This window comes from Urocampus carinirostris, chromosome 11 (genome assembly GCF_059441175.1).
Source record: "Urocampus carinirostris isolate Australia breed hairy pipefish chromosome 11, RoL_Ucar_1.0, whole genome shotgun sequence".
NCBI classification, from domain to species: domain Eukaryota; kingdom Metazoa; phylum Chordata; class Actinopteri; order Syngnathiformes; family Syngnathidae; genus Urocampus; species Urocampus carinirostris.
The window spans coordinates 35,010,193-35,082,281 of NC_142359.1; the positions used below are offsets into that span (position 1 = coordinate 35,010,193).

General features: G+C 40.7%; 1 protein-coding gene and 1 pseudogene across 3 annotated transcripts; one reads left to right on the top strand and one right to left on the bottom strand.

The window, feature by feature from the left end:
• Positions 1-7,510: 7,510 nt before the first annotated feature.
• Positions 7,511-58,377, bottom strand: pdzrn4 (PDZ domain containing ring finger 4). 3 transcript variants are annotated; one of them, XM_088348176.1, is made up of 9 exons: positions 58,100-58,377; positions 32,576-32,811; positions 31,245-31,347; positions 19,245-19,343; positions 15,979-16,041; positions 15,486-15,587; positions 15,325-15,423; positions 14,255-15,259; positions 7,511-11,482 (listed from the first exon to the last, which is right to left on the bottom strand). In XM_088348176.1, the coding sequence occupies exons 1-9, from the start codon at positions 58,166-58,168 to the stop codon at positions 10,898-10,900; spliced, it is 2,361 nt and encodes a 786-aa protein (XP_088204302.1). In that variant the 5' UTR covers positions 58,169-58,377; the 3' UTR covers positions 7,511-10,897. The 3 variants fall into 3 exon arrangements, with proteins under 3 accessions (XP_088204302.1, XP_088204301.1, XP_088204300.1); XM_088348175.1 differs by having other exon boundaries at positions 7,511-11,458; positions 58,100-58,221; XM_088348174.1 differs by having other exon boundaries at positions 7,511-11,470; positions 58,100-58,221.
• LOC148357193 (5.8S ribosomal RNA) lies at positions 21,820-21,980 on the top strand (annotated as a pseudogene).
• Positions 58,378-72,089: the final 13,712 nt, after the last annotated feature.

The window sequence follows — 72,089 nt, forward strand, 5'->3', positions numbered from 1 at the left end:
GACCGGTGATCTGTGAAAAGGAAAGAAAAATGGGGCATGGATTGAGAAATTTTGAGTGAAACAATGATCCCAAAACAACCAGGGCAACAAAGGAGTGGTTTAGAAAGAAGCATCTCAAGGTCCTTGAGTGGCCTAGCCAGTCTCCAGATCTCAACCCCACAGAAAATATATGGAGGAAGTTCAATGTCTGTGTTGCCCAACAACAGCCCCAAAACAACAAAAACATCCAAAAATGTTTGGCCTCCATTATTGCCAAGAAAGGTTACTTAACAAAGTATTGAGAAGAACTTTAGTTAGCGACCAAATACTTATTTTCAACCATGATTTAGCTTCTGAACGGCCAGTGATTATTGAGCGCTCGCGTGCCCGAGTAATCACGGGAGAAAGACCGCTTACTTTGATTTCCAACATGGCGTCGACAGTGCAGAAGATGGAGGATCTCATCCTGACGAGTGCTGTTGGCGATGTAATATATCGTCTTACATTGCCTGGTAATGTTTGTGAACAATGCAAGACAGGTATGACCCTTCCACTGCGTTTAGGATAACCTTAACTGTGTCAATATGCGAACTGTCGCTCATATCAGCCAACTCGCTCAAAGCAAGCTGTAGAACGAAATCCATTGTACTGTCGTCGGCCATTTTGGATCAGTAAGGCAATCACAGTGAGCGATTACAAAACGTTCAGCAGTGCGCGGCAAGCGATTATCAAGAGACTACATGTCTGATCACTCTCCTGAACACGCCTCTGGTTAGCTACTCTTCTTGCACTATCGGCACTATGGTAAAATACTACACGTAGCCAAAATACAATACAACATTATTTATATCTGTACATTCAAGGAAACTGTGGGGGTCAGATGCATCGACATTTCGTTCTGTATACACGTGTACTAGAATGACAATAAAGTAGATCTGAATCTGAATCTGAATCTGAATGATTTGCAAATCATTTATTTAAAAATGTAAACAATTTGATGTTCTGTTTTTTTCCCCACATTCTGTCTCTCATGCTTGAAGTTTACCCATATTAACAATTACAGGCCTCTCTAATATTTTCAACGGGGAGAACTTGCACAATTAGTGGTTAACTAAATACTTATTTCCCCTTCTGTACAGTGGTACCTCTATATATGAGCTTAATTCATTGCAGGATCATGCTCGTATTGTTACGTTTTGGGGGTAATGGGCCCATGTGGGGAAGCAAGAACTGGAGGAAGGGGTTATCAAAAGAGGAATGTTATCGTCTTACAAAATGAGGTACAAAGTAAAAACAAACAAGGGTTTACAAAGCAACATGTCCAAACAAAACAAACCCGAAACAAAGACCAAAACCAGAAATGGAATATAAGAGAAATTAAGTAATAAACTAACAAGTCGTCATGATTCGTCAATTGCTCTCACCTGCGCTCACTCTTTCAGTCCCAGCTGCCACTCGTTCCCTAATTTGTCATCCTCCTATTAAAGCAGGTCATTCTCGTTCACTCCTTGTCAGTCCGTCAGCGAACCTCCGCACATTCAAGGCAGGCATTTTTGACTCTGGTTCTGTTCCTGTCCTGTTCCTGTATCCTGCTCGATTTCGTCCACTGTTTTCTGTGTCAATCCCCTGTCCCTGGCTTCCCAATCGTCTCCGGTTACCTGACTTGTTCTGATCTCTGACCTCGCTCCGTCTGCTGTCCCAGCTACCCGACTTGTTCCGAACTCCGACCACGCTCCGTCTCCCGTCCCGGCTACTCGACTTGTTTCCGATCTCCAACCACCCTCCATTTCCCTTCCCGGCTACCCGACTTTTCCGATCTCCGACCAAACTTCGTTCGTGAGGGCTTCCCGCTCCTCCTGCTCAGCGAGCACAAGATCACAGTCTTTTTCCTCTTGCCTTGACTTCCCCGATCTCTCAATAAAGCATTGTTTGAAACGTTACGTATTTGGGTCCACTGCTTGTACCGGTTGTGACACAAGTGGGCTTTAAACTACTAACAAAATGTCCAAACAAGAAACTAGAAACAAAAAAAAACAGACCTGGTTGTGGCAGTGGAATTAAATGACAACCAGGAGGACAAAAACAGAAGAAATAAAAATGACGCAACGACATGTGCTGTTCGAAATGTTCTTATAACCGTTGTAGGCTGTGAGGTTGTGAAATGGCCAAGTCAAAGTCTGAATTTGGATCCAATTGCGATGCCGTAGTGTGACCTAAACAAGCAGTTCTTGCTAGAAAACCATCCGATATGGCAGATTTGAAACAACATTGCAAAGAAGAATGAGCAAAATTCCTCCACAGATATGTGAAAGACTTATTACCAATAATCATAAACGTTTGATTTCGGTTATCACTGCCAAATGTAGCCCAACTTGCTACTATTTACGGCCATACCACCGTGAGAACGCCCGATCTCGAGGAACTAAGCAGCGTTTGACCTGGTTAGTACTTGAATGTGAGACCGCTTGGGAATACCAGGTGCTGTAGATCATTTGGCACACCATCTGCTGCAACAGCACTAACTGTATCCCTCCTAGTACGGTCTGTGAAAACTAACAGAATAAATTGAAATATCATTATTAATTTTTAAGATGGAGCCTGATGGGCTTTGATTTTTTGGGGTGCCTTAATAAATGGAATCAACACCTCTGCATTTTGTATTTCTTAGGGTTGCCTCTGAGTGATATAAGAATTGGTTTGATGATCTGAAACCTTTGAGTGATAAATGTACAAAAAACAGAGAAATCAGGAAGGGGCAAATCATTTTTTACGGCACTGTATATATTTGGAAGTGTTTAAAAAGTAACAAATGCCTCCAGATGCTGCTTTCAACACCCCTTGTTGCTTCTGTAGAATTGTCCTCCACCCCAATTAGTCGGATAGTTCTGCCGCAAATTCTCTTTTGCTCACTTCGATGAGAAAGGGAGATAGCTTCAACTAGCTGCCCGTAATTGCTTGCCGACTCCCTGGTGTGCTTGCGCTGAACAATGAGAGATGCTAATGTATTGGTGTCAAAGAAGGTTAAACGCTCTTGCTGTCATTACTGTGTAATTAAGCCTTTGGAGTAAGAGGTAAGGCTGAGTGAAATAAGCCCAAATACCATCTACAGTACTTGCTACGTTTTATGTTGAGCGAGATAAAATTCGAGTTCAAATCATTCACAAAAATGTCCTTTGGCTATTTTGGGTCCAAGTTGAATTATCAGATTTCCCTTGCAATTGCTTCCAGGCAACAATAATGATGTCTTTTAGGAGAGGGTTTGCTTCGGGATATTTAATAATTTACATATAAATTGTGGACACAGTCAACCCCCCCTTAAAAAAAACGGATACAAAGTCACAAAATCATATACTGTTGAGAATTTCGTCCACATAGTAAAAACTAGCATTGTGTATTCGCGCATGTTTCAGGTGTTAACAGCAGTGCGACTCTTAGATATTCCCCAGTGGCGCTGACCCATCCGTAATAAACGCAACCTCGGGAACTGCACCATTCCTTCGCTCGGAATGAAACATTTTGCTTATTAGTGCACATCCCCATAACCCGAAGAGGTTCTGGCGAGTAAATAGATGGATTACACTGTTGCAGGGACCGCTGCAGGGAGGTAACACTGACACCGAGAAGGGTCAAACATTAAATGTGTCACTCTCGAGTTAGCGCAGTACTTCTTAATTATTTTCTGCCGGTTCCTGCTTGCAGCAATATTTAATTGTGGATAATGGACTGCTGAATATTTTTTGTCCCGTGATGCACAGAGTACAAAGCACGAAGTATCGAGCGATAACAGCCTACTCTTAGTTGGTACATTGTACCCTAAGTGGCGCCATGATAACAAATGACTCTTTGCACACACGCGACCTAACCAAATGACAACGCCATGGCCGGCGGTAGTAAGCCGTAGTAAACAGTACTCCCCGTTAGTGAGGCCAGTAAACATGAGACAATTACAACAAGAAAAATGATACAGTACTATTCAACACCATTGGTAATAACTAGTCAAAGGAATACTTTGCTTGCTACCGACCCATACAATCTTCTCCCTGATATATCCAGAGATCTAACCAAATCGTCCAGTGTGCCTCACTTCAGTCCACACGATCTGTACCAATAAATTGTAAATGGAGTATCCCCATACACCAGCGCTGAACTAAAATCTTTCATAAGTCTGGATGCCTAACAGTTACCGGACACGAGCCAAGCAGAGCAAGAAGGAGGACTGAGAGTAATCACATACTATTGGTCCATCCATGCCAAAACTTTGCCTTTGGTGCGCAACTGTAGTCAGGCTTCGTACGAGTGCTTGAAATCATTGAAAATTCTTGATTTTTAATGCTGTGTTTTTAAGGTTTGAAAAAGGCTTGAGTTTATGTGGACAATGCTTGTAAATAATTGAAATATTTGCCACGTTACCCAGCAGTCTGACTCGATAGACAACGAATTAGAAAAAAAACAAAGCAAGTTTGCCTTAAAATGACTGCTCTGGTGCCTTTGATACGCTATTGCATTTCTTCTTCCCTCGTGACCAACGGCAGCTGGCCTTATATTGTGTAGCGTCGCACATGAGAGGACAAGACGTATTTTATCGCAGAAGTACTTTACTTTATCTTATTTTTTTACTCTTAAAGGTTTTTACACTGCAGTGTTGACTTTGTTTACACTTGACTTCATTTCCATAATTTTGTGCAAATGGAAATTTTTTTGCTGTCTTATTGACTTATCACAGTAAGTGCGATATTCCGGTTCAAGTGCAATATCCTGGTTATGAAGTATTGAAGTGGAAGTGAAGTATTTATTGACGCTGGAAAGACAGATGACCTCGTGCAAAGACTGGCTCGGGTGTGTGAGGCCAGCAACCCCACCCACACCACCCGCACGAGGGCACCAACCATTGCTACAGAACCGAACAATGAGCGATACCCCCAGAGTCTCCTGAGAAAGCGGGAGGATGAGGGACTAAGGAGGAGGGATTTAACGGTGATGGCTATGGAAAGAACACAGACAACAAGATGGCTTACCCAAACCACACTAGCTCGGGATGTGTTAGAAGCAAAGTACCACTGTGGGAAAATCTGTAAAAACGCAAGGGGCCGTAAGATACATCAACCCAGGACCATCTGTGAGAAAGGAGAAAACAGATGCATCGTGTGGTGGAGACACTCAGTGAGACTGTGGAGGACTCCAGTCAGGAACAGGGTTGGGTAGGGTTACTTTAACCTGATTACTTTCAATTAATTTTGGATTACTCCAATACCAAATATGTTAATAAAAGACAAAAGAAACTAAATATGAATAAAATGATGACTCACAACACGTGGTAAGCTTTCTCTCCTGGCTTTGATCTCTTTGATCTCCGGCAAAACTAACATAAAATGCGACAGAAACAAAATTAAAATAAATCCAAACAGCTTGCCAACATCATTTTTGCAGTTCCATGTATTCTGTTACTCCACAAGCCTGCACAAAATTTAGTAATTTTACTCATATTTAGTTTATTTTGTCTTTTATTAGCATATTTGGTATTGGAGTAATCCAAAAGTAATTGAAAGTAATCCAGTTAAAGTAACCCTACCCAACCCGGGTCAGGAAGCACCCCACAGTACAGGAGACCATCTGCCACACCCTGTGACCACGGAGTGCGCTCTCACACTACCCTGGCGGGGGAAGCCGGGTCTGGAATAGGAGGGAAGCATTAAGCTGGGGAGCAGGAGAAGATGGGCAGTGACTGGCCATCACTGCCGTCCCGCCAACTCAAGGATGTTGTGGTTCAGGGTTGAAACATCCAGTGACAGTTGGATCTCCTGATGATGTCTTTTCCTGGTTAAGGCTGCAATCACTTTTTGAGTGACTGGAAAAAGTTACACTAATTTAACTGATGTAATAACTTATTCCAGATGTAAATACTTTATATCAGAGGTAAACATTTTATATCTTTCGATTTCTGAGTCTTCATATTGTGTTTTTTTTGCCAACTGGAGTATAACTTCAATCTTGTTGTAGTAATGCGATGATAAAAAAGGTGATTCTGATTCTGAAGTGACCAAGATGCAGATACTGGAGAAATTGGAAAATTGTCTTTAAAAGTGCTTAATTTGGTCATTAAAAATTCGTACGAACCTTGTGTAGTCTACAAACATTAACAAATTGTAACCGCTAGCAGGAACTGTGATTTCAGGCCAGTTAAGGGCCCAGCAGGCAAAGATTTCTTCCAATCCCCTCCTCTCTAATGCATAAACCTCAAAAAAGGTATACAAAAATATAAACCCTTAAAGTCTCACTGGCTCCCGAATCATCTCTCGCTGCTTCAAAGTCATCCTTAGATTCAAAAAGCGCCGGGATGCTGCAATTTTTAACAGCCTTCCGACTTGGCTGCTGGAATACGAATGAGGCACATAGATGAGACCACATTTTACATATTTTTATCGACAGTGTGTCAAAAAAATATGATTAAACCTTAATACGCCAAGATTAATCGGTCTGAAACTGGATTCTTTGCAAGGAATTGTCCTTCTGTCCTTGAGAAGATGCGCATACACGAAGGAAGGTTGGGTGAGGAGGTATGGGGGGAGAAAAACATGGGTGCACCTGATTTAATGTGATGCAAAAAGGCCTCACTCTTGATGTGTCTCATTAATTCTTCAGTTCGACCGGATAAAGTCGGAAACAGCAGATTGACGGGGGATGAGGAGACTTCCCCTTCGTCTCGCAAAACGCTTTGAAATGGAAGTAGAGTTTAGCAAGAATGCCTCCGAGCTCCAAACAGCCATACTGAAACCCAACAATCCCCCACGCGCTCCTTTTTATATACAGTCTTCCCATTGCAAATGCATGAATCTTGCAAACTGAGTTGACATGATTATTTCTTGTCAAGCCAGGAAGCATCACGGAAAAAAAGTTTTCTGATTTGCAGGGGGTGCGGGGGGGGGGGGGGGGGGGGGGGGTAATAACCCAGGTGGCGCCATTAGGGGATTTCTCGTTTTTTGCACCCGGGTGTTCAATTAGTGATCATCATGTGCTATAATCACGCTCAAATAGGCTTAGTTAAGCGATAACAGTGCAGCTGATTGCGCAACATTCATCCGATCGCAGTCTTGGGGAAAATAAATGTGCAAAATGTATGCTAAAAAAAAATCTAATATTTTTTTTTTCGTGAAGGCAGGATTTTTATAACCGGGTGCCAATGTGTAAAACTATTTTTTTCCTTTATTTAGAAAAAAAAATATTATAATAGGTTCGGTGCAGCTGATCAGTAAGTATCATGCCTGTGGGATTGATTTCAGAATGATAAATCCCCACTAAATGGCAGGAACGGCTTTGATCAGAGCTTTGTCCATACATACAGGAGCCCTCACTTCATCTATCCAGCGATTGAGAGTGCGTGAGGCGCCCCGAGTGACCGAAATCGTGTGCTGAAAAGTTCTTGCAAAGTTCATACATCGTTCATGCATTCAGAACTTGACCTTTCCTTTTGGGAAAGTTGGATACACTCCACTAAAATATAAAAAACATTCTTTATTTGTGTGAAGGTACAAATCAGACATTTATCGACCACTTCAAATGCTTCAAAATGGAGCCATGTAATTGTAATAATTAAGAATAATAATTTAGAATAAATACAAGAGTAACTGATACAAATGAGTATTAAACGTTTTCAATTAATTACAGAAGTGAATTTTACAGTGATAGAAAAAAGTCACTGATAGCGGTTGTGGAATTCTTAAAACGGAAGTCAACCCGAAATATGTCGTAACAATTTTATGTTGTGTTGACTACGTACTACTAATCTAAACACGACATTTAGTCTTTGTAGAGTACAATTTAAAAAACAATAGGTTTTGTTTCTATTCATCTCAGGGGTGGCCATTTTGAAATTGCTGTCGAGTTATGATGACAGCACAAATACTCAGGCTTCAGATAACCAATCATGGATCTGGTTCAGGAAGGAGCTTGATCGTGATTGGTCGTTAGCTGAAGCATTGAAAGCATTGGCAAAATGACCGTCCCCTAGTAACGTATAACAGCAGGTGGATTTAGGTTTTACTAATTTTGTACGAATATAACAATAATCAAAATGTCGTGTTTGGATTAGTTAGGACCCTTAAAAGGACAGTGTGTAAATTTAATGCCTCCGAGTGGCACTAAAAACTGTCATTCAGTAAAAAAAAAAGTATATTGGTCTGGATACTAGACAAAAATACATGAACTATCATACCAATGTAAATTTAGAAAAAAACACCCATAGGTCAAGAAATTTGTGTTTCTTTTACAGAATTCCACCGAGTAGTCACCACCATGTTTGTCTAGCATCTTTGCTTGCTGTGGCACTATTTTTGTTCGCATTAGACAACACTGTCATCTAGTGGTCAAATATTACACACTGGGGCTTCAAAATATTTTCATGAAACAACAACTCTAATCAAAGTACATTTTTAGTTCGACTTTCAGGGTTTGAGTGAAACATTTACAACATTATTTACATCACATCAGGTGTAAAAAAGGGGGGAAATTCATACAAAAAGGTATAGTAGCGAATTTATAAATCTTAAAAAAGATCCCTCGTTATAAAAAACAATCGTCAACTCGAATGAGTCTAGTCAAGCTTCAGACAAAATCACTAAAAGACCTTTTTCAGTTTTACATTAGCAAAAGCAGATGTATAATCATCAAAAAGTTGAGTTTGCAAGAAATTTCAAGTAAAGAAATGCTACTTGTACGAAGCTACAACAGTCTGTCTGGCACGAGCAACACATGACTTGATTAAAAAATAACAACAACTTGTAAACATCTCCTACACAATGGGTCAGGAATGTACGGTTCGCGAGCCATATGCGGCTCTTTTCATGAGTACATCTGGCTTGGAGATAAATATCACTTCTTTGACGCGTTTCTTCTACCACAAGAGGCAGGAGTGCTGTAGCGCTTCTCTACCTTTAATTATGGTAAGAAAAAATGTCATTTTGATGTTTTCCGTGTCTATTAGCCAATTTGACGTATCAGAATACAGAGCATGATGTCCCCCTTCTGACATTTCCTAGATATCCTTTTAAGCATAGTTTGCAAAAGATATGAAAAAATGATGAATGATAAACGACACGCTTGAGGACTGAAAATTAATGGTTTGTGATTAAAAAAAGATTTGTAAAGTGGTAACTCTACTTACAAATGTCTCTACATACAAATGTTTCAGGTTCAAATTGAAGAGGTGGGAGGTCAGCCTAGAAGTACTCAGACCATGCACTTCAAGAACTTTCACTTTAAGCTGTATTCACTTTCGTCGCAAAGGGGTTTCAAATGTTAATTTGAGTTCTCGAGGGTTAAAATAAATTTTCACTGCTATAATATCTCAGACTACCTTTCATTGGATCAAAGCAATGTCTCTTCAGTGTTGTTCTACAAAATCATGTAATCTCTGCAGAAAGGTGAGGGGTGTACTCACTTTTGTGACCTACTGTATCACTGATCACAATTGCATAACACAGAAAGCAACAGTAAAAGAACCTGGATCCCAGCAGGGAGCACGCCATATCCTATCCACTAAACCAGTGTTTTTCACCCACTGTGTCGCTGTGCCATGGGAAATCATCTAATTTGTGTGCCTGTGCGGTCTAACAAAATCTTTCTTTCACAGGGATTTACTTGACTGAGATACAACAGCACTGACTGGTGGTGTACCACAAGAATGGAATGTGCCTTTGGTTCAAAATACTGCTGTAGACCACTGGGAATCTCATTTTCACACTGCTTTAAGTCACTTTACCAAATTGTTGGTGTTATAATTGAGCTGGGCAGCGAGAACATTGTCAGACATTAAACTGGTCTGTGGTACAGAAAAGGTTGGGGACCACTGAAATTCAATATTGCATTACTGACTCGCAAAGGCTTTAAAAAGCACACAAGATTCTGAACTGAATGAAGAGAAAGGCATTGTTGGAAGTAATGTGGTCGTTCTGAACTGAATGAAGAGAAAGGCATTGTGGAGGGTAATTCGGTCATCCTGAAAGACATAAATAAGCGCATGGCTGCACATGTTCAAAATATCTGTCACTTACAATGCTTAGTTTGAGCTGAGAAAATGTGAAATTACATATTATACTGATTTGTTTCACTTTGTATTCTCATCCCTCTAACAGGTTTGGCAGTTGGACTAAAAATAGTGTGATAATGAGATAAGACCTAATGCTTTTTCATGTGCTGTCACATCTGTATCCCTAGTGATTAAGTGGGTATGATCCGGCACTCTCCCCACCGCAATCCGGGTTTAATTCCAGTTGTATCCAGTGTTATGTAATTGTGAACAACAATCCCTGACTCTGGTAGTTAGGACCTGGTGCTCTTTTCCATTGTGCTTTAGTTTGATCTCTGTTGCCACTATTGCTATGCAATTGTGGTCAATTATAACATTTATCGATTGACCAATAATTGCAAAAATATAGTAATTATTTTCTATATATTCGTATATAAGCCGAAACAAACTAGAAGGTGCAGGGAATGAAAACTACGGTATAACAAATGATTTTTGCATCGATCGATCAATCAAAATATATCATTGATCACCATTGGATGCAACTGGAATCAAACCCAGATCGCAGCGGGGAGACGGCACATGTAAAGCATTAGTTTATATTTCATAATTACATTATTTTTAGTGGTAACACTAAAGTGTTGATGTTATCATTTGGCTGAGCCTCGAGAATATTGTCAAACATCAAACCTTACGTGGTACAGAAAAGGTTGGGGACCACTAAAGACAGCGTGCACTGCACTGTATTTTTGACTTCGTATCCTGAAACGCCTTTGTATCTAGAGGCAATATTTTCCCATTCAAACTACCACAAAAGAATATTTTTTGGGGGTGCGCTTTATAACCCATTGTATTATGCTTACAAGGCTCTTTGAGACCAAAAGGTTCCCGACCCACGTCTTACACGGTTGTAACAGACAAGAAGGCGTTATGGACTTTAGAGTCCTCGGGCACTCGTGCCCCATGGCTCATGAGCTCCTGGATAGTCATCCAATTGTCAAGGATCTTCTTGTTGCGCTTCTTCATCATCTTTTTGTGACTGAGCTCCAAGATGTTGACTTCCTTGGGACCTTCAGCCGCACTTGTCGGCCCCTCTCTCAGGCATTCCAGGCGGCTCCTCTGCATAAACTCCCTCCTCTTCCTCTGCTCCCTGGCCCTTGCCAGATGCTGCTTCCTCTCCTCCTTGCTCCAGTAGCGTCCCATCTTCATCTCGCTGATGGCATCGTCGTCCGTGGTCATGCCGCCGCTTCGCTCTTCTCGGATCCTGAGCGCTCGCTCCCTCAGGATGCGGTCTCGGGCCGGCCTCCGGGCCACGTAGCGAGAACCGTCCGCTCGCACTTTCACCTTCCACTCTAGGCGAGGTTCTCCGGACCGAGCACCTCGGCTCAGCGGATCTCGGCAGACGCTCAGAAGGCTCAGCTGGCTCTGGGAATACTCCAGGGAAGAGTTTTGTTGGAGCAGCTGCATGTAGCTCTGAAACACAGACTATTGTCAGTGCAGTCCGAGTCATTTTTTTTTCTGGAATTGATTTGTCATCCAAGATCCAACTTTTTAAGTACAGTAATCCCTTGGTCATCGCGGTTAATGGGGACCAAAACCACCCGCGAAAAGTGAAAATCGCCCCTTCAAAAATGCTTAAAAAAAAAAAAAAAAAAAAAAAATCATTTTTTTATTTTATTATTATTAGTTTTTAGACCTGCGAAGCTCTGAATCCGCGAACGTGGAATCGCAAAGTAGCGAGGTCCCACTGTAGTTCTATTTGGTCCTGATGAAACGTGTTAGTTGGCCAGATAAGTTATGGTAATTTAAGGTAATATAAAATCTAAAAGCATTCGTAAAGTGGTCAAGTTATATTATATATGATACAGATTACATGTCTATAAAATGTGTAGTTCTTAAAAAAAAAAAAACAATCAAATTCAACGGTAGATGTTTTGGAAGGGAGGCATTTTTTCTTTTCTCTGTCATTCTCTTTTTTTTCTCTGCTTTCCATTCTCTTTCTCTCTCATTTTTTCTACTATTCACTCTACTCCATTCTCTCTCTCGTTCTCTTTCTCTCCCATGCTATCTCGCTCACATTTTCCTTCTCTCTCTTCACCTCTAATTCTCACTTTCTCTCATTCCGTCTTTCTCAATTTCCCTCTCATTAAATTGCACTTTCAATTTACATAATTTGCTCTCACATTCTTTCCGTCTCTTGCACTCTTTCATTCTCTTACTTTCATTTGCTCACTTCCTCCATCTCCCTCGCTCTCTCTCGCTATTCCTTTCCCTCTCTCACTGTTTCTCGCATTCTATCCCATTCGTTCTCTGTCTAATTCTATCTCACCTCCCCTCCACCTGTCCCCAAATTTCTCTCTCCTGGTCCATCACCCTTCCTTTTTTTCCCTAAGGGCCCAGTCACACAGCCGTTTGAGTCTGTATCACGGGTAAAATGTTGCGTTTTTTTTTTGCCCGTGGTTGCCCGCGATGGAAAATGTGCAAAATTGGCCAACCCGCTGTTCATCGGTGGTATGCCCGCAAAACAGACGCCGGCGACTGTTCCGCTTCCTCATCGCGTCATTTCCGCGTCATTTTCTCGTGGGGACCACGGGTATAAAAGCTGCCAAGCCGGCGTTATGCCGAGAAATGCATCCTTGCCGAGATTTGCATCCCCTCGCTACTACAACCACTTTAACCTTGTTTTATCTCACTTTTATATCACTTTTAGGGAATTTACAAATTTACAAAGACGGAATGGTTTAAGTTGTATTACATTACCAACAAATGCAAGACGAAGTGGTTTTGGTTATATGTTCGCCATTACATTCCCTAAAAGTGAGATAAAACGAGGTAAAAGTGGTTGTAGTAGCGAGGGGATGCAAATCTCGGCAGGGATGCATTTCTCGGCATACCACCGGGCTGTAGAAATCATAACCGCTCAAGACACAGTCCCGTGAAGATCAAGATTTCAAGCTATGGCACCGAAGAAGCCAATATGTTATTATTGTAATAGTTTTTCATTTTGATTTTATTATCTTTTTATGAAATGAAAAGAAATGTCAAGAAATAAAAATGGATTAAGACGAGGTCACTACGGTGACGGGGATCCATGTTCATCCCTTGACGTCTCGAGCACAACTGACGTGTGCTCGGCAAATCGCGCTGTATATACGCGGAGAAAGGCGTTTGACCGTCACACGCGTAACACGCTAATTCCACGTAATAACACCGCGATACAGGCGCAGAACATGCTATGACCGTGCACCACCCACGATTACCCGCTGAAATTTCGCGTCCTACCCACGTGTAACCACGCCCTGGCCGCGGCCATAGCACGTCGTTCCGCGTCATTACCTCGTGTGCCCCCCGCGGTTAACACATGGTCTAAAGTTTTGAGCAGTGCAAAACTTTTTCGCGCTGCCAACCGCGTGTGAATTTCCGACCGCGTGTAGAGCACTGCTGTATCTCGTCTGTATGGCGATCTCAAAGCGTTCAATAGCGTCCGCTTCACAGGCAAAAATTTCTGGCCGTGATTCAGCCTCGATACAGACGCAAACGGCTGTGTGACCGGGCCCTAAATAAAACATGGTGGAGGGTACTTGCCTGAAAAAAATATTTGCATTAGGTACATCATCCCCCCAAAAAGTAGTGAAACACTGAGTTAGAGAAAGGAAAACATCATAAACCTGCAGGACTCTGACCATCATCGGGGATCATGAGGTCTGACCTTAACCAAGAACAGCTAGAATACTCACCTTCTCAGTCTTTTTTCTTCTTAATCACAAGAATATGCCAGTATATTACAGTTTTGATTCAGATTCAGATTCAGATTCAGATTCAGATCTACTTTATTGTCATTCTAGTACACGTGTATACAGAACGAAATGTCGATACATCTGACCCGCACAATTTCCTCGAATGTACAGATATAAGTAAAAGTTGTATTGTATTATGGCTACGTATAGTATTTTACCATAGTGCCGATAGTGCAAGAGGAGTAGCTAACCAGATGTGCAAAATGGGCATTCAGGTTAACAAGTCAGGTAAACAGTAACATTAACACTGTAACAATAACGCTGTAAGTACAATAGTGCAGAGAGCAAATGTGCAAGGAGTGGCAAGCTATAAAGAACTGCCAGTAGTGCAAAAAGTGAGTGAAATAAAAAATATTAGTTAAAAAAGAGATTGGATCTAGACTATTTTTTAGAATTCCAGTAAATTCAGATCTGAGAAAATCAAAATTGTACTCAATAATTTTGCTGTAATCATACCAACCTGAAGTTGCCGGGTTCCGAGGGGACCATGGTATGGGCTGGTTTGGTATGAGGCAAACGACGGTTTTCTTTTTGGATCTTTGGTTTTCCCTTTTTTATCGAAGCGCTCGTCGTCCGCCATGAGAGCCGGGTCAGACTCGGACGGAGAAGGGTTACTCTGGTCCGGGCTGCTTGAGAATACGGCACAGGGATCGGCTTGTAAACCTCGTTCTGGTGATCCCGGCGGATAAGGAATTGGGGCTGAGGCGGAGGACTTGGACAGGACCACCTGGAGGTTCTTCTGGTTGGTGATGCGTATGCGTCTGTTCTCAGGCGATGGTTCCCTCACCAGAAGAGTTGACTGAGCACTCTCTGCTGTGTTGTAGGCACTGGAGCTGTCTTTTTCTCGGGTCTTCACGCTTTGGGGGCCTTCGTGACTGTCAGCCAGCTCATTGCAGCTCCCCGGCCTTCCATCATTCATTAGGCGGGTCTGGCAGAGCTGATGTGCCTGCATGATGTTCTGGCACTCCATCTCAATGTTGCGCAATTCATCGTTTAGCATCCTCAGCTCTTGCTGCACGTCGTCCCCTTCTTCATCCTCTATGTTGCTTACCGTGTCTCCTTCCCCCTGCTCTGTGAGGCTGCACTCGATACTATGGCGAATAGAGTACACACCGCACTCCACGCCCTTCCGAATTTGGCACTTGACTTCCAGGAGTTGCTGGAATTGGTTCTCCAAACCCAAGATCCCACTGGAACCATTATCAGCGCTCACCATTCCATCACAAGCTTGGCTTTTTGTTAACGTCCTCTGATTTTTTGAGTCCTCTGATTGGAGAGAACTCCGCGTGCTGTGTTGGGTCTGTGATCTCCATTGTTCCCTTGGACAGTGAGCTGGCCTCCTCCTGTAAAGCCTTCCTAATAATGGTTGGTGCTCAGGACTGTCTATACTGCACTTAAAGTCGCTGGCTTTGTCCTGGCCGTTGGAGAAACATGTAGCTGCGTCATTTGTCTTTTCTTCTCGAGGCTGTCGATGAAAAATTTAAGAGTCAACATCTGGATTTTCCTTTTTAAGTGGTTACTCATTTTCACCTTGTCTTGCGTGAGGTTGAATTTGTTCCCCCCCAACTCCAAGATCTCCAATTTCAGTTCCTTCAGTAGCTCATCCTCAAGCCAGGAATCGTCATCCACCTGCAAACAAAACCAATAACATGAGTGACAAGAAGTCTTGACATATTTTTTGCACCAATTACCTGAGGGTCCGGTCTTGTCACCAGCAAAACAATGCTTTTCGTATCTTCTCCGGAGAGCAAGGAAACAGCCTTCTCTCTATCCTGAATCATTTTTCCATTTATCTGCATCAAAACAAATGTGTAAAATGAATTTTTTGCAAGGGCCCAGATGCACCTTTTCAAATCCTTACGCATATTGCTGTCGATATCAGCAACCACAGAATGAGCAAGTGCCCCCTTTCAAGCTATTTCAGTCTTCACTCGCCATACAATTAACTCTACTTTGACAGCCGGTGTTCATCTTTTCTCTTCTGGAGTAATGGGTCTGCCATAAGGAGATAATAGGGCCGCGAGGACAGAGGACAGCGCAGCCCATGGTCTTTCACACCGCACTTCAGCGAGAGAATTAATTGCTGGAAGTTGAGTGGAAGCTTTACACTGGTCTTGTTGCTCTTTGTTTGTACGCCACTGAGATGTCAGCTAGCCGATAACCTATAAGAGGCATAACACTTACTTGAAGAATACGATCTCCATTCTTTATCCGCCCGTCTCTCGCCGCCAAACTGTTTGGTTCCACCTGCGTGACAACATAACACATTAATTTCTGCCAGTTGGTGATATTCAGACAACAATTCCAACAAAGAATATCTCATAAATAAAGAACAACAATGGACAATATATTGACTGGAGTTGGGGACTTGAATAGCGTGTATTTTGCTGCAGCTGTAACCAGCAACACAAGGTCTTTAATAATCAGTCGCTTGTTTTAAATCAGAGATACTGAGCTCACGATTGTTTTGCTAATGAGCCCAGTCACCATTCTTGTTTTTGTTGTTGTTGTTTGGTTTGTTTGGGGGCGGCAGTAGCTCAGGAGGTAGAGCGCTCGTCTTGGGATTAAGGAATCCTAGTTCGAATCCAGGCTCGTCCGTGTTACATGTCGAAGTGTCCTTGGGTAAGACACTGAACCCCTAATACCCCCAATAAGCAGGTTAGCGCCTTACATGGCTGCAAGGCCGCTATTGGGAAATGTGGAGCACATTGTAAAGCGCTTTGGGAAGTCATTGACTTGAAAAGCGCTATATAAATGCAGATCATTTCATTTCATTTCATTTCATGGTTCAGACAGTTTATTGTTGTTTTTGATCATTTTTGAGGACCTTGCCATTTTTCTTACTTGCTGCATTTGGGTCCACTGCAAAATCACAACTATTTATTTCAGACTCATACCAAAACAAATTTCCTGAGGAGTCATTGCTACAGGTACCATATACCAGCATGACTAGCATTTAGGTTAGCATTTAGGTTAGTGTAATTTAAAAAAAAAAGGTTTGGGAAAAAAAAATGTAAATAGTTTAAAGTTAAAGCCAAAATATTGATTTTGGCTGCAACAGCAAACATACAAAAAATATTTTTTATTTATCTTTTTATTACAGAAACAATGTTACAGTCAATTTAAAATTTCAACAAAAATAATGGATTGAAAACTGGAAAAAGGGCTTTTTTAATTTATTAAGCCAAATGATAATTGCAAGGATCTTTTTACATAATGTCCACAGGGAGGAGTTTAATCCCCCAAAAAATCCAAAGTGATGCCCTTAAAATTCACAAAGGCACAAATTACCGTATTTTGTTCAAGAAACAATTCACACACAACTATGAAATGAAGAACTAAATACTCACTGAGACAATTACTCAAAAAATACATAAAAGCAGAGATTCTGAGACATTTTGTGTCACTTGTGTCACTTGTGTCACAACGTCTGTAGGTCCAAAGGAACAGCAGTGACCGCATTAAGCTGTCACTTACAGGCAGAGCATTTTAAGAGCAATAATCCCAATATGTCGAAGGAAAATTGTATTAATCTCTGAATACTATCCTATTTAAATATTTCAGCATAAAATCTTATAAAGACGACCAAATTGTATATTTTGATAGGTATGGGCCTATCAGTTTTTGATTGGTGGGCTGCCTTTGTACTTTTTCCTTATTGGATGCTGTCCTCGGTTTTCCGTAAGTGTTTTTGAAATGTTATTCTTACAAATGGAACTAGGGCTAGAAATACTGATTATTTTAATAAACGACGAACCAGTCGATTCTTTTTTTTGGGGGGGGGGATAATTTAATGAATCAGATTTAAAGTTTTGGACAAAACAACAGAGAAGTACTTGTCAAATAGCCTAACAATAAATGAATACATACAAATGTATGTACACCTGCAAATATGTAAAATACTTTTTATAAAAAATACAAAATAAAATAGAGGCTCCCCTTCTTACGACCATTCGACTTACATAAAACGGTAGATACAAACATTTTTTTCGGGATGTCGAAAAATATCCGGACACTGCTGTAAGTTAGATCTTGTATTGTGTGCACCTTTTTCCGACTACAGGATAGTACTGTAGTTCTTCTTTTCTCCGTATATTTATACAGTAAGTATATCTATACAGTGCTTTATCTGTCACTAAGGACCTCCAAAGAGCTTTAAATTTTACTAATTCACACACACACACACACACACACACACACACACACACACACACACACACACACACACACACACACACACACACACACACAAACACACACACACACACACACACACACACACACACACACACACTCTCTCACACACTCTCTCACACACACACACACACACACTAATGAAGTAGGCCATTCAAGGTGCCTACCTGCATACTGTGCATACTTGGGGTTATTAGGGATCAGCGTCTCGCCCAAGGGCGTTTTGACACCCAACTCAGAGGAGCCTGGAAATGAACCTCCAATCTTCCCAAAACAAACCCTCTACCTCCTGAGTTACTGCTGCCCCAAACTAGTGGTTGGTTGCGTGTATACCAAAATTGCCTCTCTGTAAAGCTGTTTGCGTAACTCCGGGCTTTACTGTCATCTTATTGTACATTAAAAATGTTTACATAGCACTTTGAGTTGCATTTTGGTTCCTGAAACGTGCTATAGAAATACATACGCATTTGGATCAAGATGACCTTGTGCATTAAAATACTCAAAAAGCCCTCTGTCCAACCAATGTACAACTACAAGTTCGTTGCCGTATCTAGGGGAAATTCAATGCTCACTCTCTGCCTTATATTAACCTGCTGAGTGCTGCATAAATGGCGCAACACAAAGAATCAATGATGAAATTCTGTCACAAGGTGTCGGACAGACCCAGATGCAGGACAACAAGCAAGGAGACGAACAGGGGCGCGTTTATTTAACAACAACAAAACGGCTTTACTAGGGAGAAGGGAGTGTGGGACCGGAACTACTGAGAGGGAGTCTTGGGGTAGTAATATCTTGGAAGGGAGATTTGGAAGTACCTTTAAAATTATGGCTTTAGAGAAAGATCCGGGGTGAAAAGGGAACTTAGGAAGGAGGTCTGGGAAAGGAAGCTTGATATATTGAAAGGGAGATTTGGGAACACCTTTAAAAAGGTGGTCTAAGTGGCATGTCTTCGAGTCGGTGATTGGAATAGTGAGGGAGACTGAAAAAAAAAGGAAATGCTCCCATCTTTGGAGAAGAAGAGGAACTGCAGGCGCCAAACAATGACAAATTAATTGCCAATGTTTTAATTATTGATTGTAATCGATTTTTACTGATTGCAACTGATTTTATGTTTTTTTTTTGTTGCAGCCCTAGTTAGAACCATACAAACCTCGCCTTAAAAAAGAGTTTTTCTCAGGAGCAAACATCATTTATAGATATGCTACAGTCTGATAAATAATCAGATGCCTCCAATGGCCCTACCATACTAACCATACCTGACTGACGTAAATGGCCGTGTCCTCCTCCTCGTCAGTCCGGTAGCACAATGTTAGGCCCAGCTTCTCTTGACTATTCTGCTTGCATAATTCCACTTCCTGTCAGACAAAAAAAACCTTTAGTTCACTCTTTCCCGCTTTAATACTAAACACTGAACCACTGAACCCTGAGTGTCGATCCGACCTTCAAAGGTCGCGCTACGAAAACAGTTTATGAGCATATCCAATAACTTCCAAAACGTCATCAATTTATGACTTGATTTTAATGAGGCCCGACAGAAATGGGATTAGACACCTTGTCAAACCCTAGTGGCTGGTATCAATTTTTTTAACTCATTCAGTGCCATAACGTTTAATTACGTTTTCAGAAGCATTGGCCCTTGGTGCCAATATGTGAAAAGATGTTTTTTTTTTGTTTTATTAAACAAAAAAACTATTATACATGATTTGGTGCAAAAAAAATGGACGAAGGAAATATTTTTTTTTCTAGGAGGCCAAACATGACACAAACCAACGCTTTTCAATGTTGTTAAAACATTGTAAAGTTAGCTATTTTTAGATGTGTATTTCTCAGACTCCCATGCTATGAAATTAACCTGTTTTTATATTCCTAATATACAAGTAATCATCACACACACACATAGTCACGTTTCAAAGATCAGTCTAAGTAATCATCACACACACAGAAACAGTCACTTTACAAAGATCAGTCTCTATCTATTATTTGTAATACGTTTTCAGTCTAATGTGAATTTCCCTTCGGGGATGAACAAAGTATCTATCTATCTATCTATCTATCTATCTATCTAATTTTCATTGTAATGTAACATGACACTCATGTGTGACTCCATTTCCTGCTTATGTGTGACGTCAATAAACCACGCCTAATGACCGGATGTTGTCAGTACGGCCCGGGCAACCTGGCAAGATGGCGACTGTGCCCTGCTCGCTTCATTCGCAGAGTAGATCAAAACTCAGTAAGTGCTTTTATCTGAATAATTACGGCAGCAAAGAGTTTCTATTTTTTATAAACTCTGACAAACATGTAGAAAATATATGACATATCAACACCGGGTGTACTACGTAACTCTTAGACAAGAGGGAAATCTGAGGCGTGTTCAGGAGAGTGAGTGATTGCTATCGCGAGCTATCGCTAGCTTCTGAACGGCCAGTGATTATTGAGCGCTCGCGTGCCCGAGTAATCACGGGAGAAAGACCGCTTACTTTGATTTCCAACATGGCGTCGACAGTGCAGAAGATGGAGGATCTCACCCTGACGAGTGCTGTTGGCGATGTAATATATCGTCTTACATTGCCTGGTAATGTTTGTGAACAATGCAAGACAGGTATGACCCTTCCACTGCGTTTAGGATAACCTTAACTGTGTCAATATGCGAACTGTTGCTCATATCAGCCAACTCGCTCAAAGCAAGCTGTAGAACGAAATCCATTGTACTGTCGTCGGCCATTTTGGATCAGTAAGGCAATCACAGTGAGCGATTACAAAACCTTCAGCAGTGCGCGGCAAGCGATTATCAAGAGACTACATGTCTGATCACTCTCCTGAACACGCCTCAGCTCCTCCACTTGTGTTCTTTTCTCTCCCGTGTTTCCGGTACCAAACTGATCGCAAACTCCGCCCCATTTTAAAGCGGTAGCATCACCATTTAAAGGTGTACTGCTAATTTCAACACAAAAGTCACATTAAACGTGTCAAAACACAATGCAGTCACAGGCGCTTTTTAAGTAACAAAGTAGCTGTTTTTGTTAAGTGATTTTTGTCAATATACATGTTAACTGACACTTGGGGATATTATTTATTATTGTTGCTCAGGCCAAAGGATGGCTGCTTTTAGTACCAAAAGAGAGAGAAGATGGCTGCTGCTGTGTTTTACAGTGGGACCTCGCTACTTCGCGCTTCGACGTTCGCGGCTTCAGAACTTCGTGGCCTGTAATAGTAAAAAAAAAAAATAATAATAATATTAATGTTTTTTTTATTTTTTTTGAAGGGGCGTCACTACTTCACAGTTTTTCACTTTTTGCGGGTGGTTTTGGCCGAGCCTCCGACCTACCCTGCGAGTCCGATCGAGTAGGAGACGCCGAGCGCCGGCCTCAGCGCCAAGCACCCGACCTACCGGGCCGAGTTGGCCGACGGGCGCCATCGCGGCCCGAGCGGGAGACGCCGGGCGCCGATGTTATGCCGAGAAATGCATCCCCTGTCGCGGGTGCGCGCACACGTCACTCCCGCTACTACAACCACTTTTACCTCGTTTTATAAAAGTCAGATAAAACGAGGTAAATGTGGTTGTAGTAGCGGGAGTGACATGTGCGCGCTCCCGCGACAGGGGACGCATTTCTCGGCAGGGATGCATTTCTCGGCATAACACCTGCCTCCGCGCTGAAAGCCCGACCCGCTCGGCTTGTCGCGGTGTGGTGCGTATCGCGCCCAAAAGTATCCGCGCCGCAGGTTAGTGGGTTGCTCGCGGGAGCGACCGAACGGCACCCGCGGTGCGGCGCAAGTGTCGTGAATTTGTCTTCGATCGTCCCGGGCGGACGTAAAATCGCCCAGCTGTACGACTCTTAGCGGTGGATCACTCGGCTCGTGCGTCGATGAAGAACGCAGCTAGCTGCGAGAACTAATGTGATTTGCAGCTGCGATTGGCTGGCAACCAGTTCAGGGTGTCCCCTGCCCACTGCCCAGAGATGGCTGGGATGGGCACCCATGCTCTCCTGTCCCAGTTATCGACCTGTTTTTTCCGTCCTCGACACCACCATCTCCGGAAGATCCGCTTCCATGTTTGGATCTCGATCCTATTGTGTGAGCGGCTTACTTCACGCATCCAGCGAGCACTGGATCTCGGGCGCTGGCCTTCCTCTTTCTATCAATAAACTTGTGGTTAACGCTACGCATTTGAGTGCTGATTCCGTTCTGGTCGTGACATAAGATCAGTGTTCTTGCATTAAAATGTTATTTTGCAAGCAAAGTGTCCGTGTGTTTCGATAATGGAGGCATCACAAATAATAATAGAATAAGTACTGAAGTAAAAGTTCTGCTTGAAACACATCATTCACAAAAATACGTTTTCCTCAGAAGAATTCTTGGATACAAGTATTTTCACAAACTTAGCATTGTTCAGCTGTGGTTTAATAAACAATGGTAAAAGAAAGAAATGTACATTTTTTCTACTAGAATATGAGGATTCAAGCTTTCTTTGGAAATGTCCTTTGCCTATATAGCTACAGAATACATTTTTGTAGGCGTTCAAAAATGAGTCCAATTGGCAAAAATTGGCTGGCACTGGAGCTTCCCATCAGAAAACAACATCTGGAATTGATTGAATTAAAAAGGTCAATAGGTCCAATAAGATAGAATTAATTCTGATTTGTATCCAAACTCTTTTGCCCTCTATCAACAATTTCTTCAGCACATTTAGCAGCCGATGTCGATGTTGAACCGTTACTCAGCGACATCTGTTCGCTGCATTTCTGCTTAATTGCCACTTAACATTTCTATTATGTCTAATTGAAAAGAAATGATTGCCGCATGTAATGTTCATCGTTCCCATTCAGCAATGACACGATTGAGTTTGGCCATGGAACGCAAGATTTAATTTTGATGATTTGATTTGGGAACCTTAATGACACATTTGTTCTCGTCGATTTCATTTAACGCAGTGCTTCTCAATTATTTTCTGTCATGCCCCCCTTTGGAAGAAGAAATCCTCTCGTGCCCCCTTTAAGGATCGATCTTTTTTTTAAAAGTGATCACAAATTATCGGTGGGGACAAACCCAAACTTGCTCAATATTGGTAACACGCCATGTCGAATCTTTACTTTTCGGCACTTTTCGCTGAAGACAAACTCAATCGTCTTATCAGCGTGAATGGGTTGTAATGTCTTCAAGTGACAGCTTAATTTATTTGGCTTTGTGCTGTCTGCTGCCAACAGTTTCAGCCTAGCAACACTGGTCTTTGCTCGTCTCCCTCCAAGGTTGCAGCTGAAGTGCCAAGGGAAGAGACTTGGTTTGTCTCTTTACCCTGTCTCTCTTTGTCAGTCTCCTCATCCTATATCATCATATTATTTTATAGGGTCAGTTTAGGGTCTGCTACACGATTGTTTTCTATACTTTACACTCAATGCTTTTAGTCTGTGCTTTAAGCACTGCTTGAAGTGTAAAATAAATAAAGCACTCTGCCACTGAGAACGCAACTGGACCCTAGTGTAGTCCACTACACTGAGGGGCATTGGTGTTCTCAGTGCAACTGTGCTTTGTCTGGGAAAGTTAGTAAAAAAACGGTTCCCTAAAGTCAGGCACGCCCGCGCTTCCCTTGCCGGAGCCTCACACTCCTCAGACGGGCCTGCCCCACTATTTGAGAACCACTGATTGAACAAAATTTATGTTTAATTTTGCACAGAAATTAGAACTTTGAATTGATTTCCCAACAGTGATTACAGATTTGTTTCCTTTGACTGTAATCAGTATGAGCAACAGAGCTAATATCGATGAGTAAAAATCAGCCCTGTCCTAAAAAAAAACAAAAAACCGGCATTCAAATTAGAAAAAAAGTAAGGCGTCAAATTAATTTTTGAAGACATTTTTTACTGGTAAGTTATTAGTAGACTGAAAAAAATCTGGATACTGAGGCAAAATGTACTTTAAATGAGCAAAATATCCACCAGTAGAAAAAAACAAAAAAAGAATTACTAAAATTATAATTTCACTATTTTTACTACAAATTTCCCTCAACTTTACTAACGGACTTGTTGGAATGCATCAAGAATTAGTATTTAAAGTTTAAGAGATTCTTGGACAATGTTAAACCATGCATTGTCCAGCAGATAACACTAATGTACAGTACCCTAAATATAACAACAATAGTTTAATCTATTTTGTCGCCTTAGGGAAAGTCATCTTCCAGGGGGTACAGTCAATGCTGTTGCAGCAGAGCGTGCACCAAATGACCTATTTGCAGCACCTGGTATCCGTAGGCGGTTTCCCATCCATGTATTAACCAGGCCCAACCCTGCTTAACTTCCCGATACCAGGCGTTCTCAGGGTGGTATGGCTGTGAACAGGTTATGACCAACATTGTCAATACAAAAATGAGTATGCCTTGATCTATTTCATTTTTTTTTGCCTTTTGTTGTTTTCACAGAAACTGTGTATTTCTATATGGACTACAGAAGGTTCATATTATTTAGTAGTAGCACTGCAGTATAAATCAAACTAAAGTAACATCAGCTGTTCTATGCTTAGGCATAAAAATGTATGCCTGATTGTATTGTCATATAGTATGAAGTAACATATTTTCCTCACAATAAGGGCCACCCAATTATAAGGCGCACCCAAAAAATAACCTTTTCCCATACGTTTTTCACAAGGCACACCGACTATGGGGCGCATGAAATTGAGACTAAGTTAAGAGCTACTGTTTGGGTTTGTGTAAAATCGTTGGGCTCTTACACTTATGGTATATATTAAGGCAAAGCGTTTTCAGTTAAGTGACACGGATCAACTGATTAATGTATATCTGTGTCTCTGACCAAAATTGCAAAACATTGTATGCATAGGGAAACGAACCCGAGTAGTGGCGGTGACAGCACAGACACTTTACAACTAGACCACCCTTGGTAAAGATGAAACGAAAAAGCTTATAACATTATCACACTTTTTTAATGGAGCCAGAAATACTGATTTGTATGGTGCATTCTGATTGGTTAAACAGTCTCTCCACTTCTTCACCTCTATTACAATAACATGCCAGTTCAATATGCATATGAACGTAAAAGAGCTTGTATACTATTTTGTTGAAAGACTTTCTGATTTGACCATACTCTCACATTCGAAAACGAAGTCAAGAGACTGTTTAACCCATCAGAATGCATTATTCAAAACATTGTGGTCTGAGTAAAAGTTATGAGATAATGAGATAAGATCTAAAGCCCTATTGCATGTTGCCTGAACCACTGGTGGTCTACTGGGTAAGTGGCGGCACTCTCATTGCCACTACTCGCGTTTGAAACCTGTTGTGAAACAACGTAATGCAAATTTGGTCAGCGAAGTTTATGGATTGATTAAGCATACTGTAAAACCTCGTATGGTAACGCGTACCTATAATTACTGAATGCGACACCAATAATATCCACCGTATTTTGAGGTATATAAGACGCAATTTCAAATTTCTGTCCAGATTAGGGTTTTAAGGTGCATCTTATGTATTCCGTATTCCGTTTTTTTTAAGTGCAAAGGAAAATTCATAGATTGTCAGTTTGTTATTTTGACTATTATACCTCACTGCTGTTTGTTATGTTTACTATTATTGTGCACTGCTTATATCCTTGTCACTATTGGCCAATAATGTTGTTGTGGGATTTCCACACACTTTAGGGCGGATCTGCTTTTTGTAACCTAGGAGATTGAATAAAGGGAAATGGCTCAAGGGAGGGCATTGAGAACAGATTTGGAATTCTGCATTGTGAGGGGTTTTAGTACAGTCCTGTCCTGATCTCCTTGCAAGTTCAAAATTCATTTACCTTATTTGGCCTTATTTGGACTCTTTTTTTAAACAGTAAACTTATCACATTACCAAATTTTCTCCCATTACAGTATTGTCAATTTGTAAGTATTATGGCACCATGTTGCCGACTTGTGCGCATTACGCGCAGAGGTGGGTAATAACGGGTTACATTTGCACCGTTACATTTATTTGAGTACATTTTAGGACATTTTGTACTTCTTGCAGTATTTTTAAATCGCTATATTTTATACTTTTACTTGAGTAGGTTTATGAATGAGAAACTATACTTTTACTTTGCTACATACGGCTACATTAAGCCCGTTACTTAAATCCCCTCCAGGTAGTGTAAGTGCAAGCATTTATGCTTTTCTTGTTTTCTTCTGTCCCCTCTGTGCCCCTTTTAAAGCAGCCTTTTCATAAGCTGGCAGGTAAAATAAGTACTTGGGCTTTAAATGTGCTTCTTTTGCTTAATTTATTTTATTTGATTTATAGTATTATAATTTTATTGTTTATTAAAGTACATGAATTTACCTTGATTATTTTAATACATTTTTAAATAAAGGTAATTTCTTATTGATTGGGTGTACTTTGATGATTTGGTGATCTGATTGAATGATTTAAAAATACAATCAAATAGGTAAATATGACATTACAGTTACCCAGCACTTGAGTAGTTTTTGTTCACCAAGTACTTTTTTACTTTCACTCAAGTAATTATTAAGATGAGTACATTTTACTTCTACTTGAATCATATTATTAACAGTACTTTGTCTTGAGTAAAAGTTTTGGCTTCTCTACCTTCCTCTGATTTGCAGTTATTTGTCAATCAGAAGCAACTCTAGGGACCAACCTGTCTCATTCTTCCATTCAGAAAGCTCATTTCAGTTAGTTACTCTCTGGTAGACGGACACGCTTACCTGTCTTTCTAACTGACCTTGTTGTGAGTGTTGGAAGCCTCTCATCCGTACCACAAGTCAGGCCCCAGCTGGCAGCAAGGGGCCCCTAATGACTACCAGCCCCGCTCGCTGAACCAGGAAGAGGCCATTAAACTGGCCTCAACTGACAACGGCTCGTCACTGTCACAGGCAATCATCCACAGATCCTCTTTTGAAGCGCGCTAATCCTTTTGTTAGCACATGATACTCGTTGAAGTAAAAGTTAACATTGTGTGGACAAGCCATGCAAGCAACTGGTAATTTTCTGCAGGCCTGAAATGAACTCTAATGATTGCCAAACATCATCTGTCAAATTATTTCACCAAGCAGGTTTATATGACACAGGGGCGGCCATTTTGCATCCCATCAGAAATGCCGTCAGTGTTGCTTGGGGACTTTCCAATCTAATTATTGGAGAATGAATCACATATAAAAAATGACAGCAGCAGAAAGCAGGTGGTTCCGAGAACTTAAGCCTTGCTACCAGAGGAACTAAATCTCTTCTTTGCCCATTTTGAGCAAACAGCCCCCCTGCATTTGCACCTAAACCACCACCCTCCAGCAAGGGAACCCTGACACTGTAGGAGCATGGAGTGAGAGGGGTGCTGAGGATATTAAACCCAAGGAGGACCTAAGACCCCCATGGAGTGCTCAGAGTGTGCGCTGACCAACTAACTGGAATATTCACAAACATCTTCAACCATTCCCTGGTACAAGGCACCATTCCTTCAAGTTTCAAAACGAATACAATGATGCCTGGTCCCAAAATGACTAGAGCAGACAGCCACACTGATTACAGGCCTGTGGCACTTACGCCTTTTATTATTGAAATGCTTCGAGATACTAGTCTCCAAACACATCATGGCCTGTTTGCCACCCACTCCGGACCCCAAACAGTTCCCCTGCAAGGCAGGTAGCTCTTCTTGAACCTTAGCTCAGCCTTCAACAATATCAACCCAGAAATCCTGGTGCAAAAACTGCGGCCTCTCCATATCTATCTTTTAGTGGATAAAGGAATTCCTAACAGATTGTCCCCAATCAGTCAAACACGGAGATCACTGCTCCTCCACCATTAGGCTCATCACCGGCTCTCCACAAGGGTCTGTACTGAGTCCCTTCTCTTCACTCTCCACACATCCAACTGTACCCAGACCTGTCCCTCGAAAAGCATCATCAAGTTCGCTGATGACACCACTGTGGTCAGACTCATCTCAAATGGAGATAAGGCAGACTACAGGAATGAAGTGTTTGGTGGACAACCTCCCACTGAACTCCACATAAACAAAGGAAATAATCCTTTACTTCTGGAAAGGCAAAGCGGAACCAACCCCGCTCTACATCTATGGCAACAGTATTGAAAGGGTCCACACCATCCGTTTCCTGGGCATGCAGATCTCCAAGGACCTTTCCTGGTCGGCGAACATCGTAGCAGTTATAAAGAAAGCCCAACAGCGACTCAACAGCGTTCTCAGGAGGAACGACCTGAAGGAGAAGATGCTTGTGAATTCTACAGCACCACCATAGAGAGCATACTAACGCCCAGCATCACGGCGTGGTATGCAGGATGCTTGACAGCGGACAGGAAAGCCACAAACGAGGATTAAAAACAATGCCCAAATGATCAGCAGCTGCCCCTGCCCAGAATGGAGGACATTGCCAGCACTCCCTACCTAAGCAGAGCTAAACACATCCTGAAAGACTCATCACACCCCGGCAATCATCTTTCCATACTGCAACCATCAGGTGGACGGTTCGGATCCCACAAGGTCTGAACAAACAGACTAAAGGATAGCTAATTTCCAAAAGCTATGGACACACTAAACGGCAGTTTTAAAGAGCAATGTCCTTGTTCTAAGTGTAATAGCCCAGTTTTGAGTGCAATACCCCAATTTTTAATTGCAATATCCCAATTAAATATTATGGTTTTTATTTTAGATTTTCTTGAATCTGTTCTAAAGGGTTTTGCAGAAAAAAAGTACTTTATTTGCAGAATTATTCTATTGCAGTAAAGTATTTTATTTTTTATCTTTTTTCGTACTGTTAAATGGATTTGCATCGTATTGTTTACTTTATTTAGACTTGACTTCATTTCCATAATTTTGTGCGAATGGAAGATTTTTCAATTGACATGTTGACTTGTTACAGTTTTAAGTACAATGTCCCTGTTGTGTGTAGTTTTCATTTTCAGATATCCTTTAAATTTGTCTATTTATTAGTTTTTGTATTGTATATTTTTGCCAACTAGAGTGAAACCATAATGTAGTTGTAGCAATACATTGATTATGATTATGTTTACACTAATTGTGGATCCATACCTGTCAACCTCAGCCAATTGCTCCCCTAAATCATGATTGCAATTTCCTTTACTAAGTGGTAATAAAGCTATTTACTCACAGCAAGACGCACTATGTACAAAAAAAACAAACAAATATAATTGCTGTTAACAGGTTATTATATTTACAAAATAAATGCTTGGATGAAGGTAACATTTGCTAGTGTACCGCGGGAATTTTAGCATCTATGATGATGTTGTCATCTGCTACCAGTGACTGAGATAATCTGGATTAAAGCTAAAATATGGTCAAAAAAACAAGCTTTTTAAAATTTCACACTTTTTTATTCAGTAAATAAATAAGAAAGAAGTTTAATACAAGTTTAAAAAAATATAGATTCCCAAAGGTAACATTCTGCCATCTGAATATTGGTGATTAAAAGCATTATTTTTATTTTTTTGTGAAAAAAAAAAAAAAAAAAAGAATATGTTTATGTGACAAGGAAAATTATCTTGTTCTATTGGCTGATATTTTTTCCATATTAGGTACTTTTAGTTTGTATTATTCCCTGTTGTTTTTCTCTATTATACAATCCATTTAAACATATATTGTTTTCATTTATTTTACTTTACATATATTAACATTATTTATTTCCTTATTTTCTAAACAGAGTTAAAAAATAAAATTATTTTCTAAATCTTTTAACTGTATTCAAAACCAATGAATGAATAACAATATAATGAGGATTTTGGATCGTTTCACATTTTCTTTTCAATATCAATTGGATGTGATGATTCAGAAAAAGGGCAGCACGGCGGCGCAGTGGTTAGCGTGTGCAGGTACAGTTCTAACGTCTTGGGAACCTCCTGTGTGGGTTCAAATCCAGCTACGGGATTTCCTGTGCGGAGTTTGTATGTTCTCCCCGTGCTTGCGTGGGTTTCCTCCGGGCACTCCAAAGACATGCATTTCAGGTGGATTGGCCAGTCCAAATTGTCCCTAGATGTGAATGAGCAAGCGAGTTCTCTGTCCCTGTGTGCCATGTGATTGGCTGGCAACCAGTTCAGAGTGTCTCCTGCCCACTGCCCGATGATTGCTGGGATGGGCTCCAGCACCCCCACGCCCCTACTGAGAATAAGTGGTGCAGCTAATGAGATAAAATGGGATGAGATTCAGAAAAAATAAGGGTCAAATATTGGGGATATTCAAAACATTTAAGTAATTCTTTAAATGATCTGCATAACAGAACAAGATAAATATAATTCCTTTTTTACAGTATAGACCCTTTTATTTGTATGTATGGTGTAGCCTGGTCAGAAGACAGAAGAAAAGAAAAGCTGTCGTTGCTGTTAACTGTCTTCATGTTGTGTGTTTGTGTACCAGAATCGTAAAGTTTTAAAGGGAAGTTTTAAAGGATCCTAGCGGACACTCCTGATCAAAGAAAAAAAAGTGAGTTGTGATAAATGCATTAAAGTGAAAGGATTGGATTGAGGCACTCATCAAAAATGTTTGGTCTGCACCGCACACTTTATATCGGGTAAACAAAAATAAAAATATATGACTGTTGCTATCGGATCCATTTTACTAATTATATCAGGTACCTAGTTATTTTCTTGGCTTCAGCTAACTCGTAGTGTGTAACCTAAGTGTCAATGGTAACCTTGTAAACAAAAAAAAGGCACGCCATTCCAACAATCATTTGGCACACAATTCAAGTAATTTATGAGATATATTTAATCACTCATGTGTTTATTGTTATTGTTTAGAAGAATCATCTCTTGATTAGGATACACAATAACAGTTAGCTGCATCTAACTACAAAACAATATACTTTGCTGATATAATAAGTAATATGGACTCGATAGCAACAATCATGAACGTTTAAATGTTCTTACATGATAGGAAGTGTACGCTGCAAACCCGAGCATTTTGATGAGTGCCTCGGTCCAATCTTTTCGCTTAAATGCACAATTCTCTTCTTTCATGTAAAGTGTCCGCTGGGTTCCTGTAAACCTTCAATTTATGATCACTAATGTTTTTTCTCTGGGTCTGGGATACGAACAACATAAGATTTTAACACCGAACTTGCAGAAACGAAAGCTGGGTTTCCAGAGCGGAGTAGTACTCTTTTTCCTCCAGCTAAGACTCTGATGTCACACGTGACATTGACTATGAAAGGGTCTATTTTTTATTTTTATAACTGGACTTTTGGACTGGCGAGAGCAGGCACAATATACCAGGTTATAGTACCGAAGTCACACAAAAAATACAAGATACCTCATAAACAGCTTCTTCAGTCCGCTCCACTTCACCCGGCATAGTGGACAGGTACTCAGGACATTCGTAGAACTCATGTTCTAATGTGTGGATTGAATGGCAACTGAAAAGAAGAAAGCAGTCATGTCACAGTCACTAAACCAAATGCTTCATTTAGTAATGTTAATTCCGTCTCTTTTGAAAGAACTGCCTTTTTTGGCTCAGGGTACTAAAAAGAGACAAATGGCTCCTAACTTTTTTTTTGTTTCTTAAACCAATACATTACCAATAATAGTGTAACATTATGCATACAATGAATTAATAATTAGTAAAAAAAAACATTTGATACTATTATACTAGCCTTTGTTTTGTCACTGAGAGTGAACTTTTAACTCATTTAAACCTTTTGTTTTTAATCAAGCAAGTTTTACGTCAAGAAACAATCCATAAAAGAAAACAAACAAAAAAAAGTAAATTAAAAATATTTGCCAACCACTACGAACATTTTTAGTAAACAAAATGATCAGATCCATGAAAAATACGAAATATAAATTAAAATATTTACAAATCTACAGAAAAATAAACCATAAAATACAAAAAGGTTTTAGCTTTTTGTACACTCAACACATTTAAAATCAAATAACAACATAGAATCCCTGAATTTCCAAACATCCCCAAAAAAATTTAAAATATGAACTCTTCAGTATGGGCAGCACGGCGGCGCAGTGGTTAGCGCGTGTGCGGCAGAGTTCTGAGGTCGTGGGAACCTCCTGCGTGGGTTCAAATCCAGCTTTACTGTGCGGAGTTTGTATGTTCTCCCCGTGCTTGCGTGGGTTTCCTCCGGGCACTCCGGTTTCCTCCCACATTCCAAAGACATGCATTTCAGGTGAATTGGCCGGTCCAAATTGTCCCTAGGTGTGACTAAGCCAGTGAGTTGTCTGTCCCTGTGTGCCCTGCGATTGGCTGGCAACCAGTTCAGGGTGTCCGATGATTGCTGGGATGGGCTCAGCACCCCCGCGACCCTACTGAGGATAAGTGGTGCAGCTGATGAGATGAGATGAGAACTCTTCAGTATTATAGATAAACTATAAAATACGAGAACTATTCACAGTTTAACTTTTTTTTAATATACGTAAAAAAAGAAATATTGACACGTCACATGCTCCTTTAAGAGAAAAAAAGCGAGTGAAAGGACAAAAATAACTTGTCTCAAAGTGCTCCTGATTGGTGAGGAGGCAGCTTTTGTTGGTCACTTAGAGCCACTTTGTTCATGAACATAACATCGCTAGCTTCATTTGCCAGCCGTGTAATCTATAAAAAAAAAAAAAAACATAAAAGCAAACCTCACCCACCTGTCGGACAAAAAGAAAGGACAGACGTCAGGTACGGGCGGTGTTGCAGGTCGGAGCTTGGCCAGAGCCATGATGTGCTCAAAGGTAATGTCCGTTTGTGTACACACGTCGGCCACGCCCACGTCCTCTGATGGAATGTCGAAGGGATGGAAGACCTGGACGACAACGGGGTCTTGTCCTGGGGCCTCCACTGCAGTTTCATCCTGCTCCACCCTGGAGAAGTTACGCCTGTTCACCTGCAAAAGCAACACACGGGGATGATTGTGGTCAGTGTGCTGCCCTTAATGCAGACCTGGGCAATCCGGTCATTGAGGGCCCCATGTACTGATTGATTTTAGATATACAGACGCTCACCGACTTACGACCATTCGACTTACGTAGAACTGTAGAACATTTTTTACGGTATGTCGAAAAATATTGTAAGTTTTGTATTGTGTGCACTTTTTCCGAGTAGAGGACAGTACCGTAGTGCTTCTTTCCACCCCGTGACGTTGTGAAAGGTCACCCAGCATCCACCCTGGTTCGTGTGTAAACATAACAACGTGTACTGTATCTCCAATGCGCTAAGAACTTTGACGTTTTTATTGTTTAATATCTCGAGCATCCATTCAATATGATTGGTGTAGAGTGTAAAGAAGAGGCGAGCTGTTTCTTTTGAAACGAAAGTGGAATAAGAAAGCTTGATGCGGTTGAGAAAATGGTCGGACTTATACAAACCTTAAACCAGTGTTCTCGTTTGCCTGCGTCCCTGCGTCCCAGACGCATCATTTTTGCTGGGGACGCATTGTGTCAAATCAACGTGCGTCCCTGGGACGCAAATTTTTTGACACCAAATTGTCATTATTACCCGATTAGTTGTTTTTTTTTAACAAAGATTTACCGCACTCCAAACTTTTCGTCAGGCAGATCCGCCATTGTTGTTTTGGTTTCGCGCCGATCTTGGCAAATGTGATCTCGTTGCTTTGAGAAGACGTCATTGTTTTGGTGGTTGTCGAGTGGAAGAGAAGTAATCCCTCCGAAAAAACAGTTGGTATTAGGTGCAAATCAACAAAAAAACTGGTAATTTCTTCAGTGTCGGTAATAAGTCAAAACATAATACAGAAAGTGGTAACAACGGCAATAATTCCGGCACCAAAAAACGGCGGAGAAATCCTTCAGAAGACCGCGAAGGCAAGGAAATCACATGTTTTGAAGCGAACGATTCGACGAAAGATAATAGACAAGAGAATACTCCTAGCAAGAAAAAGACTTTTCTGCCAAAATGGACTCAATTATATTCCTGGTTACGCTATGAGGAGGATGATAATAGAGGCTACATGTTCTGTGATGCGTGCACCCAGCGTGACAAAAAAACTGGATTGCATAAATCATTTTGCAATACGAACTTTCAGAAAAGCACATTAGATCGGCAATGAACAATGAAAACCACAAATTAGCTATGGAAATTCCGTTGCTGCAGTTGGACCATGAGAAGGCATCGCAACTGTAGCGGGACAGCAAACCACGAAGAATATTTGAACTGAAAAGTCTGAAGTGATTAAAACTGCATGAATATATAGATAATGTACAATATATTTGTGAACTAAAAAATCTGAAGTGATAACTGCTTTGTATTACCAATTAACTGTGATGATTAAAACTGAATGAATATATAGGTTTATATATTTATTTAGATATTTGTCGCCAATTTACCATTTCAACCCCGATAACACCAAATTCTGGGGACCCATAGATCTCTGTCCGAACCCATAGATTTTTGAGCATGCAAGACCCATCACTTTTCAGAGGTAAAATGAACACTGTTAAACATACAAAATATAGCACTGAAGCAACTTACGAACCATTTCAACTTACGAACGATCGTCCGGAACCTATCTCGTTCGTAAGTAGGGGCAGCGTCCGTAACAAGTCTGGTAGTTGGAATCCTCTATATTGGAGCAGAGAAACATCTAAAATCATGCAGGACATGCGGCCTTGCTTTTCTTGAATAATTAAATTACTGTGTTTAAAATATAGCACACAGAAAAAATGGATGTGGATGTCAATTCATTAAGAAGTGCTATAAATAAATATTTTGTGAGCTTTAACTTAAGAATAATATATATTGCGAAATAATACTACATCCAGGTTTCCCGCGTCACCGATTTTGTAAAATTGAAGTAAGCAAAGATTCACACAATGGCTGACATGGCTGTTGCATGTCCAATACATCTCCATCCATGTTTAAGGATTAACAAGGCAATACCATAGGTTTCTAAAAGTGTTTAAATTATGAATAAAAGACTATATCTTGTAATAATTTGGACAGATGTAAAGTTCATGCACTTTATTTCAGTGAACATTTTGGCACATTGTCTTAATGCATTGTATTGTATTGTTGCAGTTTTCAACATCAGGGGAAAGAGTTAAAGCTTCAATAACACATACTCTGTGGTCACATTCCTTCTTTGGTGGTTTAGCTCTGTGTCATATCGATTACACTACAGTCAGTGATACCAAGTACTGATACCAGTATGACCTCAATATCCTCCTTCCAAATAACAAAACAAAACTGATAATTCATTTCAGATTGTTCTTAATTTTCATTTCCTGACCCTAAATTAACACAAGAGCAAACGATACTACTGTTAAGAGTACCAAAACATGGAAGTTAAGTGTCTACTATTGTTTGGGATCACTTCGAATTTTCCTAATTTTCGAAGGGAAAGCGTTTTTTATTCAATTAAGAAAACATGAAACTAACCAGAATTACATGCCGTATATTTTCAACATGATAAATGACTATTTTAGTTGACAATATCTGCTTTTATTACAATTTCTACATAGGTGTATGGAATACAATTTCCAGCATTCCAATACTACATTGTGTTTATTGATTGCGTTGAAAAGCTAATGGATGATGACCCTTGTGCAACGATGGTAAAGCAGCTAAAAAAGTTCAGCTGGTTAGAGAAGGTATAAAACTGACCTTTGAACTTGTTGAGTATCTATAGCAGAGGTCCGGAACATACAGCTTGGAGATGACATTTTTACTTGTCAAGTCAAGTCAAGTCCAGTGTGCACCTACTGTAGCTCACGTAGCACTACAAAAAAGTACCTCAATATATTAACACAAATGTAATACTGTATGTATATATATATATATATATATATATATATATATATATATGTATATAAAGAGAGAGAGAGAAATCGGAAATAAAAAACTTTATTACTATAGTTTGTAAAACTAGGTTTTAAATAAGACAATTCATAGTAAATGTGTCAGGAATACGGGTAAGTTTTTTAATTTTTCAAGGCAATGCAATGTTTTGGAGGATTCAAAAGATCAAAGTGTTTTGTTAATAAACACACAATTGGGGCTATTTTTAAGCTGAGCAATTCTACATTGAATAGTTTGTGATTTTCTAATTAAAACCACAAGTGGTCCGGAAATGAGGGTGAAAGTCGCAGGGTGGAGGTCAGCCGTGGGCTTTTGATATTCTCAATTTATCCCCTTTCAGATGTGCTTTTATCTTTCCTCGCTGGTTTTATTTCAAATAGGAAAGATAAGAGATGGCGTTTTATTTGTGTTGCTGCACAGAGATAAGATTTTGATGCAGAATCTGAGAGATATGGTGTAATTGTTATTAGAGGGGGCACGGTTGAGAGGGGCGGGTACATCCTTCATACACGACATGATCTCCCGACAGTCTCAATAGAGCCCAACAATATGCTGGATGCATTAACTGCACTGATAATGCTGCTGTCACAGAATAGCTTCACAAAAAAAGAAGCTATTGTCCAAGTCCCCCGCCCCCTTTAGATCCTTGTTAACTTCCCTCCACTCTTCTGTTGTGAGGGTCAGGGAGGGGCGATCCCAGGGAGCGCAGGTGGCGGCTTGTGCTCACAATCTGTCTAAGCCCAGCCGTCATAAATGTCTCATTTCAATAACGAAAATGAATAGAGGGGGCTTTGAGTGACAGGCTACAATAAATGGTGTTGGCCTCACCCATTCCGCCGTTTATGCGTGGGGATTCCCCTTGCTACTTCGCGCTATGGTTATCGTGGGTACACAGCTTTGTGGATTTTTAATTGAAGTGATTTGTCTTTCTTGTCATTGATATCAACGTATCGTGCATTGTGTTAGGAGCAGACAGCACACAGCAAATGCTATCATGGGGAAGAAAGTGTGTGTGTGTATGGCCGTGACCGCCTGTGAGCAAACTAACAGTGAAGCATGGCGACAGCTAGCATTTTGAATCTTAACACATTGAAAATAAATTCAGAATAATGTCTTCTCAAAGTAGGTTTGACCCTTGGAGGCTTTAACGTCCTGGATTTTTACTTTTTATGGGGTGGGGGGTTCTGGGGTTTGTGGCTTAGACAAGTACAGCCTGGTGGAGCCCAACCCTTTCCAGGCTGTTCTTTTGGTTAGGGGCATGTTACCCCACATGAAACAGATAGTACTGGTTTTCATTAATACCAGTAGCTGGAAAAGCCTTCTGACTTGACTCTGATACAGAACCCTCATCATATGGTCGTGGCTTTCATTTTGTAGTCAACCTCGAAAGAGATGACTTTACGTCCTTTTTGTGACATAGATCTGTCCCGTGCATGCGGTAGTAAATTACACTGAATCTACTCTAGCTTAAAAAAGAAAATGGCTAACAAGCTCCTACAAGTTCTTTAAGAGTTACACATACAATTACAAGCACAAGACCTACGAGTGAATTTCTACTGGTAGCACAAGTACAACTACAAGTACTGTAGGCACTAGTAGAAGTACTTTATGAGTTAAAGGTACTACAAGCAACAAAAGCATGACTACAAGTACTAACAGTTTTGCAAATATTACTACAAGGGCTAATATTGATATTGCTAGTACAAGTAACAACATTTACTGAAAGCACCCCTATACTGTAAGTAGTTTTTTAACTACAAGCACAAGCACTAGTGCAAGTACTACAAGTGTTACAAGCACAACAATTTCTACTGGTAGCACACGTAACACCAATTGCTGAAAGCGGTACTGTAATGTAAGCATATTGTAAGTTACAATTCAACTGAACTGTCTTTATGTCATTGATATCAACGTTGTGAAACGTTGTATGCTACAAGTTTAGACATGGTACTCCAGGGTAAACATGTTATAAAGCCTTAAAAGAGAAAAAGAGAAAATACTGTCGGGCTAAGCGAACATATTGACAACACAGTCTTAAAAGACTGCTCCAAGTTATAAAAATAGTGCAATGAGAAAGGAAAGTGCATTTTAAAAATCGGTGGACAAAAGAAAATTAACTTATAAATAATAATAATATGTACAACTATAAGTACTAGACGCACTAGTACGAGCACTTCACGAGTTAAAAGTAGAATTGTGAATACATAATCAACAAAAGCACGACAAGTACATCTGGGTTTAAAAAAATACGATTTAAAGTATTACAATTACTACTCTTAGTACTACATTTAACACCAGTTACTGTAAGCACTACTACAACTAAATCCAGAGCTCCTAAAATTACTTCATATGTTTCAAGTACAATCATGACTTCCACAAAGAAAAAATAGTGGCCATGTTACTTTTCTATTTGATACTATCATGCTACCGGAAATACATTAGTAGTTAATATCTGAATCTGATTCACATTTATTATCATTGTATTGATACCACCAGATTAGAGTTGTACTCCAGTTGGAAAAAATATACAATATAAAGACTAATTCATAGAAAAATATAAAATGTTCACCTCTAATATAAAGTATTCACATCTGAAATAACAACTATAGCCAACTGGGATATTGCACTTGAATCTGTATATTGCTTTTAAAACTGCAACAGGTCAACAACTGAAATACCATCCATTTGCTCATTGTTATGGAAATGAGGTGAAGTGTAAATAAAATAAACAATGCAGTGTAACAGTTCAAAATAAAATAAATGACTTCTTCTGCAATGAAATACTATTGTGCACAACTATTTTTAAATATCAAGTCAAGAGCATCTAATATAAAAACTGGACATAACCGGAATATTGCACTCAAACAGCGCGATATTGCACTTCGAGCAGGGACATTACACTTTAACGAAAGCCTATTACTGTGTTGATAGCTTTAGGGAAGACACTGTTCTTCAGTCTGTTTGTTTGGGCCTTGTGAAACTAAAAGTAAAGAAAGATTTAAAAAAAAGATTAGGATGGCAAAAAAATGTAAAGCTGGGCATACAAAACACCACAAATGTTTGCTCCTTTCCGAGCAATCAGTCGCGTTTTACATTTCCGCAATGCCCCCATTCATCAAAGTGACAGGGCTAACTAATTGGAGGCAATTAGCCGTAAATGCAAATGGAAAGGCGAGCAGGCGGCAAAGATGGCCGCTCACGGACATCTATGGCGCGTTTGCGGCGCTCGAGTGGAGTGTTCGTCCGTCACGTATGCAAAAACGTACGCTCAAGTGGTGACGAGTGTCCTTCTTATTTATTTTTCATCCCGTCGCTCGGCGGACCAAAGCAGCCAATTAAATGCGCGTCAAGGCGGCGCCGACATGAAGCGCGGATTAAGCACAGCGCCGTCAACTAAACCTAACCCCTTCAAAAATGTATAAAACATGTTCTGGTGTGTTTCTACTTCAGTTACAAAATAAGTCATTGATTATACTGTTCTACCTCATGAGCAGATCATGTGTATATTAAAAGAAAAAGCAATAGTAATTTGCTGCCATCTACGGACATGGGTGAATATTAAAAGAAAGCAAAGATAAAATTGGAAAACTTCCGGCGGCACACGAGACAATGTCTTACAGCACACTACTGTGGTTGAAGAGCACTATTCTACTTGGATCGGAAGGATACCAAATTTCCCAGTATAGCGAACCCCGACTGCTAATTCTCCTGCAATGACAAATAAAACTGCAAATAAAAGAACTAATGTCCTCGCGGCGTGACGGCAAATACCGCAGTGTCTGCGGTCGAAGTTATCGTCTGTGGGCAGGACGTGACAGGGTGCATCCACTAGACTTTCATTAGCCTCAATATCCTGCCAAAACAATAACAATTAGCCGCTATCGAGCCACGCTCGCCTTCTTGCCACTGCCGTAATTAGCCCAGTTTTGTCACAGGAGGGAGGCGGGCCTCAGATCGTGTGGAATTTTCTTGGTTGGTGGATTTCTGCACACAATCGCCATTTTTTGTTCTTGTGAAATGACTGCAGACAATAGGAAAGACCCCAGCCCCTACATGCACCCCTGCTTTGAGGTGCAACCTGGGTTCCTGGGGTTAAAGGTTGGCTTGTTATCGTCTGTCCAGATGGTCGGGTTCACAAGGGGGCAGCGTGTTGCACCAGAAAATAGGCCTTGCCCACCTTTTTTTATTATTCCTTTGAAGGAACAGTGTGTCATCTTTAGTGCCTCCTAGTGGTACAAAAAATCTCATTTAGTAAAAAAAGCAATTATTGATTTGATTATTAGGCAAAAACACATGAACTATCATACGAATGTTTTAATTTTAGTAAAAAACCTTAAGTTTTTACATTTTTATTTCTTTTACACCGTGAGATGCCTACTTAAGTCTGCGTTACGTTTGTCCGGCATCCTGTTGTGAAGTGCATCACTGTCCTTCACTTGCACCCAGACAACACAGTGCCATCTACTGGTCAAATATTACACATTGGGGCTTTAAGTTCAGATCAAGTGCTAAAAAGGAAATTGAATGCATTTGTATAATGCTTTAATCAGTCACTAAATACTTCACAAAGCACTTTACAATATACCTCACACTTTACCCATTTACACACACACATACACACACACACACACACACGCACACACACACACACACACACACACTCAGTTTTTATAGAAAATGCGTATTTTGTAATTTGCTATCGCCCAGGGGTCGGGAACCTTTTTGCCGCAAAGAGCCATAAAAGCAAAAATATTTTTAGTTTATTTTGAGAGTGCCAACTCATGAATCTTAAGACAAAAATTCATAAAAGCACCAAACACACTCCACAGACAAAAGCTAATTCTTCAGTGCATTTTACAAGTCAAGTCATGTTCATTTGTATAGCCCTCAATCACACAGTCTCAAAGGGCTGCACAGATCAAAGACTATTGCAAACTACAGACCATTATGACACCATCCCTTCATCTAAAACCTACATGTGGGCAAATAATACACATATTGTCAACAAAAAAATATAGGTTTTTATTTAGTTTTATTTGAGGTGCAGGCTAACTGTTGTATTAAAAAAAACTAAAGGATTTAGCGGACGCAATATAAGAACTGGCATCCAGTGTCCTTAAAAATATAACAAAATCTATGAAATACTAAAAATGACATAGCCTGTGCCCCATATCAATATATTATTTTTTTCCCCTCCTGCTGTTTACAGTTTGTTCTGTTGTTTTTTATCTTAAAGTGCTTCAAAAGTGAACATTTTTTTTTAATGAGCATCCTTATCAAAGATTCTTTAGTGATGTACAGACAAAACGGGGTCTGTTGGTTTGACAGCTTGACGGTAAACTGTAGTTGAGACTGTGCCCTAAATATAAAATAATGGAGCGAACCTTACACAGAATCTGTGTTATACCAGCTTTGCACAAGCTGAAATTTCCTTTGTATGCAACTGTACAGTAAATAGTAGCGCATGCTTTCTTTCATCTCCGAGCCAGGTGTACTCATGAAAAGAGCCAGATATGACTCGCGAGCCATAGTTTTCCGACCCCTGCTATTGACTGACAAAGTATACTTAATCCGTAATTGAATGCAGCACATTCATTTCAAAGAGGTTTGCTAAGTCGAACACCGCCGAGCCGCCCTTTTGGGTATAGCAGCTGCCATTGTAAATGAATGGAGCCCATTCATTTCAATGAGGTTTCCCAAGTCGAGCCTCGATAGCATCCATTTGGAGCAAACAACTGCTTGGCACGCCAATGGGAGGAGCCGAGACGCCATCTTGCGGGGAGAAGTGAGTCAATAAGAGAAAGCTAAAGGCAGAAGAGGGCTTCCCGCACACAGACTCTAACAACACTTTGGCCGTCTCCTGAGTACAATTAGTTCTTATGTTAGGAAAAATAAACATCCGCCCCCGTATAAAAATGTCGGCCTTCCTGGTCATTTTTTTCTCAAGAAACGAGCGCGCATAATTGTTGGATGAATGTAGGTTGTGTTTGGTCAATGGAGTCAGATAACTAATTTGAACAATTTGGTAAACGGTACATTTTGATAGTTAATTCCCAACACTATCAATTGTCTTGTAATGTTATATTAAAGTGTAACTGATGCCAAAACACTTCGAATGTGTATTATTTTCCAGAGAGCCCACTTAAAATTATAAAAAAATAAAAAAAATATTCACACCGTGGCTCAAACCTTTTTTGCCCCCCACGGTGTGAAATTAAATTTCTCCCAACTGCAATCAACTTTTTCAAAGTGCTGCATGTTTATGCTAACTAGAGCAGGCCACTCATTAGCATTATTCATAACGCAAAGTTTCCCTTTGGTGCAGATGGAAATCTAAAAACCGGCACCTCATTATGAGAAAAAGGAAAAAGCCGCATAAATAAGAAGTAAAAGCTTTCCAACGATACGCTACGTTGATCTGACTTTGACTGTACTAATTACAATGGCACCAAAACATATAAGTATCAGTTGGTTATTTGGGTACTTTTCATCGGTTTTGACAACGACAGGGTAAAAAAAAGGATATCCTGTGAGGTAGCTTAAGTTTTATGATAGTAACTTCTCTCTTGATATGAAAATCGGCAAATCAGGTAATTACTGTTTGATTTGAACGTGTGATGTGATTCCAATTTGAGACAATAATTCCTTTCAAAATAGTTAACAAACGAGCACTGCCAGTTCCACAAAACCGATTAACAAGAAAGACAAAATACGATTCCTTCTACACCAATTGGACGACCCACCTTTCCAGCCCGAGGGAAAAAACGCTTGCCTTGAGTAATTGTACCTCGGTCTACTATGCAGATGGTTCTGTGCTATTCTATCCTCAATGGCAAATTTTGAGGGGGCCTAATTGACTCACAAACTCCGTGGAGTTAAGTGGAAATTTAACACCGGCCTGAAGCTGTAACCGCATCCCCCCTTCGGACCACCTGCATCCTCGATGGGGCTTTTCAAAATTGAATTGACGTGTGAGGAGTTTTAGCAAAAGGGGGTGCAAAGATTATGGTCAACATTCTAGTTGAGATTTTAACTCACTGCTATAACGTATAAATGTGTTTTTAGAAGACATGTTGCTGAGTGCCAAAATGTAAAAGTACGTGTTTTTTGGTTTTATTTCTAAAAAAAACTATTATAAACTGTTTGGCACAGCTCATCAGTAAGTATCAAGCCTCTGGGAATGATTTCAGTATTATAAATCCCCGCTACATGGCAGGAATGGCTTTGATCAAATATTTGTCTACACATCGAGGAAACCTCCACATTTTAGTGTTCTTTCCTTTATCCAGCAATTGAAGTTTGTAAGCGGCCCCATACCGCTAGTACAGGAACTACCTTTTTGATACTACGAGCGCAAAGGGCACCAAGTTTGAAAATCATTTCTAAAATAACAACTTATCATGTTATCACTATGTTTTTACAATCTTATTACCAGGTTAACTCATTCACTAACAATGATAATAACATACATCAATTATCCATTTAAATTTACCATTGACAGGTTTAGACGTCAACCCTCTATTTTCTACTTAACTTAGCTAGCCCTGAGTTAACTGAGCTGGCAGTGAATTTGTTAAATACCACAATGAACTAGTTAGCTTATAAATAACTTGTCCAACAAATTAGTTGGTTTGTAAGTAACTTCCTCTTCTAATTAACCATCAATAACAATGACAGACATCAAAGATCCATTTTTAGTTCAGTGCCAGTTAGATGTCCTCCATTTTCCACGATTAACAGTTAACTCGGCTGGCAGCGGTTTAGTTAATTATTGGAAGTAGGGTTAAACAGACTCAGTCAACCACTAGAACAATATTTTTTTCTAGAAAATCACAATGACCCAGTACTGGTGAGATATTTTCTGTACAGGTCCACGGGCACTTCAGCTGTCCTTTGGGGGCACAAAGTTGGAGATCCCTGGGCTAGTGGGTAGTGAAGCAGTGTGTGATAGAAGTGAAGATATGGAAGTACAGACAGAGCTTTTCTTCTTTCTAAATAAGATGAAGGAGTGCCTTCATCATCGTCGGAGCAGAGAAAGATGATGCTTTTCTCCCCTTAAAATTGTCTACCGATTTTCAAAATAAATCTACAGCTTTTTTAAATTTAAACAATAAAAAAGTACCTTGACTCGAAACTTGTATTTTAATTTAAGTCGCTTAATTTTGAAGCAAGACGAAGTCTCCGACAATAGTATTAGATTTCTGTTTTGGTAGAGGTTTGCCACTTCTGGTTGTAAACAATGAAATATTGTTGTTGGTTTTTTTTCTCATAATTTTGGAGAGTAAATGTGTTTCGTGCATAAAAACAAAATCTATGGCTTTTTAATGACAAAACGTTGGCATGTGTGAAAGTGTATTTAAAAAAAGTTGCAGATGAGAAGATCATTGGCTGCTCTCTGCCTAGTCTAGTCATTGCACTATAGTTACGATTCACCATTCTTTGTCGTTATTAAACATTTCACTATTATTATAACTTAGGCCAGTCTCTAGGCAATATGTTGTAAATATTTATCCTGATAGGCTTTTCTCCTTTTTTTCTCATAAAAAGTCTTTATGTCATGTTTACCCTGTGGTCTCGTGTCTAATCTTGCTGCATACATTGTTTCACAACATTACTATAAATGACCTAAAGACAGTTCGAATCATTTCCACTCGATTCAATAGTAAAAGACGGGCGTAGGCAATGAGATGGAACAAAGTTAAAACCTGCCGACTGATAAAAAACAAGGAGGCTTCCCTCCCCCTTCTGGCTTCCTATCCTGTCATCTCGACCGGGCTAATTGGCCAAAGCTGATAACTACCGATAAGTCCTAGCGTCACGCATAAAGAGGAAGGGTGACATTTTAACGCAGTCGTAAAAATAAAGCAGAGAATGTGCAATAAAAGGCGAATGTTTGTGATCTTTGTGTGCGCCCGTGTGTAAATATGCGTATAGCTACCTCTTAAATGTGTGTGTGCGCCTTCATCTTTTGCCTTTGTCTGGAAGGGAGGGAGGGAATTGCATCTATACCCGTTGCCCATCCCCAAAAGGCTTTCATTTTGAGCTTATCAGTCGTCGTCTGCTTGCTTTTTGCCTTTTTGACCTTTCGCAAACAAGTGTAAAAAATGAAAGTGGATGACGTCTGGGAAGAAAGAAATAGATTTTTCTTTTTCCAGCAGTGGTGTTTACATGAAATTGACAAGTGCAATCACACTCCTAGGTGGGAAAGGTCTAGTAGTTGAACCCTGCTTGTTACGGCTGAGGGTTGACTTGAAAAGGTCAAAAAAGGGCAAAGCGTCGCTGCAAAACAGCAAAGAAACAGAAAAAAATATTTTAAATCTGTGCTAAGTGATGCCGTGCTTCGGGTCTGAGGAGGCCATATGGAGCCGCCGGCTGTTTGAGGATCGGACTGGGAAAAAGGGTCTGCAAAAAAACCCCAACTGGCAGGGCATGAGGCTGAGCATGTGTCCACTCACTGACCCAGTCCAGCCATGCAATGTCAATATTGTCTTGGAGGTACAAAAGAGATTCCCACAAAACAATAAAAACAAGAAATACTGGAAAATACGAATCCAAAAGTAAGATTTTCATTGCAAAAGCCAGCAGAGGTAAAGGAAAAAATACAGCCAAGTGAAAGTGAAATGGAACATTTAGGCACAGTAGATCGCAGTAATGTTATGTTTTTGGAGGACGATGGATCCATGCGGGGGAGGCGGGTACTGGAAGCAGGAGTGCTCAAAACAAGAACAATATTTATTTACGAAAGAAGGTACGAAGTAGCACGAAAACTTGGGTTCACTGAACGAGGAAAGGTTCAAACCAAAAACGAAACCGGAACTGGAGTATACATAGAGCAAAGTTAAAAAAAGAAGAAACAAACAAACCTGGCGTGGTAGTGGTGGACGTGAAAATGACACAATGGCCTTATAACATGTAATGTCCTTTTACTATAACTGAATGTCCTTTTATTGGATTCTAGTGTGTTATAATTGGACACGCCTGTGCCCAGTTCAAACCCCGGTAGGAGCCCTCTGGTGAAAGGAGATATGTCAGACCCTAACAAGTGATTGTCGGGGACTGTTAACGTCTACTTCTTTAACCTAATTTTGAAAAACTGCATGTTATACCCACGCTTTAACGTTGAATTGTTTTTTTGATGATAGCTGCCACTGGGGCGCTCGTACCATGTGCTCTTCAGTTGGACACATAAATATTAAAAAGTACAGTTCAATGTAAACACCAGTGACGTGCAGTCAGGTGAGACGGGTAAGGGTCTGCCTCACCTGTAATTATGGAAATATATATACAGTATACCGGAGCCATATCCCCCTAGTGGGAGGTGGCTAGAGTCAAAAACACATTAACGTTTATGACTCTTTCTGGAAGATTGATACAGAGGAGGGGATTCCCAGCCCCCTCGCTCGACCCAACTGATGTGTTGGGAGTCATTAAGTGACCAAACCCACCAATTCCAACCCCTAATGCCAAGCAGGGAGACAATGAGTACCAATGTTGTAAGCCTTAGGTATGACTCGGAAATATAGAATAACAAATACGTTAACTGGTTATTTTATTTTATTTTTTCATTCTAGGTCACAATGTTGGGATTTTCCTTTTTCAAAATCACTAAATGTTCACATTTCATTACGAATATTTTGAAAAATTCATATTTTTCATTTGGTCGGGTGACTATGTTGTGGATTTTCGGGGGACCTAAACACAGGAAAGCAGGAGACAAAGCAAGGTGTTCAAAAAAGATGTTTTTTAATCAAAATCCTCAACAAAGTAGTAACAAACCAATGCTTAATGAACAACTACACTAGCCAAACCAGAAAACAAAAAACAAACCTCGGAAACAAGGAGAGTGAAAAATGAAAGAGGACAATTAAAATCACACAAGACAAGGTGCTATCCAAAATGTCCTTATAAAGGGTCAGGATAATTAGGAACAAGTGTAGGAGGAACGGACACAACTGTCCCAATTGCCAGACCCTAACAGAAGCTCCTTTCTTTTTGGTGGTTAGGACTGAGTTAGCCACGGTTCAAAATTGACCTGCAACAAAGGTAAGTAGTGCCAATTCCCAACACAACATGAGGGTTAAGCTAGTGCTGTTTATTGCCACTTTGGATTGACAGGTATGAAAAAAAAGAAAAATAAGAAAATAGAAGATAATAAGAAAAGTGAACTTACATTACCCTTATTCCCTTATTCGAAAGCTTTCACAACCGATTCCAATAGGTGGTCTCCGTGGAAACGCAAACTTAACCCAAATTGCCCAATGGGAGGATTACAAAGGAACAAGTTGGCCCGGAAGAAAAAAACGAGTCTAGAAATGGGGAGTGATGAAAACGAAACGCGGTGAGGGAATTGCCAAGAGATCTCTCACTTGTGCTTCAGCCTCAAATTCTAAGACAACTATACTCCTTTTTTCTTTTTCATTCTTGCCTATGATGAGATATTTGCCTTCAATAGACCCTTTCATAGTCTATGCTGTGTGACGTCACAATGCAAGCAGGAGGCAAAAGAATACTTTGTGCTCATTAAAACAATGAAGTAAACCAAGCTTTCGTTTCTGCTAGTTTGGTGTTAAAATGTTGTTTGTTTGTTTGCCATAATTGGAGAAAAAACGTTAGTGATTGCAAATTGAAGTTTTACAGATCCCAGCGAACAGAGAGTTGTGGTTAAATCATTCAATACGCCGTTTAACCATTAAAGCGAAAAGATTGGACCGAGAACTCATCTAAAATGCTGGGGTTTGCATCCCATACTTTAAATCAGGTAAGATAAATTAAACATTCATGATTGTTGCTATCAAGTTGATATTACTTATTATATCGGCAAAGTATCTTGATATTTTCTTACCTACAGCTGTTAGCGTGTATACTAAATGCCATCAAGAGATGCTGTTCCTAAAAAAAACAATACATACAAGAATGAATTAAATGTATAGAATCAATGGCTTTGTGTGCCCAATGTGTCTTGTTCGAGCATCTGCACGCAGTGTTTACAAAGCTAACGTTGGTATTTAGGCTACACGCTAACAGTTAGCTGAAGCAAAGAAAATAACAATTTATTTTGCCAATATGATAAGTGATATGGACTTTTTCTTTGATCTTGAGTGTCCGTAGGATCCTTCAATTTCAAACTTCAAGGGACAAAGATATATAAAGCGGTTGGTCGTGTTTTTTGGGGGGGAGGTAAATGGTTAAAGTAAGAAAAGGACTGTTTAAAACACAGTCCAAATAATCCAAACCGCCAAAAAGATGAAAAAGGAAGAGTTTATGCGTGGAATATTTTTGAAGTTACATACACCACCTTTAACAAAAGTGCCCTGTTTTAAAACTGACTTTTAATCAAATTTCCATCCATCCATTATCTGCACCGCTTATCCTCAGTAGGGTCGCGGGGGTGCCAGAGCCCATCCAAGCCATCTTCGGGCAGTGGGCAGGGGACGACCTTAACTGGTTGCCAGCCAGTCACAGGGCACACTGGGACAGACAATTCACTCGCTCATTCACACCTTTAGACAATTTGGACTGGCCAATTAACTAACATGCATGTTTTTGGAATGTGGAATGCCTGGAGGAAACCCACGCAAGCACGGGAAGAACATGCAAACTCCACACTGGAAGGTTGGATCCCATGACCTTAGAACTGTGTCGCACATGTGCTAACCACTGCTCTGCCGTGCTACCCTTTAATCAATTTTACTTTGTCTTATTATGTTTGACCTTGTCTTGTTGCTAGTAAAACCCTTTTTTACGCAACAGTAATCTGTCATAAATAAGGTGCAGTTTTAATAATAAATGCAACAATTTATGCACACTAAAGTTAATCACTTTCAAAAAAATAATTGATCAAACTGTACACAGTGTTACAGCAGTAGTGGAATGGTAGTCCGTCATCCGTAAAGCCCTTTGAAACTTCTTGTGAGTAAGGGCTATTCAAACAATACATGACTTGACATAGAGCATACTGTGTTTTACAACAAACAGACTTTTTAGGAACAAAACAGCCGCATTTAAATTTTTCTAGTGCGCAATTGTTTTGCATTATTTTAAAATTTAGGATGTTGGAGACTCTTATAAAGTATATTTATTGGTTAAAGACAACTGAATTTCTTGCATAGCACGACTTATCTCTCGCTTAAGCTGCCCCCTCACTTCCCACTAAGAAATCCTCATGAATTGCATTTCTATTGCTTCTCTCTCCCCACATGGCGCTAAATGATGAATGAACTGTTCAATACTCAAGCAACAAAGCATATTTGCTGCACTCAGCACCTTAACATATGGCCAGGATTGTTAAAAAAAAACACAAAAAAACAGTGAGATTTGCTCTCTTCAGACTCTTCCTTTCTAATTAACACATCCCAAACCTGTGAAATGGAATTTTCTGCCCATGCTAACAAATATTAAGTCATCATCTCTGTTTCTGCGGATTCCATTTGAAATACTTCAAATTAAAGTTCAAGATGCATTCATGTGTTGTCGGAAAGTTCTGCACGGGAAAGTGTCATGATTACTGATGCAGGGCACCTGAGTCTGCTCCGTTGGAGCCAACAGCCACGGACGCTGATTGGCTGCTGATCTCTTTTTAAACCCCCGCCTTCCTGTCAACAATTGTCAGTTCGTCTGCGAACCTCAGTTACACGCTAGGCAAGCACTTTTTGACTCCTGACTCTATCCTGCCCTGTTTCCCGTCTGATTCCCAGTGCCGACCTATTTTCTTAACCCGTTTACGTTTTTGCTCCTCCGTCCCGGCCATCGACCTGTTTTTTCCTCTCTCTCTCGACACTGCCTTTGCTCGACACTGAAGTGCCACTTCCGCGTTCCAAGCGATCTGCTACCCGTGACCGATGATCACGGAATCGTGGGTGCAAGCCCTTTCCTCCTTCTAAATAAAGCTGAGTAAACGAACGCAATTGGGTCCCGTCTCCTTTTCTGGTCTGTGACAGAGAGGTTCAGCAAATAAGATCCAAATCGCTATTAATAACCCTATCGCAGCGGTTCTCAAATAGTGGGGCAGTATTCAAGTCTCTTGAATGGAGAAGAACAGAAAGTTAGTCATGATAAAGAACTTCACTTCACTAGCAAAAGATGGATCCTACTCTTGAAGTCTATAAAAAAAACATAAATAATATAATAAAATAATGTGTACATAAAACACACAAAAACATATGTAAAAATGCACGGAAACATATGTAGACATGCACAAAGACGTACACAAGCACCACAAAGAAGTACGTAAACACCTACAAAGAAGTATGTAAACCATACCTGTCAACTTGTACGGTTGTGCAGTACAAAGTACGTTTTTTATGCATTTTAAGACTAGAACGACGTACAAGGAAATCTGTACGAAAAAACGCATATTTGTCAATCGCATGTGTCTGCCGCCTGGAGATTTCCCTTCATGCATCATTCCGAAAAAACAAAAAACAAAATGGTGCTTGATTATTTTGTATTTTGTACGGGAAAATACGACAGTATGTACGGGCATGGAGCCGTGGAGGTTTACAGGTATGGTAAACACACACAAAAATGTACATCTATCTATATCTATATCGTTCGTTTGGTTTGGTATGGTTATCCCTTAACCACTAGGGTTGTAGGGACATCATTTCCTGTGGTGTGTCTTGGGCAAGTACAGCCCATCCCTAAATTGACTACAGTGCGCAACTGACTAAAAGCAGCAAGCAGACTGCGGTTGATGGTGGACGCATCAGGTTAGCACTGCTCGTTCTATGCGTTTAAACTGTCATTGGCGTCGGTATTAAGAGTATTGTTAATTATTAATTTTACAATTCTAACCATTTTAACATAGTTAGAAGTAAAGCAGCCGAGTCCTGCCTTGGCCGGGCATTATACCGGCGGGCGGAGACGTAACTGCGTGAGATTCTTGCTCAAAGATGTTGTGGCAATTTCGGAGGGAATGTCAAGGACGGATTTTATTAACAAGTTTGTTGAAAAGATTCTGAAGTTTAAAAAGGAGGAGGTACATGCTGTCATAAAAATGACTTCTGGCAAAGGCTTTGATGTGAGTTTTGAAACGGCAGCTCTTTATCAAGAGTTTTGGAATCGCTTTGAGGGAGTGAGGTCCCAGTTTTCAGGATTTACAGTGGAGAAGCTGACTGATAATGCTAACAAGATTGTCGTTGTTAGAATGTTTAGTGAAATAATCAGTGCTGATGACGTCTGTTATTGGTTGAGTAGATACTGCTCAGTAAAAGGCCAGGCTATGAAGGTGAGGTGTGAGAAAGGCTATTGGAATGGTGCCTGGAGGGTACCAGTCCAACTACGGCAAGATCCTCAGGGCTTTCAGGGACTGAAACAAATCTCGTCGACTATATTCCTGGGGGAAAACCGTGGCTTTATCCACTATCAAGGGCAACCGAAACTCTGTCGCAAATGTGGTGAGCATGGGCATCTGGCTGAGGTATGTGATCGAATTTTTTGTGGAAAGTGCAGAACAATTGGACATTCCTTTGAGGAATGTATCAATAGCAGAAAATGCAATCTCTGTGGAGAAACGAATCACCTCTTTAGAAACTGCCCGAATTCGTTTGCTAACAAATTGAAAGCTAGGAAGGCAGTTAACAAAGACAACAAAGACAATGAAATGATGTCAGACAACATAGATAATGAAATGAATAAATGTCACAAAGACAATTAAGTGAATAAAGATAACAAAGACAATGAAATTAATAAAGTCATGGAAATACAAAATGAAAATGAACAAGAAATTAATGAAGTTATAGAAATACCCAATGAAGATGAAAAGGAAATGAATAAAGTTATGGAAATACCCAATGAAATTGATCAAGAAATGCACAAAGAAATTGGACAAGACAAACAAATTGAAAAAACAGATGTACCTACCAAAACCCCTGGAGCAGAGACCAGAGAATCAAAATTGAAACAGGAAGAACCTGGAAATTCTAATTCGATTTCTCATAAAATACCTGAATTTGGACCTGACAAACGAATAGAAAAAGCAACTGCCACTCCGAAAACACATATTAATCAGGAAGGGCCTGGAAGAGAGTTCAAATTAGCAAATTTGTTTGCTACGCCATTGCCGGGATTTGGAGAAGACAAACAAATCGAAAAGGCGAATGACTCTCCAAAAACCCATACGGGCACTGGAAAGAGGAGTAAAAGTAAGACAAAATTGGGAGTGGTGAAAAAAACAGAAACAAAGATAAGAGATTTAGAAGAAAGCCGATTGCCGGTGAATAAGCCCACAAGGGAACTGTATGAAGTTGAGACGGAGGAAGTCGGGGAGGGAAAAAATCTGACCCTTTGTGGGCAAGGAAGTAAGAGACCCCTTGATAGGTCCTCTGGCTCACCCCCTAACCCAGAAAAAAGGGGAAGACCTGGAACCACAGACAGAGAGTCAGAGGGTCCCAGAGTTTTCCCCGGTGAGTCTCAAAATGAGGTACTACTCTTAAGTGATGTGTCTGACACAGGTGACACTCTCGATGATCTCGATGATCACCAAAGAATGGACTCAGATCCCCCGGTTTTGTCTAACTAGTTTTAATACTTTAACAACAATTATGAACATTACATTCTCTACTATCAATGTGAGAAGTGTGAGATCAAAGGTTAAGGCTCACAGTGTTTTATCGTTCTTAAAAACTATCAGAACAGATGTGTTTTTACTACAGGAATGCTGCATCCCCTTTCTAAAAAATTATAAACAGTGGGAAGAGATTTGGCCATATCCGTCATTATGGAGTGGCTCGAATGAAAACCGTAACGATGGGGTAGCCATTTTAATAAACAACCCTCAACTCATCATAAAGGGGAGTACTGTGATGAGAGACGGACGCGCAATCTTAGCAAGACTTTCTTATATAGGGAATGATTTTAACCTCATTAACATATACGGCCATGCCGACAGACAACTCAGGTACGAACTTTTAGAGGACATCCAGTCGCATATGCTAGGCCATCGACCACTAATCGTGGGAGGAGATTTTAATTGCATCCTAAGTAGGAAGGATAGAAAGAGGAACGATGAGGAGTTTAAAGTAGATAAAACATCAACTTTATTACAAGACATGTGCCGGACATTTAAACTGGTGGACTGTTTCAAATCCATACATCCAGGAGAGGAGGGCTTCACCTGGTTCAGTAGTGACAATGCCAGAGCCTCTCGAATAGACTACATATTTACGAGGGGTTTAGCACAGAGTGATGCAAGATTAATTCCAGTTTTTTTTCGGATCACTTGCTACTGTCCTGCTCTTTCTCATTTCCTTCAGGTATGACTGTTGGGAAGGGTTTGTGGAAGTTAAACTGCTCCCTGCTGGAGGATGAGGCTCTAGCCGCACAATACAGGGAGCTGTACAAAGACTGGCAGACCCTTCAAGACTCGTATGATTCACGAGCACAATGGTGGGAAATGACAAAGAAACGAACACAGACCTTTTTTTAAAAATGCAGGGAAAAACAAGAAACTCAAAGAGATGAAACGCATGTCGGGACTACAAAGAAGACTCCAACGCTATTTCATCCTAACAGAAAAGGGGATGGACTTTAATGATGAAATCAAAGAGACCAAACAAGAACTAAACGCTTTGGCGGAACTAAAGAGCAAAGGCATCATAATAAGAAGCAGAGAAAGAGAAATAGAAGAAGGGGAAAAATGTACACGCTACTTTTTTAAAAAAATTATGGGCAAAAATGAGGGGATTTTTAAACTTCAAAACGAAAACGGGCAAATAACAAAGGAAAGTAGTGAAATAACCAGATTGGTCGAAGACTACTACAAAAAATTATTTGAAAAGAAAGAAACATATGAGAATGAAATGGGGCATGTATTAGATCATATTTCAAGATCAGTGCGTCAAGACCCCTTTTTAACATCGGACTTTACCCAAGACCAAATGAATGATTGCATAAAGACTATGAAAAAAGGCAAATCACCCGGGGAGGACGGACTCAACCTCGAATTTTACCGGACTTTTTGGGATATTTTAGCACCAGATCTGTTAACTGTTTTTAACGAATTTTCCAGTCGAGACCATATGCCAGACAGTTTCAGAATAGGGATAGTTACTCTATTGCACAAAAAAGGAGACAAAATTGACTTAAAAAACTGGCGACCCATAACGCTTTTAAACGTGGACTGTAAAATTTTCAGCAAGCTTCTAGCAACACGAATGTCTGTTGTCTTGGGAGACTTGGTTGATCCAGACCAAACCTGTGCCATTGTGGGAAGGAAGATCAACACGAATGTCTGTTGTCTTGGGAGACTTGGTTTATCCAGACCAAACCTGTGCCATTGTGGGAAGGAAGATCAGCGACAGTCTGATCCGTGACACCATTTGTTATGCAAGAGACAGAAACATGCGACTAGCGGTCCTAAACCTAGACTTTGAAAAAGCCTTTGATCGAGTCTCGCACCAATACCTCTTCAGGGTATTGCAAAGATGTGGTTTTCCCCAAAAATACATCAAGTGGGTAGGACTGCTATACCGAGACATCTACAGCAAATTCATGATTAACGGGAATTTATCGGAAGCAATCGAGATCAACTGCGGTGTACGTCAAGGTTGCCCTATGTCTCCCCTTCTCTATGTTCTTTGCATTGAACCTTTGGCACAAATGTTAAGAAAAGATAGATTTGTCGAAGGCATCAATATCCCAGGAAGTGGGGGACAAATTACCAAGTGTGTTTTGTACATGGATGATTTTAATATTTTGTGTACTGACCGCGCATCTGTTGAAAGAGCCCTTGACTTGACTGACCTGTTTGGGAGGGCGTCTGGGTCAAGGCTAAATAGAGAAAAATCACAAGTGAAGTTTTATGGAATGTGGAAAGAGACAGAAAAGGCAGGACTCCCGCTGACGGTGTTAAAGACAGACCAGAAAATCCTAGGGATAAAATTCAATGCGGATGGAGGAGGCGAGACCAACTGGGATGACGTGACAAGGAAAGTTAAGCAAAAACTTGTTTTTTGGTCACTAAGAAAACTGACAATAGAGGGGAAGGTCCTAATCATCAAAGCGATCATCCTCCCAATGCTTTTGTCAATCAGTTTAATTTTTATGCCTAAAAGAAACGTGCTGTTACAACTGGACCGAGCCATCTTTCGCTTTGTCTGGGGCTCAAAGTGGGAAAGGATAAAAAGAGATACAATGAAAAAGAAAAAGGAAAAAGGGGGGAAAGGAGTGCCTGACCTCCAGCTTTTCCTGGGAAGCAAATATGTCTCTCTCCACTTCCAAAACGCTGTGGGCCCACCCAACAACCTGAAAAGTCAAGCAATGACCCGTTTTTGGTTGGGCTCAAGCTTGTACCAGACAATCGTTTGATTCCAGTTTCGTTTAACTTGCCACCAACACATCTCTTTATTCAGGATTTTTTGAAGAAGTTTGATTTGGAAACACAAGAATGTCACACTTTACAAAACCACAGGGCCCTTATTGCTATTGTGCAAGAGCGAGCTACAGTAAGCCCTGTGCGGGGGCTTGCGTTTGGCGAATCCACAACGGTTTGGAGCAACGTCAATCATCCTGCCCTCCCAAACAGACTACGAGACTTGTCATGGATGGTGGCTCATGAAGTTCTCCCAGTCAGAGCTGTAATGCACCACCGAGGAATGTCAGCGACTTCGACGTGCCCTCGACCTGGCTGTGGCGCCCAGGAGTCGGTGAGGCACCTTTTTTGTGAGTGCAGCGCTGCCAAGGTCTTGTGGACAATGGCCGAACAACTAGGAAAGTTCCCGGACTTGCCAGCAGGAGAAGTCCCTGATGCACAGTACGTGCTTTACGGGGTGAGTCGGTCGAGGAGGCATCGGAACGACTTTGCCAGGGACTGGCTCACTCTCGCCGCCATCTGGACCTCCAGAAACCTGCTGGTATGGAGGTGCAGGCAGATCCCCCCCGTGGCTGTGCTCCAAATGGCTGCAGATACCATACAATCTGCGAGCGGCGGGCCTAGGACGCAGCCATAAAGAAGACTCGTCTGCACCCACCCGGAGGGGGGAGCCGGAGCTACACTGTGGGAGTCCCGGCAGCAACGGCCTGGGTTGTGGAACCCAGAAGGGAGAGGACCCACGCAGAAGGGAAAGGACCCACACAGAGGACTGGAAGAATGCTGCTTGGGAGGGTGGGATGGCAGAGCTATGCCCTTGCACAATAGTATTGCCTTTTACACGCTGGTTAACTACTGTTAAAAGAAAATAACTCTGAAATTGTTAAATTGATGTTGAAAATGTCAGGAAAAAATGTTAAAACGTCATATCGTCACGTCATATTGTCAAATATAAAAAAAATTGTGAATATGCTTGATGGCTGTGTTTTGCTGCTGTTGGTGTCGGTGGATTTGTTCAGACCGAGGACAATCGACTTTGGCCTGGACGGATCTATTGACACTAACAAAGATGTTATATAATGAAATTGTGAATATGTTTGATTTTCGAGAAGGTTTGTTCAAACCTCACTTTGTGTTTGCTGTTAAAAACGTAATATTGGAATATAATATTGTGAATGTGCTTAATTGCTGTTGAGATTGTCATGATTGTTTTCTGTTTTTAGTGTCAATAAATTTGTTCAAACCCCAAAAAAATCCAGGCCAACAATATAGCTATGTACCAAAGCCATATCTCAGTGGGAGTTGGCTCGAGTCAAGAACACACTCACATTCGCCAAAATTCCATCCCACTTTGTTCTTCCCAACCTGACACTGAACATTAAGCCAAGTGCTTAAACACATAAAACGTACGTAAACACATACAAAATACGTATGTAAACATGCCCCAAAACGCACGTCACGCACGTCACGCACGTCACGCACGTCACGCACGTCACGCACGTCACGCACGTCACGCACCCCTTCTGACCATCATTAACAGTAACGGCTTTATAACGCACCCCTTCTGACCATCATTAACAGTAAGATTAACCCGATACTCAAAAGATAACGCTGTAACGTTGCGTGAGATATTAAATCACTTTAGGTGAAATGAAACATTATTTTAACCAGCAAGACACTCTGGGGGCTCAACACCCCCAAAGCTCTGAACCTAGAATTGCCCCTGCAAAAAAAAACGACACAATGTATTCCGTTATGGATATTTCAATGTTGTCATCATAGGCAATTTTAGGTTCAGAGCTTTGAGGGTGATTACAACCTAGACCAGGGGTAGGAAAGCTGCAGCCTGCAGGCCGCATGGAGCCCGTCTGGCTTCTTTATCCGGCCCGCCAAACAAAAAAGGTCAAAATTTAATGAAGATATGTATAAAAGTAAATACAGTACTAGTAATTAAAAACCTTTTCGGTGCAAACTTTGTCCCCATTGTCCCTTTGTGTGTCTGCAACAAATACTACAAAAAAACTACAAAATTACTAAAAAACTAAATATGAAATTTAGTGCTTGAAAACAAGGACGCAACAAATCTTTTTGTCTTTATTCTGATAAGAAAAATACTATAGAAATACTAGAAAAATAGCACTACAGTAATAGTATGAAATAAAAATACTATATCTGAAATATTACGACAGAAGTACTACAAAAATATCTCTACAGAAATACAATTACAGTAATACTACATATATATTACAAGGAAATGTACTGTGGGAAAAACTACACCTATTTGACTTCAGAATTACTACAAAAATACCACAAAATTCAACTCAAGTAATACTGCAAAATACTACTTATATACTTCAAAGACTCTACTATTGAAATATCACAAAAACACAACTGAAAAAACACTACCAAAAACACTATAAAAATAAAACTACAGTAATACTACAGCAATACTACAAAAATATGACAAGACAAACACTACAAAAATAGTACAATATACAAGTACAGTAATACTACCGATATATTTAAAAAATCTAAAGAAATACTAAAAATAAAACACCTCTGAAACACTACAAAAACACCATAAAAATACAACTCAAGTAATACTACAAAAATACCAACCATATACTACAAAGATATCTGAAAATACCACAAAGACAGAAGTGAAAAAACACTACCAGAAATACTACAAAAATAAAACTACAGCAATACTACAACAATTGTACAAAATACAAGTACAGTAATACTACATATATATATCCACCATTTTACTATAGAAATACTACAAATAAACTACTGCAAAAATACTCCGATACAGTACTAGGAATCAAATGGACTGAACCATTTCAAGGCAATAGAGTATTTACAACGCCACATAGTTCACGTTTGGTTTTGTTTTCCTTTTTTTAAAATGTAGTGTTTTCCTCATATTAATGCATATCCTGTCCTTTATAAAAATGCTATAATTTTTGTGGGTGCTCGAGTAGAATTCGGGGGTGCTGGAGCACCCCTAAAAACGGTCTGTTTACGCCCATGCTTGCCATCCTCCTTTTCTCACCTGTGCGATCTCGTAGAGCAGCTTGTAGTGCTCCTCCCGCTTCTGCAAGGTGCACAAAGTGCAACCCATCCTGGTTGCCAAGGAGACGGAGCGCCGTCCGTCGGAGTCAGATGCTCGCCCGCCTGCGCTCCACCCTCGCGGGGGACGAAAGGAGCTCCTGCTCCTCGGCTCTCCTCTCGCATCACTCAGAAAATGGACATCTGCGACGATGCACGCTCCTATCTTATTGGCCGTTCCCGTGCGTCCCCTCGTAAAAGGTTGCGCTGAAGTGAGTGGGGGGTTCGATTCCGACGCGGCCAACACTTGAAGTGTGGCGCGGACAATCGCGCGCGCATACTTTTGGCTCGGGAGGACACGCCCCCCTCTTGTGTATTTGTGCCTCCGCAGCATGCTGCCATCTGATTGGCTGGGAGGGAAGTGGAGGGTGGAGAGTGAAACTCGGAGCATGGTTTTCTCGGTGTGCAGGTGTTTGGAATAGTGATGGGAATTTCGTCTCGTTTTAGAGAACTGGCTTTTTTGGTTCGGCTCACTAAAAAGAGCCGTCTCTTTCTGCTCCTCGGATTGTTTTGGTTGCTTTAAAGCCATCGGGTCTCCAGGGTGCCCGCTAAGGACCGCTGAGGTGCCCGTGGACCTGTACAGAAAATATTTCGCCATTACTGAGTCATTCTTATTTCCCAGAAAAAAAATCAGTGGTCTTTTTAACCCTACTTCCAAAAATTAATGTTAATAACATCGTAACAGCCCTGCGATTGGCTGGCAACCAGTTCAGGGTGTCCCCTGCCCACTGTCCGATGATTGCTGGGATGGGCTCCAGCACCCCCGCGACCCTACTGAGGATAAGCGGGGCAGCTAATGAGATGACAACATCGTAACAACATTATTTCAGAAATGCATATCAAACTGGGGGCCCTTGGCGCTAATTAAAAAACAAAAAAAAAGCTCTCAGCTTTAGAAAGGTTGGAGACCCCTGCTCTTATCCATCCATTTTCTGTACTGCGTATCCCTGTAATGGGCTCTGAGGGCCTGCAAGACCTTCTCTGCTTGCCTACAAAATATCTGGAACAAAAAGCTACATAATAGCTCAGTCTTGGATCACAGTTCGAATCCGTGTTACATGTCAAAGTGTCCTTGGGCAAGACACTGAACCCCTAATGCCCCCAATAAGCAGGTTTGCGCCTTGCATGGCTGCACGGCCGCTATTGGTGTGTGAGTGTGGGTGAATGGATAAATGTGAAGCACATTGTAAAGCGCTTTGGGAAGTCTTCATTGACCTGAAAAGCGCTATATAAATGCAGATCATTTCATTTCATTTCATAATGTAATTCATTAAAAATGTAATGTCTTTTAACTTAAGGAGGTATCCTACAACAGAGTAGCCAGGTGCTGCATTAAACGTAGTCATTTTGATAGTAGGCTAGCATAGCTATTATAGCTATACATAGCACGTGTTGGATTCATTTTATGGCTTATGTAAAGCTTTTAATGTTTTGAGGCTCCAGAATAACATGTTTTTTATGGGTTGCCAACCCCTGGCCTAAATAAAGCCACAAAAGATTGAAGACAGCAATTCCAAATTATTTCTCAGTTTTGCGTGCTTTACTTCAAATATTACAAATAAAATGCAATGGCATGCACAAAATTAAGGGAAAATAAAGCAAAAACTGCAAAAAATTTAAAAAAGAAACAAATTAAAATAATTGTAATAATAAAAAGGAAAAGGTCGGTGGTGGTGGGCAGGTTTTCTTGTCTTTATTTGTCTGTGTATTTATCCTATGCTGTCATTCAACAATCCCTCCAGCATTTTTGTGAGGTCCGATTGTTTTATATATTTACTTGTTGCAAAAAAAGAGTTGAATGTATGTTCGATCGTAATCGTTTATCATTTGTAATAAAAAGTAAAATAATGAGAGAAAAAGATAGAAAAGATACGAGAAAAATAATAAAAAAGAGAGAAAAAAAGTTGAAAAACAAGAAACAATAGAAGACCAAAACAAAAGAAAAGAAAAAAGAGAAAAAGAAAAAAAAAACAATAACAAAAAGAAAAAAAACACGAGGTGAGGGTACATTTAATCAGTACACAACAGTCATGTCCAAAGTCCAGCTTGGGGGCCAGGCAAAGCCTATCCTCCAAAATTATTACTTTATGACCCACCAGTAATGTTGACCACAGTATAATATAAATTTGTAAAAAAAAAAACAATCAAAGAAAAAATACGATTCCACCAGATGATGGCACTAACCGTTTGGACACTTTCCACCAGAATTTCCGTGAGAATTTTAGCCACCTCCATTTCCGACATTGGGTCTCTAAATAAAAAAAGGAAAGTTGACTGTGAGGGCTGTCAAGTGGAAATTGGAGTATCATTTCACCGAAATTCAAAACAACTGTGTCTGCCTAATTTGCCAAGCAACTCTTTTTTTTTCCTAAGAATGTAATATCAAAAGGGAACTGCCAGACGAAGCATGCTGACTCCAAAATGTTAACTGGAAATGAACGCTGTGAAACGGTGAAGGGACTGGAAGCTGTAATAACAGGAAAACAGCATCTATTCAATGAAAATGCTACAAAGGCGAGCTACGAGATTGCGACGCTGATCAACAAGCACTGCAAAGCTTTCACGGAGGGTACATTTATGAAAGTCTGTTCAAAGAATGCCAGGATGAATCGTCTACCCTCACACATTTTCAGATTACCAAAACTGGCCCACTTTCTGAAAAAATATTGTCATAAATACCAAATTGGAACACCTGCTGCTGCTTGATTGGCACCAATAGCCCGGACAAGCTGATTGGTGGCCACACCCTTCTTAAGCCCCCGGCTTCAGTTCAGTCTTTGTCAGATCGTTGCGAGCTATTGTGTTTCACTCAGTGGGCGATTCCGTCCGACTCCGTCCCTGTTAAAACCCGTCTTCTGCCTGATCTGCGTTTTGACCCGTTTCTGGACCTGACTACGCCTGTTCTGCCTGCCCATGTTACCTGACCCGTTTTGCTTCGTTTCCTGCCTGCCTCCTGCCTATGACGCCGATTACGAACTTGACATCGCCTCTGATCTCCAGCCCCGGCCAAACGACTTACCATTCCCGCCTGTCTTCGTCCGACATGGCCTCGCTAGCTCCCGTTTTCCGTCAGTCCTCGGATCAAGCAAGCAAGCCTTACTCTCCCTCTCTTTTCAATAAAAACCAAGAAACGTATGCAATTGAGTCCTGTGTCCATTCTGGTCTGTGACAGTTATATAGTATAACAAATAACATCCTGCACAAAATGGATTAATCTTTTTTTTTCAAAAAGCGATTATACTACTCAATTATAACAGCATTTATGCTCTCACTCTTCAATGAACTTTGAACTCGTTTAAACATTTTTATACAAAGCAACTTTAAATGTCTAACAACATGGAATCCCTGAAAAACATGACACAATATTATGTCAGTTGAAAATATAAACTGCATCAAGAACAAAAATTATGAAATACACGCAAACATTTTACATTGTTTATGGGCGAAAAAGCTAATCGTGAAAAAAAGTCTCTGAAAACTGCAGGAAACATAAAATGCTTACAGATCTACAAAATAGATAAAAAACAATATTAAACTTTTATATACTCAACAAATGTAAAGCCAACAACATATTTTCCCTGAGAAAATATGCATAAGTGACCAATCACAAGAGTAAGAAGGCGTCTTAAACAAAACTGTTACATTTAGGAGGTGATGGACCCATGCGGGGGAGGCAGGAACTGCAGGCAGATGTGCTGAAAAGAAGAGCTTGTATTGTATAACAAAAGAAGGAACCAAGAAGCAAACAGAAACCAGAAACAAAGACCAAAACTAAAACCACAAAATACATGCAGCAAAGTAAGAAAGAAACCGGAAAAAAACAAATCTGACGTGGAAGTGAAAATGACAACCAAGATGACAATGGCAGACGAAATGAAAAACGACGATGACACCACAGCGTGTACATCGTCATTTAAAGGGTTGGGGATAATTACAGGTGCGTGATAATTGAATACACCTGTACCCAGTTCAAACCCCGGTTGGGGCCTTGTCCTGGTACGATATCAGACCCTAACACCGACTCTTAAATGGTGGGGAGCTGGTTCACATCTATTACTTCCAAGTGCCCTTTCGTTCGTGAACGACAGATCACTATTTTCTTTGATGGGAAGTTGTCACTCTGTTTGATTTGGTGCGCGCGAAGCGCAACTGCATTTGACGTGCAAATCAATTTTGTTCACGTTCAATCAGATGCAACCTCCTGTGCTGAGGATGGATTTGCAGTCACCAAAGTAGACACTTTGACAAGGGCAGAAAGAAACACAGACGACTATTGATTGGCTTCAAATGAGCTCCCAGTACAACCAGCTCCACTCTTTCTTGGTTGGTTAGTGCCATTCCCACTCTCATCGACCCTGAGCGGCTAAAATGTGAAAAGGTTAATGCAAGTATATACGCTAATTTCTAGAGGTGGGTAGCAACGAGTTACGTATACTCCGTTACATATCCTTGAGTACGTTTTGGGACAATTCGTACTTCTGGGAGTATATTTAATTTACTATATTTTTTTTTTTGCGAAGAAGAAACTGTGATTTCACTCTGTGTCAGAACCAGAATAGATACAGGACCCAATTGCGTGACGTTCTCACACAAGCCTTTTATTTTACGGGAAATGGGGAGTCATACACGTTGGGCAGCCGGTCTGGCGTGGAAAGACAGGATGCCAAAGACTGGTGAGACCGATACAATTGCCCGAGTTGATATCGGACAGATTGGGTCAACACCGGACAGGAAGGGCCAGACAGGATGGATAACGAATAAGGATATCGAAAATAAACAGGAGAAACTAGACGGGAACAAAGACTGGAGAAAATAACAACAGGCCAAAAACAGACGAAAACAAAACTGGAACCCGAAATTAAACAGGACAAAAATAAACGGGAACAATACCGGACTAGAAACAGGAAGACACGACCGAGTCAGAACCCACGTCTTGTGGGGCAGAAGTTCGTTTGACGGCTAACAAAAAAGCAAGAGAGCTTTGAGCTTAATATAGAAAGAAAGCCAATCTCTCAACAACCCGCAGCTGGCACCTCACGGGCGGCCCAATTGGGCACCATGGCAACCATGACACTCTGCTACATTAGGCTCCATTGAACCCGATATTTCAGTAAGTACGCGCATTCCTCTTTCGCTTGTTTTCTGAGTGAGAGGCTCTAATTGAGAGCAAGGCTGTACGGCCCAAGCCCCAAACCTTATAAAGGAACTGTGCAAGTAGCAATCCCGCGTGTGTGTGTGATCCGCCATGGACCCCAATGGTAAAAAGAGAAAAATAACTGTACAGAAATCAAATCTAAACTGTTTTTATTGTGATTTTGTTTATTTTACTCTTTTAACAGGTTGCTATCTTATTTTCATAAATGCATGCTGCGTTTTATTGCACACTTTTTGTTCCCCCAGATAAGACACATTATGCACGTTTGTTGTTGGTTTTTCCCAGTCCTCAAAATAAAAAAATACATCAAAAATTATTTTTTTAATTACATTTCTTTAATATTCCTTTATTCATTAACATATCAGCTAAGTTAAACTTGAGGCGGTATGATACAACGCAGTAGTTACGTCATTCTCCACACAATGTGCTGCATGCAACTTAGTCAAAACCATAAGCTAATATAGAGACATACAAAATGTGTTGCATTCATGATAAGGTTTATTTAAGGCTTATAATGTTTTGGGGCTCCTGACAAAAATGTTTTTTTTGGTCCAATATGGCTCTTTCATTATTTTGGGTTGCGCCTGTGGAGCCTGTTAACAAAGTACTGGGGCTTTTAATGTGCTTCTTGTACTTAATCTATTTCTTTGATTTATACTGTTATTATGATATTGTTTATTAAAGTACTTGAATTTACCTTGATTATTTTAATGTGTTTTAAAATTAAATAAAAATGTTAAATTAAATCATGTATTGTTGATTGAATGGACTTTGATAATTTGATTATCCAATGAAACCGTTGTTTAGAAAAAAATCAATAAGTAAGATAGTAAAATAAAATAAAATCGTGTCACGACCAGAACAAAAGGAGGACCCAAATGCGTGACGTTACTCACAAGTTTATTGAAATATAGAGGAAAGGCAGCGCTGGACGCAGGAAGCAAGCCGGGAAGCAAGCCGCTCATGGGATAGGGGCGTGTTCCGGATGCGGAAGTGGATCTTTCGGAGCGGGAGATCGTAGCGTAGTTAGACGGAAAAACAGGTTGTTAGCCGGGACGGGAGATCAGAACGCAGTCAGGGTCAAAAAACGGGTCATAGCAGGAGACAAACGGGGAAATCAGGAACGGACGAGTGGTAAACAGGAGACAAAACGGGACCAACGGGAGTCAGAGTCAAAAAATGCTTGCCTTGTGAAAACAGAGATTCGATGACGGACTGACCACAGGCGAGTGAAAGGACAGAGCTTAAATAACCCCAAATTGTGTTGGGATCGTTCGCTGAGTTCACATCGTTTGGCCAGATCATTCTGTCACAAAACGGACCGCAGCAGCTGGCGCCAAACGAGCGGGCACAGGTGATTGTATTGAGTAATCTTGACACCAAGTATTTTTTTACTTTTACTTAAGTAATTATTTGGATGGCTACTTTTTGCTTCTACTTGACTAGTTTTTTTTCTGAAGTAACAGTACTTTTACTAGAGTAAAATTTTGGGCCATCCAATCCACCTCTGCTAATTGGTAACCAGCACTGCATATCACTGATGCCAATGCTGTTCTGTTGGCTAAAACACTAATTAGAATATTTGGCCAAGCTTTAGAGGAGTTTACAGCAGTCCTGAAAGTTGGGATCGAACGAGTTTCTGCTTTTTGATTCAAAATGTCTCGTGTGACAAACAAAAACAACAATAAAAAACTGCTGTTACCAGTATCGCTTCAACTATCACTAAGAAAACAATTTAAGTCATGGTCTCAGCACTCACAAAGACAACCAGACACAAAAATCATCATTGCAGCCTTTGTCAAGCTCTTTATATTGCGTACGCAAATACGTGCATTTCTTAGATGCGCTCGAATAAACTTATTTTCTTCATCTTTTAGGGGGTTTGGGTTGGCGCTTGGACTGTACTTGAAACAGAAATTCTCTTATTATTACCATTTTATACTACACTAACAAAAAACTGACTCTCTTACCCCACCACTCCCCATTCTGCGGCCCGAATAGTTTTGCTAAAACAAGATAAAATCAGAACTATTAGGGCTCTTTGAACTCAGTTGTTCATTGTTAATCCATACTAGAAAGAGCTGTATGGAATTCAAAACTTTGTTACTCACTGTCGCTATCTCCTGGTTCGAAGTCTTGATTAAAATCTCAGTTTGCTCATTCGTGATGCGCATGCAAGTACGTGCATTTAGTAGATGCTCAATAAACTCATTTTTTCATCTTTTTAGGGGTTTGACTTGGCATTGTGACCCGCTTAGAGCACTCCTTCCAGTCCCAAATCCTCAAATTAATGTATTCGGCCCCGAACAGTGTTACCGGTCAAGAGTGGTTTGTAGGTTTTCGTGCATGTGTTAACGTACGTTTTTGTGTGTGTTTAGGTACATTTCTGTGTGTAATTATGTACATTTTGTGTGTTTACGTACATTATGTTTGTTTTTGCTCATTTTTGTGCGTCTTTACGTACAATTTGCTTGTTTATGTACAACATAACTATCATTATATCAGATTGTTTATTGTTTATTTTAGCACTTCAAGTGTTGGATAATTCTGTTGCTGGTGAGGTTCAATAAATTTGACAAGGTTCTATAACACAACTACCTACTGTTCTTCTCTATCCAACTGACTCGAATATTGCTCCGAAAATTTCCTTTTTTTTGACGTACAAAATCTTTTTTTAAAGTAACAGAAATAGTTACTTTCCCTGGTAACCTTGACTATAGAGTAATTAAGTTACTAACTCTTTTTTGGAAGAAGTAGTGAGTAACTGTAACTTATTATTTTTAAAGTAACATGCTCCACACTTATGGCTATATAGGTCTTATGCCTATACAGCTACAGAGCTAAATTCTCCGTTGGGCTCCAAAAACGGGTCAAATGGCAAAAAGAGGCTGCCACTGGCACAACCCATTTGAAAGAAAAGTCTGGTAACGAAAGAGTTAAGGACACCTCAAACAACGCACCCCACCTTTAAGTTTGTTGGACATTAAAACGATAACAAGTGATAGTGGTAACAAAAAGAGGGAAAATGAAAGCTCCTGCCCTGCACTTTATAGAGGTAGCAAGGCCAGCATGGGTCGCGTTGATTTATGTTTACCATGAAATGGAATTACGCGATTCCCTGTCAGCCAAAGTGCCCGCGTGACCAATAGCTGTCACGGCCAAGAAGACGTGACCGGGCTTATCGCCAGAATTGCAGGTACAAGGACCACCCTGGGGCAGCCAAGGGCGTCCGGGTGAAGCCAGATCCAAACCCCAGATAACATTGAACCCTCCCTGCCACTCGCTTTGTGACGGGGACCGAGACGTCCGAAAGAGGTGACATCACCGGCTAGCAAACTTCTCCTCCCATTTCTTTCCCTTTAATATCTGTTCCAAAAGCTGTCGACAAATTGCAGACACCTTTAAGCCCACGGGTCAGGACCTATATCTCGTGGCCAGATATGGCCCTTGTAATGAGTACATCTGGCTCAGAGATCAAAGAAGATTGTCGTTCTTCCAATTGAGAATTGAGGAACTGGGACTGTAATCCATGCAAAGCCAAAGCCACACAAGGCAAGGCTCACACTGCAGATTTTAATGCTCAATTCAGATTGATCGTTCACAATTCCAATAAGATGCGAATTGTATGTGACTTGAACTTCCTGTGAGAATGCTACAACTGCTACGCATGTGCACAAGAGGACACGTGACATCAAATGCAATGGACTCATGTTTGCAGAAGTATTCATGGATGTTGTCAGCAGTATCAAGTTCCTAGGGGTGCACATTACAAACAAACTCACCTGGTCCGTAAACACTGCATCACTGGTTAAGAGGGCACAGCAGCGCCTGTACTTCCTGCGGAGGATGAGGAGAGCCCACCTGCCCCCACCCTCCCTCATTACATTCTACAGGGGCACCATAGAGAGTATCCTGACCAGCTGTATCTCTGTGTGGTGTGGAGGCTGCAGCGCTACCGACTGGGGTAGTGTGAGGAGGGTAACGAGGACAGCAGAGAAAATAATCGGGACTACACTTCCCTCCATTCAGGACATTGGCCAGAAGCAATGCCTATCCCATGCAAAAAACATTACCGGACCCCTCTCACCCCCATCATGGACTGTTCACTCTGCTAGCCTCTGGGAAGAGGTACTGCAGTGTGCGGTGCAGGACCACCAGGCTCCGCAATAGTCTAGTCCCCCTGGCCATTAGACTGTTAAATGGTCAATCTAACATATAGTTAACTTAAATCTAAACGGCTGCTAATCTGACTTTTGCACTACTGGCAGTTTTTTTTATAGCTTGCCACTCCTTGCACATTGCTCTCTGCACTATTGTAATTACAGCGTTATTGTTACAGTGTTAATGTTACTGTGTACCTGACTTGTTAACCTGACTGCCCATATTGCACATCTGGTTAGCTACTCTTCTTGCACTATCGGCACTATGGTAAAATACTACACGTAGCCAAAATACAATACAACATTATTTATATCTGTACATTCAAGGAAACTGTGGGGGTCAGATGCATCGACATTTCGTTCTGTATACACGTGTACTAGAATGACAATAAAGTAGATCTGAATCTGAATCTGAATCTGAATCAGCAGAGCGTTGTCCCCCCAAATGTTAATACATTTCAAAATCTCGCTTTTGTCACCAGCCAGAAACGGAGACAGGACCCAATAGCGATCGTGTAACACAGTTTTAGTGAAAAAGAGAGCAGTGCTTGTTTCACGATCCGATGATCGTTGGACACGGGTGCCTGATGGCAGGAACGGCGGAAGTCGAGCGAGGGTAGTCGTGGGTGGCAGGAACGCTGGTCGGTAGCTGGGACCGAAGTGCAGGGCAGGAACGCGTCCAGAAACAAGTCGGCAATGGGTAACAGGCAGGAGAAAACAGAGCAGGAGATTGTCGGAGGGTACGGTGCTTGCCTAGCAAAAGCGTAGGTTCGCAGGACTGTCTGACGCTGGTAACAGGGAGCCGGGGGGTTTAAAAAGTGGCAGGGAGCCAATCAGCGACAAGGGCTGTTGGCGCCAACGGGGTAGCCGCAGGTGCCCCAAATCAGTAATCATGACAGCTTTCCCCCATTGAATTATGTACATGTGGTGGGATTTGAATTTAAATATTGTTAACTACCACTAGAGGATAACTACAGATTACAATTCGAGTTTCATACCAATGAACTTCGGTTTAGCTGTACATCACAAAGGAATCCTTTATATGGAAGCTCATCAAACTACATATGTTCACTGTTCAGACATTTTATGAAAAAAAAAAACATCATAGAACCAACTTTAAACACCCATACACAGCACACAAAGAAGGGTGAGAGTTAGAGATGGGCGGAGCTATGCACACATACCGCGAGCACTATCCAATCTACAAAAATGTCGGTATTCTTCTCGTTTGCAGTATTTTGTGACATTTTTATTTAAGAACTTTGCTTGCACCTCGTTTTGAAACCATTACTTATGTTAAAAATGATGGTCAAAATTAGCCTTAACACTCTCAGGTTACTGTGGTAGGTAGACAAATGTTATGTGGTACATCTGATATAGGACACAGGCTCTGGCATCATTATTATTTCTAGTGTTTATCAAATCATCAAACGTAACACAGTGAAAAAAATACGCTGAAGAAGTAGCTTTTGTCTGGACAGTGGGTTTGGCAGTTTTGTTGAATTTTGTCCCAAGAAAGATGAGGTGTTTCCCCCCCCCCCCAAAAAAAAGAAATCAAAATATTTTGCTTTCATGGCTCTTTGGGTCCAAAAGGTTCGTGACCCCTGCAATAGCCTGACAGATCCTCACCAGAGGAATCGTAAAACGGAAGTGCTGTGGCATTTCATCAGAAGGTGATATCATCCGAGCGTTCATTTATGACCTACGCCATCCATTTTTATCGTTCGTATTGCCCTCTTTCTATCATCTCTCCTTCATTTTTATCATCCCCTTTATATTAGGCTCGCTATCGCGCGTTCACACGCCGCCTCAGACTCTTGTAAAACTTTCCGCGATTAAAAGTGTCGGGGATCGTCGCGTCTCGTCGGGAAAAGTTTAAGCGCTCCCATTGGCTTTGTTATTTGAAAACCAGACACCGATTAATCAAAAATGTTCACCCTGAGCTCCAGGGGTTGATGAACTTAATTTTGAGAAAATGCTTTTTTTGCCCTCTCTTTATGCTGTCGATTCAACTTTGAACTGATCATATAGAATAGAATAGAATAGAATAGAATAGAATAGAATAGAATAGAATAGAATAGAATAGAATATACCTTTATTGTCATTTTTACAAAATGGGTTAACATATTGTGACAACGAAATTGGGCATGACACCCCAGTTTTACACATTCACAGTGAGGTATGAGCCAAGAAGATAAAGGAACAGAGAAGATAAGTTTATAAAACAAGGGGGATAAGGCTATAGTTATAATTTACATGGTATTTACACAAGAAATGCCGGCATGTGGGATGTTACATACAGTGTTATCGTGATACCGTTGGTATCGTAAGGGTTGTGCAATATTGCATTTGGTGTTGTTATATTTATTCGGAACTCCAATTCTTTTCATTTAACAATTTCTTGATATTTTACATTCAAAATCGCAGAATTTTGACATTATAAATTGTATTAATATAATTAATAGGTACTGAATGACTGTGATGAACATCTGCAAATGCAGAGTTGGGGCATGCAACTCTCCTGCCTCATCACAGAGATTGATAGTGAGACCAAGGATTCTTTGAAATGGTATAAAATTCAACTACAAGAGCAGCCTGGGATTGATTTACACTAAATATTAGTTACAAAGTTAGATACAGAAAGTAAAGTAACACAATGAACTAATACTGTACTGCAAAAAAATCTGCCTTTTTTGTGTTTTAAGTTAACTGCAACAGCAAATGTACAAATGAACTGACTGAATTTAAACCCAAACAAATACTTGAATAAATATATAAAATGCACAGTGGTACCTGAAACAGCGTAACATAAATGATTTTTGTTTAAAAATAACAGCAAAAACAAATGTATAAAAACAGACAGTTTTCAATGGAAATTAATTTTAAAAAGATCAAACAAATAGTACAGAGGTACCTGGAACAAGGCAAAACATGTGATTTCCAAACATAAAATAAATTTGTTTCGTTTCCCTTAAAAATTGTGTTTAAATCATTTTAAGTACAAAAATAGATTGTGATGTATTAGTTTTGCAATCACCATTATTGGGGTCATTCTTACTATTTGGTGCCATTTTAGCATGGTAACCTTCTCTCAAAAAACATACAATATGAAATGTTTTTCATCATTTCATCTGAAAGTGTCATGTCCTGCACGGTTGTCATGGCGCCCAGCTGGCCCTGCCCCTTGACACCGGCTAAAACTGATTGCTCTTGGAGTACTTAAACGCTCCTTTTGCCTGATCATTGCTTAACCTTGTTGAAAACCTGTTCATGCCTGTTTGACCTGAGTAATGCCTAGATTGTAATTGTGCCTGCCTCTGAACCTGCTTTGTTTTGTTTTTGGTCCGTTTGTGTGTTGGACAACTTTTCTTTCTCAATTAAAATGACAGATCGTCTACGCAATTGAGTTCCAACTTACTCCTTCCCGGTCCGTTTTGTGACAGAATGATCTGGCCAAACGATGTGAACTCAGCGAACGATCCCAACACAATTTGGGGAAAGCTGGAGGACACCGTTTGGCGATCGCCCAGTGAGGTCGCCGCCCTTCAGCTGCAGGTCGAGCAAGCTCGACGCATACAACGCCAGATGGAGCAATTAGCTCAGCGGACTGAGTTCCTGTCCCGTCAGCTGAGTGAGCTCCTATCGGCGATGGCCCCGCCTTCTGCGGCTCCTTCTCTGGCCGCGACGTCACCTTTCCTACCCACAGGACGGGACAAACGGGATCAATGCCGGATACCTGGGACTGAAGCAAGATACCGGACAGGATGAGACAGGCGGGATCGATATCGGATACTGGAGACTGGAGAAAGATACCGGACAGGACGAGACAGATGGGATCGCGACCGGATAATGGAGACTGGAGCAAGATACCGGACAGAGTCAAAATACAGGTCATGCAAGTGCAGAGGTTCGTTGACAGACTGACAAGGAGTGAACGAGACCTTTGAGTTTAAATAAGAGGGAAGCCAATCAGGCAACGAGCAGCAGCTTGCACAAACGGGCCGGACCAAATGAGGGCAATGGGCAACCGTGACAAAATGATGAAAAACCATGAATTTATTTTATGTCACTGGGATTCTTACGGCACCAAAGTACAGGAATTAACCCTTATAGACAGTGTTTAAAAAGAAAAGTTAAGGTGTGAGATTCAAACCTTGAAAAGTCTTTCTGCGTACCGTCACAAATATTTCATGTTAAAATATGGGTACCTGTGATTTGTAGTCCAATGCGGTTTATGTCCGTACGCAAAATTTTCGCTCTTACAAAAGTTAATGTGTGTGGTTTATATTCAGGTGTGCTGCTTTAACGCTTGATGTTTTTACCGTAAAATCTTTGCCCTTGGGGATTTTTCAAGTTGCCGACCTTCAAGTGCTTGCTCAATAAACTTCGGTGTAATTCAATTAAGTCTTCAGCAAAAGCAGCCTTCACATCCGACAGGCTCACGCCTCAAAGGCGATGGCGTGAGAAAAGCCCGAGGCTGCCTCACCCGCGCCACTCGCCATCCATTATTTACAACTGTGAGCCATCCGTCTGGCTAAAAACACAATTAGACTCTACTCACCACGCAAAGACAAAGGCGGAGAGGAATTACTGTAACTGATCTTTCCCGCCTACGCAAT

Bases quoted from the DNA above. Each gene is read 5' to 3' on its own strand.
- pdzrn4 (XM_088348176.1), bottom strand. From the start codon at position 58,168: ATGGGTTGCACTTTGTGCACCTTGCAGAAGCGGGAGGAGCACTACAAG. The intron at 32,812-58,099 runs GTGAGAAAAGGA...TTGCTTTTGCAG, and splicing joins TGCTCTACGAGATCGCACAG to GTGAACAGGCGTAACTTCTC. The intron at 11,483-14,254 runs GTTGGTATGATT...CACTGACAATAG, and splicing joins TCGGAACCCGGCAACTTCAG to TCTGTGTTTCAGAGCTACAT.